The following is a 71,455-nucleotide window of genomic DNA, read 5'->3' on the forward strand; positions in this document are numbered from 1 at the left end:
ATTTTTTTTTAAATTTTGTGTATGTATCTTTTAAAAAATTATTCAAATGTTGCCACAAAAATTTGGATAAAATAAATAAATCGTTTGTACTTATAAAAATATATTTAGTTTTTTAATATATTTTTAAATTATTCAAAAAAAATTTATTGTTCGTATTTTTTTAGATTATTTTTGTCTGTACTATAAGTTTTTGAGTCCTGTTTTAATAGTTTATTCAAAAATAAATAAAAAAAAGAAACAACAAGTGAATCTCAAATCTCCTGCATCTAAATTTCTCATTAAAATTATTATCATATCTGTGTGCGTGGAGGTTCCGGATATGATAAACAAATGTTAATTTCTTGATATAAATGTATTGTTATGATGTATGTCTATTTCAATATTATTTGATTGGATAGTCATTTAAAAACCAGACATTTAACTATAAATAATTTTCTTTTTATTCTCTGATCACACATTCATTAATAGCAGTAAACTTTCTTCTTTTCTATTTTTTAAATTCTAATGCTTATTTTTTTTTACCATCCTTTGTTTCTTCTTTTATTGGTGGAACACCCTATTTTTATTAAGATAAACAAAGTTGCTCTTTTTTTTGGGTTTTTTCTCCGGTCAGATAAACCCTTTGTCATTGTAAATGCTTGCAAAAACCAAGGCAGAAGAAGTCAAAAAGCTGACCCAATTTCTGATTTGGTCTAAGCCCAATAAAATAAGCCTCACGACTGGCCAACAGAAAGATGGTGCCGACAAAATTGACCATATTCATAGCTGCGAACCTCCTCCTATTTTTGCATGGCCCAAGACAACAAGGCCCTGTCATAATCTACAGATTTTCTGAAACTTGAGTCTCTGACAGTGTGCAGTTTGGACCACAGTGCCACACAATCCCAAAATGAAGAAAATATCAATGTGAAAATTCAGGTGCTCCACTTTATGTAGAATTAATAGTTGAGAATCGTTAGATAAAAATTTAGTCAAATTAGTCAAATCATCTAACCACGCTCAATTATCAATTTCAGATGAAGTCAACTGCCATCTGAGTTTTCACCAAATATCAAATACTCAATGAAAACTCGAGACATGGTTAACTTCATCTAAATGAACAACTAGCAAGGCTAAACAAGAAGGCATAGCATAACATAGAAACAAAGAAGAATGGCTCCAGCAGTCTATCAGCACCATGAAATTGCAATGATATTCGTTATTGAAAAGAATAAAGGTACAAAAAAGTCTAGGGACTAGTAACTTTTATATTTTGTGATCAGTAGCTAATCATTAAAAGAAGAGTGAGTGATCTCCCACTATTGAATGTAATCTCACACCAATAAAAATACTATTGATGACCAATTGATGGGTATAAAACACAAAAATTACTGTCCCTAACACTCCTCTCAAAGTACATAGGTAGCTCAACTTGTTCAGTTTTCACCATTGGGAGGGTTGTTTCCTTTGCCATAGTAGTATTGAACAACAAAAGGCAACGCCAGCATGAGCAATGCCACCAGGATCTTCACAGCAAAGCTATGATTGGCGTTGGTGGCGGCGGGTGCGGGTGCGTGTGGCGGCAGAGCATGGTTTTCTCCGCCGGAAACAGTGGTAGAAGTAATGGTGTCAGTATCAAGCTCTCCAACATAGTATGTTTCCAACATTTCTATGGCAGATTCACTGTGCCCAACTTCGTCAAATCCAACGGATGCATCCTTCTCTGTAATGTAAAACAGACATAATTTCTAGTTTTCTACTCTGAGTTGAAGCATCAAACAGTTTAAGGATATTAATTAATTACCATCGGCGGCCACCAGGAAAACATCACCACCTCCTGGATGATCATACAAAAATGAGGTCACATCATAGACCTGCAAAGCCATGCATGTCCATTGAATTATTTATGGTATAACTAATTAAGTATAGGTGCATGCATCCAATGAATTTGCCTCTGTAGAAATCAATATAATTAAGAAATTTTCCATCTAATGAAGTGTTGTTACTGCTGCAATGGATTGGATTTATGCCGATTATTTGATAAGAGTAAAAAACAAACCTTGCCATGGATAATAATCCAGCAATCTTCTTTGTGATTGTGCTTACCGACCTCCTCAAAGGTATAAGTTTTGGCCATTGCTGCCTCTGCTAAGCTTCAGGGTGAGTGTTGAGATGAATAAGAAAACCACAAAACTTGAGATTGGCTTTTCAGAGACCTCAAGTCTATTGGAAATCACAAAACCCCGCAAATTCTTCTAATTTATATCTGGTTGGATCCTAACTACGTCGTTTCGCTATGGCTTTTTATTGCGGTGCCTCTGAAATGAGCACAAAAGCTTTATAAGCATTGGATATGCTATTTTTCATAAACTATTAAATTTTAATAAATAAAAATCAAAAGTTATCATGAAAAAGAGGAGATAGATTTTCATAAATACAAAATATATTAGTACATAAATAAATAATTTTTTAAATGACAAATATAATATTTTATTTTTAGATAAATAATTATAAAATATATATAAATACACAAAATATGATTTATTTTTTGTTCATTAAGATTAGTTATTATGTAATAATATTTTTTTGATATTAAAAATTCATGTTAGAATAATATTTTATACTGTAATATAAAAATATAAATAATTAAATTTTATTTTGTATTATTCTACAAATAATTAAATTATTTTATTAAAATATTTGTAAAAATATAATTTATTTAAAATATTATATATAATATATGAAAATGTTGAGTTTTTAAAAATTTTTTTTTAGAAAAACTGTTTTGAATTATTTTATTTAACGATTATTACGAGGGTTATTTTTCAGGTTTAGCTCAGCTACCGAAATTGGGTTTGGGTAATAAGGAACGTTGGCATCAAGAGAACATTTTATTTTTCGTATTATAGATAGTGATAAGGAAAAGTATAGGTTACCAACATATTATCTGCCAACTTTTATTAATTCTTATTTATATTTGTGTTTTATGGAAGTGTGTTCGTAAATGTGTCTAATAATTAATATATTTTAAATACATATATAAAGAGATACATCCAGAAAATATAGTTATAAAGACACTTCTATTAAACACAGTTATAAAAAAGACATTTTTATTAGACACATCTATAAACACACTTTCATAAAACACAATTATAAATAAGAGTTGACAGAAGTTGACAGATATGCTGTTGGTAACCTAGCGGAACCGTATTGATAAAGACTACTTATGCAGTTATGCTTGATATAAAGGAATTTAAAACAGTTTTTCTAAAAAATTGAAAAAATGAAAAGCTTAACATTTCTATGTATTGTATATATAATATTTTAAATAAATTACAATTTTACAAGTATTTTGATAAAAAGTTATATTATGTAATATTATTTTTAACAAAATTAATTAGTTAATAAATTTTTAATAAAACAATATAATTATTTGTTAAATAATACAAAATAAAATTTAATTATTTTATATTGTTATGTTATAATTTAGAATATCATTTTAATATGAATTTTTTATATTATAAAAATTTTACTACATCATAATTGATCTTAATGAACAAAAAATTATTTATATTTTTTGTGAATTTATATGTTTTTTATTTATTCAAAAATAAAATGTTATATTTATTATTTAAATATTATATATTAAAATATATTTATTTATGAATTAATATATTCTATATTTATTAAAATTTACTAATATTTTTTTTTCTATAACAGATTTTAATTTTTATTTACTAAAATCTAATAATTTATAAAAGGTGACTGTGGACTAGATTGCTTACAATTTTAGACGCATTCTCTTTCTTTCCGCACCCACCATTAACCATTAATTGCTCCATTAATGTGTATCGGAAACGAAATCACAACCAAATTAATTCATTTGCCAATGTATATTGTACCGAGCGGGGTAACTTTTTTTTCTTTAGTTAATTATTATTGGAACTGGGAAAAAAATAAAAATGAATAGAAATGAAATTATAGAATATATTAGCCAATAGCCGCACCAACGACTTGCTTGTTGAAATTTTATTAATACGGATCAAGCTTTCCTAAAACAAAAAAGATGATAAAATAATAAAGTAATATTTTAATTATTAATAATTTACAAATAATAAATCTTATAAATTTAAAAAGTTTAAAATATTATTCTACCGCTTTATTAATAAATTAATAATCTCTGAAGAATTTTTCCTATCAGTATTATACTACTATTTCAAACATCAAACCTGTGGCATACACGAGTCAGGCATGTCACAATAAATATTTTAATTTATAAATAATATATTATATGACCGCAAATATTATTATTTTAAATTAACATTTAATTAATAAAAATTTATATCTATATTATAGATATTTATTATATACATAAAATATATAATTTATATATATAATTATCTTAATTTATACACATAAATTAATATATATTTTATATTTGTATTTATTAAAATGTATACATATAAATTAATAAATTTATTTATTAAATATAATTTAATACGTGTGTCGACTAAATACGGACTACAATTAATAAAAAAATATTGACCCCCAAAAGTTTGTAATTTGGAAATACCGCAAAAATTTTGGAATTCGGATACATCAATTTGCTCAGGTTCGTTCATCGAAAAACTGTTGTATTAGTATATATGAACTGCGAGTGCCTCAAAATGATATAGTTGAAGAATGTTGCTTAAATTAATTAGAACTTAGAAGTAGATTGTGTGATGATTATCGTGAGAATTTATTATTTTTGATAATTAGTTAGATATTAATATTTAAAAGTATAAGATACATATATTATTAAATTATTAGACTAAAAAAATTACACTAAATAAATTAAATTGATAGTAAAATAATAATAAAAAATAATAAATTTTAATAGTCTTCTAATACTTTTCTTAATTAAAATACATTATTGTGACCAAGAATTTCAAAGATTTAGATAGCTAGTGTTTTTGAGAAATATACAACATTTTAATTTTATTAAAAATGTTAGATGATCAATATGTTTTTTTTTTAATTTGTCCTTTATTTAAACTAACTATTTTTTTTCTATTTAAAATCTTGATTCGTTATCATTTCCCATTTTTCAATTCACATGCAAGAGAAATTAAATTTATATTTATTTCACAAATATCAGACTTAATTATGATAATTGAAGAATACAATTAAAATATTCACTCTTATATTTCAAGAAGCGAGATAAAAATATAAAATCGTTTGATTTTTTGTATTCATCTTAGTAATCTAAAATATTTATTTTTTTTTAAAGTTTTTTCTTATTATTATGATTTTCTAATCATCTATTGGTACGAATTTGAATTTGAGCAAAGCTTGAACACGTTAGATCAAATATAGAGTCTGAATAGAAAAGAAGCTCTTGAGTAAGAGTTGAAATTAAAAAATTTGAATTTTCTAAATTTTAGATTTTTATTTTAGAAGATAAAATAAAATCTCTCATTACTAAATGTTTTCTCTCTCATATTTTTTTGTTTCACTTATGAAATAAATAGTAATAGATTATACTTTACTTTCTAAAGTAAAATTCAAAATGTAGAGAATCCAAATTCAAAATTAAGATCGTTCTCGACATAAGCGTGTTATGTTGAGCGTTGAAGAATAAAAGTCAAAATAAAAGTATTAATGTTCATACCATGGCCAAGAAGATTTTATTTCGACAAAGTAAATTGGTAAGAGTCGAAAGATTAATTGAAGTGTTTTATGAAAAGAATTCACAGAATAAGTTGATGCCTAGTACAAAGTGATCTATCAATTGTGATATTAGACTTAAAAGAGGAGTTTCCATAAGAGTACAAGTTAGTTTAGTATCATGTGAAGACTATTTAATAAAAGCACTTAACAAAATTCTAAACAAAAAGGTTGGGGTAATCGAAATGCAAACAAATCACAATTAAAATGTGTTTAAGAGAAAAGTTTAAGTACCCGTAATTTTAATTTATATTGGTCAATAATTTTAGTTAATAGTCTGAATATCTTAAGTTCAATAACTCAGTACCATATGTTTTACCAATACTTTTAAATATTTCTGGTTAATTGTCAGTCAAAACAATAAAATGTTGACCCTCTAACATTGTTTCGTGTTTAATTATATATTGATCCAAATCAGTAACTACCATGAACATGAGTAGAAATGATAGAGCTTCAAAAAAAAAAAATAATAATAATAATAACTGCTCCCAAAATATGGATGACTTAGTTGAGCTTCAAGCGTATATGGTATGTGAGATAATATCTTGGAGATCAAGTCCAAGCGTTAGAATTGGTATTGGACTTATAGTTAATTTATAGAATTATGCTATAAATAAGAATAAAATGTAATAGTGTGGGTATGCATAATGTAATTAAAAATTCTAATTTTTTTCTAATTTTTTTTGTAGTCTTAATCCTAAGGATCTCTATTCTATTATCTCTTATTTCTATCTAATTTTCTTTATCTCTTGATACAATATCATATCAAATGATGCTTTTATTGAGCTCCATACCAACGGCATAACCTATTTCCTTGATGGTTCGGATTCAAGTCACATTTCTTGGTATGATGCTCTTCCAATATTCGATGGTACAAACAGTTATTGTTGGATTTATTGTGCTTGAAAGCTGTGGAATACCAGAGGAATTTCGGAGGCTCCACATTTTTAGGAGGTCGCCGAGAGACTGATCGGCCTCGATCTGACATGATTTTGGCTCTGCGACAACGCAATCCGCACTACAAAAAAATGCTGAGTACCGTCAGATTTATTGGCGAAAATACAAAAAGAATCTGCCAGTAACTTTCTTCCCGTCGAATTTTACGTCAGATTAAATCCGACGGTATAAACTTCGCTGGTAAAATGTTTACTAGCATATTTTACTGTCCACTGGTAACTTGCAACGGATTTAGCGGCGGATCGGATTTCAATGGTTTAGGGACGAAATCTGATGAACGCTACTGTCTAAAAAAATTCGATAATAACGTTGAGTCCTCGCACCATTGTACCGTTGAATTTTTTTGATGGTAAATCCGACAAAAAATTGTGTTTTTTTATTTTTTAAAATAACCCGGATGATCGTTATTATCGGAATTATCATTGGTAAATCTGCCGGCAGCGTCATTTTTTTATTTTTCTTCCAATGTATAATCTATAATGGTCTCCGATAGTTAATAATTGATAGTCAACTCTCAATTAATAAAGAATAAATTAGTATTTTATCTGAAAACAGTAATTTATGTCTGATGTAAAATATCAAATATACAAAATCTAAACACGAAATGAAAGTTTGATAATGAAATACATATGATAGAACTATATTCAAATTAATCTTATTCAGATTCATAATCTTCTTTCTCTGGTTCATCATCCTCCTCTTTCGAGATAATTTTCTAATCATCAAACTCGATTTTTTTTATTTTTCTTTGTCTCCATCAACCCCGTCTTCTTCTTGAAGATTGTCGTTGTCCAGTGGTAGTGTGTCATCATACATAACAGCCGGTCTAAGGGTAATTAGATCACCAGTATCAACCACTGTTTTCGAAGAAGTTAAGTCATCAATTTGGAAAGGTTCTTAATCCTCTGTCCCATCAAACTCGATGCGACATCTTGACTTAGTCTTAACCACAACCACCCAAATAGACTTGCATGGCCTTGGATAAGGCAAATAGTATACTTGTCGTGCATTTTGAGATAGAATAAAAGGATCATAGTGCCTATATTCTCTGGTCACATTTACTTCAGTGATATTGTCGTCCTTGTGCTTTCGTGTTCCTTGTCGCAAACTTGGATCATACCATTGACATTCAAACACGCACACCTTGTACGTAATGCGACAAAAATACTCTAGTTGAATTATATTGTACAACACACTCACTACAAGAAAAAACAATATTTATAACAAAAAAAATTGTTACAAAAAAATGATATTTTGAAACAAAAGAATTTTGTAACAAAAAAAGGGGCCGTTGCAGTATGTCCCGTTACAAAAAAATTTTGTAACAAAAAATGAAACTGTTACAGTTCAAAGTGATATTTTGTAACAAATTTTTCTGATACAAAAAACCAGAAGTCGTTACAAAAGTGGTAACAAATTTTAATTTTCAAAATATTTTTTGTGACAATATAACTTTTCCTATCATAAAATTTTGTTATAAAATGTAACTTAATTTTGTAACATTTTTTCTTTAGTTACAAAAGCAAAATAATTTTTTGTAACAATTTTTTTAATACAAATTGCATGCATAATTTACTAAATTATTTTTTAAATTAACTAATATATTAACTATTTTACTAAACAAATCTACATTTATATAATATGTAAAAGCATATATAATTCAAATATGTCTCATTTTGCTAAAATTTGTTTTAAAATAAAATAACATTAGTGAGTACATTGATTAGTTCTACAAGTTATATTTCTTGCACAAGTTCAACCAAAAGTTAAAAGTTCTAACATAAATTAGTGTCTCTATGAATCAAAATATTATTGAGCCCTCAAAGTAGTATGTGGTCACCATTTTAGCACTCCTGTAAATAAGAAAAATCGAAACAAAAAATTAGAAACAAGATAGCTCTAAGCTTGTGGATTTCATCAAGTCTCTGATCGTGGCTAATCCACCGCCACTCATAGTGGCTATTTTCTAGTTGGATCACAAGGGAGGACGAAACGGTGACGGCTTGCAGTAGCAAGTGACGACTTCAGCAAGAGGTCGAGATAACACCACAGCGAACAGCAGAGAAGAAAGACAGAGGAGGGACGGTAGTGCCGGGTGCACTAGAGGGAGACCGAAAGCGCCGCAGATCGCCAATTCCTTCATGGGAGCTCGCGACGCCCGGCAATGTGCAGGTTGTAGCTGCGGTTGCTGGTCCCTTTCTGATCTTTACCTTCAGGAATAAAAAAGAGAGGAAGGAATTGACACTTCTTCATGGGTTGGGCCTCTAGTTGGTATGCTCAGTGCAACTTTGATTTTTGCAAGGTGGGTCAGCTATTCAATCAATTTTTAAAGAAAAATTTTGATATTTTAATAGATGTAAATGTTTTTAAACAATGGGATCCTGGTGGTAAATTTTTATTTTTTGAGCAGTAAGATAGAAAATATTTTAGGATTCATGATTTTTTTTTAATTGTAATTCACATTTATATTTTTAATTAGAATTTTTCTGCAACCTTGAGAGTAAGGTTGTTTTGAAGGAGAAGGTAATGCTAGAATTAGTATTGAACTTATAGCTCACTTAAAGAATTATGCTATTAATAAAAATAAAATGTAATAATGTGGGTATACTTGATGTAATTGAAAACTCTAATTCCTCTCTTGATCTTAATTCTAGAAATTTTTATTCTATTCTTTCATATTTCTATCTATTTTTTTTTATGTCTTGATATAATATATATCGTATCAAATCAAATAATCACATCAAAATTCCGAAAAAAATTTCAGTCACATTGACACTAGGAAAGAACATAGAAAGTGCATGTGAATTTGGGGGCCATTTTTTTTATTTTTTTTAATTCTTTAAATTGTGTTCTTTATTTATGGTCTAGTATTCAAGTATTTCTTTGTAGTTTTAATTTTAATTTTGTTTCTCTTCATATTTGATTTTATTTCTTTTTACATTTAAAAAAAAAACTTGTTATTCAATCAATAATACAAAGTTTAAATTCACTGTTTGCAAAGTTTATTTTGCTACTTATAGTTGATAAATCTCAAGATCGAATTCTAAGAGGAGTCGTATCTGGTCCGCAAATAAAAATCTTTATACAAACTTGGTCGACACCTCTTATCGGGGTCAAGAAACCAGAATCCAAGCAAAATGCTATCAATGGCCAAAAGATAAGGGGTGTTTATAGATCAGATTGGATATTGTCAAAATCTTTATTTGATCCATACTAAACTCATCAAATCGGATTCGATCCAATATCCGTACTTTTTATACTTAGAGCGGATATCAGACATATCCGCAAAATAAAAATATATTAAAAAATGTTTATTTCTATAAAAAAAATCAATAAAATTCATTTTTTCACTCTAATAAAACTTCTTCTTTCATTTTTTTAACGGTTTACTCCTAAAATATTATTAAACTAACTTTTCTTAAATAACAAAAGTAAAATAATACACTATATAAATAATAATTATTAATTGCAATAAAACATAAATACAACATATATATTATTTATTATTTAGTGCGGATCTGCGAATATAAATGCGATATCCACGATCCGATCCAATTAAAATGTGAATCGAATTATATCTGCAAATTGCAAATCAAACGCGTATAAATACTATAGATTTGAGGATATAATCCGATCCATGATAACTTCTAAAAAAAGATATATGATCTAATTTCTAGCAACTTGTCTAACACTTATAAGTGTTTATACTTTATACTTGTTAAACATTTTAAAATGTCAAAGTTTTAATTTTCAATGAATTATATGTACAATTTCAAATTTTGATTTGAGTTTATAAAATGTTGCCATTTTTAAAACACTGATAAGAATGTTTAGAGTGACTTCAAATCTTCAATATTATTATTTATTCATTTTAAAAAGTTGTTAATGTTCAAAAGTTACCATAATCATATATATTTTTTATAAAAACAAAGTAAAAGATGGCTTCCAATAAAAAAAAAGTTACAAAAATAATGATCGGAAATAAAATCCCACAACGACTGAAAACAATGATGACTGGATTCGAACGAATACAAGTGGAGGAAGAGCACAAAAGAAGATCACATGATTCAATTCCATTGTTCATAAAGTACACAAAAGCAAAACCTGAAGCATATATATTTAACTTGTCATAAACTAAATTACTTGGTATTTTCAGATAAACAGAGACAAGTTCCAGAGCTTAACAACTCGCCAGCCTCTGCATTAAGATCAAGATGAAGTGGTATCAAATCAAAGCTGCTAAGACATTATAATTATCTATGTGAACGAATTGAAGGCTTTCATGTTAAAAAGGAAAATAGATATATTAAACTACTATTCCACCTTAGTCCATTACAACAATAAAGAAGTCTCGTGGCCATGTGACATTGTAATTGAATTTATGCATTCTGTTGGACTGAATTTGTGGGTCATTATACTTCTTTATTGTTGTCATGTGTTAAGGTAGAAGAGTAGTTTAATAAGATAAAATGAGGAAGCTAGCTAGGGAGAATTTGAGGCTAACCAGCTATGTTATTGGCTTAAATTAGAAGCAAAGAAGCTGTGTCGTTGGTGTCACTGGTTTTGGGATTCTTAACATCCAGCAGTTCCGGATGGATTTTTCTCTTTAACATTTTCTTCATCAACTGCCCAAATAAAATCACTTAATTCAATTCTTGAAGAATTCAAAAACAAGAGGAAGAAGATGACACTTACTTTCTTGATATCTTGAATTGGGTGTGGGTTATCCTTGTTAAGACCACGGGGAATGAGCTTCTTGGTGAAAGACAGGGCATGCATATGAGCATGATTATGATGCTTTCCTTTCATGATACTACTTTGTTTTTCATCTTTGGATTTTGCACCCTCCATCTTCACATCTGAATCCGCTAAGAATAAGTCTGCTAATGTGATTCTTTCCCCTTTCTTCTTCTTTTCCATTTCCTCAATACTATTCTCATCAGTCACATCAACTTTCTTCACTTCTTCGAATGTGCTCTGCATCAATGGGTTCACTTCATTATCATCTTCACCGTTATAGTTCTCCTCATCTTCTTGTTCTTCCTCTTCTTCCTGGTCTTCTTCGCTTTCAAGTGCGTAGTACTGTTTGTTTTGGCTGTAGGAGTTGATCAATGGATCACAGCCAAGAGTGCCAATGGTCAGAATCCCATCTTTCCAACCACCAAACAATTCAGCCAACGCTACTTGTTTCATCATTCCTTCACTATCCTCATTATTGCTTCTCGTAGGTTCAATGTTTTTCATGTTGGAAGCAAACCCATCTGATGAGTAAAAGCTAATTATTAAGCAACACACACAAAAAAGAAAAAAAGTTTACAGAGAGAATTAGGCTTGATGAACCTTACCCTTGAGAGTGGTGCTATGATGAAATCTTTTATGCACCCAGTTGAATATCTGCGATGATAGATAAAATGATCAAGCATAGGATAAAAATTGAACACAAAGTGATTAGTAGAAATGCATGCAATGACCTTCATGATGGTGTTCCCTTCTCTGAGAGTTGGGTTGTGGAGTCAGGGAGGTACGTAGAAGGAGGTCAAACTTGATGATGATGATGATTATGATGTGGAACAGCAACAGGAATAATCAATGGGGAAAAAGAAAAACATTCATATTCATATTCATAAATCATAGCCATAAGGGATCACAATGGTTCCTTGAATTACGGTTTGCCACGTGGCATCCCCATAATGTGCTCCTATATGGTTTGGTCTCAGTGGCATCATCGATGTGCTCAAATTCTTTTTTGGCCTGTGTTTATTTGCTGTAAGCCAATCCCTGATGTGAAATAATTGTAAACTGTTCATGAATACTTTTGATCTCCAAAACAAGCTAAGATTTGGTCATGGTCACTGTTTAATGTACTTTTTGAGTGAATAATTGGATCAGTATTCAGTACAGTACAACTAATAAGAAATGTATGCAACTGAGTACAAGAAGATGAAAATATTGAAAGGACACTCAAGAAAGACGAAAAGTAAAGTAATTTAAGTCTATATTTGGCATGATTTACCCACCAAATTGCATTATTATTCATCATTTCATTATTCACCAAGTTGCTAGGATACAGATTTCGACCGAGATGAAGATGTTCAGATGGATAAGTGGTCATACGTGATTGGATAAAATAAGGAACGAAAATATAAGTGAGAGAATTGGAGTAGCACCTATTATGAAAAAGATGGTTGAATCGCGTCTCAGATGGTTTTAGGGGTGTCAAAAATCCCCAGGAGGCGGGGATCCCCGTGGGGACCGCCCCGAATGGGACTCCAATGGTGGAGAATTTTTTCCGTGGGGATGGGGATGGGAAGCAAAATTCCCCCGAGATAGGCGTGAGGATCCGAGCGGGGATCTCCGCTCCATCCCCGATAATTCTCCGAATATTTGAAATTTCTTAAATAATCTTACTTTATTTCTAACATAGGGTTTTTTAGTAATTTCACCAATTAAAAAAACCCTAACCTTATTATTCAGTCTTCCCTACTCACTGTGTTATTTACTGCGCCATCTACTCTCTATTCCCAGTCCCAACTCTCTTCCATCTCCACTTTGTTCAAACTCCAAAACTCTCACAGCACCATACATTGTTCTCTCCCACAGCCCCAACTCTCTCCAGTTTTCACTTGATGTTAAAGACTATATCTTATTGTTTTTTTTAGAATGAAAATTGTATTTTAAGATTTTATTTTATGGACTATAATTTACTATGTTGTATTTGTGGACTTATAATTTTGGATAAGATATGTTTGTGTGTTTGTAATAGTATTTTCTAGTTTGTGTTTTTATTTTTTGATATTTTTTATTATAATTATCATATGAATGTTAAATATAAGGGGTGGAGAATGGGGCCCCGCGGGAAATACGGGGAACGCGGAGAATGGGGATGGGGACAATTATCCCCCCACGACAGGGATCGGGGCGGGGATGGGGATTAATTCTGGGGGCGGGGACGGGGAGTAGGGAGGCATTCCTCGCCCCCGTCCCGCCCCATTGACATCCCTAGGTGGTTTGGACATGTGAGAAGAAGACTGATAGAACACGCAGTCAGGAGGGTAAATGAGTTGGAAAATGGATAAAGGGCGAAAGGCAGAGGAAGACCTAAGAAGACCATCTATAAAGTAGTCAAACGAGATCTACATGTAAACAGTCTCTTTGTAGACATGATACATAACAGAGCATAATAGTATCGTTTGATTCATGTAGCCGACCCCACCTAGTGGAACAAGACTTTGTTGTTGTTGTTCTGATTTTCTTCTAAATTATATTTGTTTAACAAAATGTGAAAAAAAAAAGATTTATCAATGTTTGTGGTATATAGGCATAAGTAGGAAGCAGCTAATGGTAATAGGTGAGCATGAGCATGTGTTATTGCTGGTTGTTGACTAAGGGTTGTTCTATAATTTAGCATGCACGGTGGATATAGCTAACGTCGTTTATTTGTTTATTTCACTACAAGAATATGGTCGATTAGCTACCACAAAAAAAGTCGTAAAATTATCGCTAATCTGACGCAAAATATAATTTGTGACGGATTAGCTACCGCCTAGCAACTAATGCTTTCCTCGCTAATTACAAATCGCAGATCAGTGAGGCAAACACAACAGTCGCTAATTCATCGGAAAGTTTTTTAGCTACCGAATAGATAGTCGTAAATCAATCACTAAAATAAAAGTTTTTTGTCCTTAATTTAAGTATAATACTAAAATTATTATGTTATTATTATAAGTAACAATCAAGATAGAAAATTTACAAATATTTATAAATTTGTTTATTTTTTCAATCTTATTTAATTTGAAGTTGATATAAAAATTTAAATTTAAAGAATTCTTTTTCTCACATAATTTTGATTGCTAAAAATATTTTTTCTTTTAATTTTATATTTAATATCTTAAATCATCTTTAGTTTTATTATTTTTTCAAATTTTTTAATTTTTATTTTTATTATTTTTTCTTATCATTCTCTATACACATATCTATCATTATTTTTTTCATTAATTATAAGAAAGATAAAAAAGAGTACTACATGTGCTCAGAAGAATAAAGAAGAAGACAACGAGAACAGAAGTTATGTGTAAAATAAAAAAATAACCGTAAGAAGAAGGAAGGAAAATTAACTGATAATTATATTTTTTACTAATTTTTAAGATGGTAGTTATATTAATCAGAGACAATAATAGTTATACATGTATATAAAAAATAATAAGAGAAAAGGATAATGTATAATATGATGAGATGATATAATAAAATAAAAATTAATAATTTTTAAAAATAATAAAATTAAAAAAATTAAAGATATTTAAGATAAGATTGAAGAAATATATTTTTTTATCTATTAGAATTATGGATGGAGATAAAGAATAATTTGAATATAAATTTTTAAATTTGTTTCTATTTAAACAGGATTAAGGAAATAAATAAATTTAATAATATTTATAAATAACTCATCTTTATATAATATTAATGGGATTTTATATTGATTTTGTTACGCATAATAACAACAAAATATTTTTTAATTTAAATTTAATTATTTTATACATTTTACAGGTTAAATAACTTAAGGTATTTTATTCTTTTATAATTTATTTTTAATTATTAATATTAAATTTATAATTTTAAAAATAAAAATATAAAATTAATTTCTTAAACTCAATAGAAAAGTGGCTGAACAGGAATGTGAGCCGCTAGTTAAAGTAGCGATCGAATTAGTAGGAACATGAAATAAGTGAGGAAAGTCTATCAGTTGTTAAGCGGTCGTTAATTCCTCACTAAATAAGCTTTTGATTAGTGACTCAATTGCGACCAGTTACTTCTAACATTTTCTCGGTTAGCTTTGGATTTGTTATAACTCTGCGACGGATTTCCAACGAGATTAGCGAATAATTTGCTACAAAATAGGTAGGATATAGCTTTTGCTTTACGACAAGATTGCAGTTGCCAAGTCGCTCGCTAAATTAAACTTGCGACAACTTAGCGACAAATGTATTTCGCCCGCTAATCAGCGACTTAAATTCAGCGAACGAAGTGTGTCAGTTGTTAAACGGTCGCAAATTCCTTGCTACTTAGGTCATAGGCGCTCAATATCCATATTTCCACTTTAGCGACTAATTAGCAAGGAACACTTTCCTAGCTGAATGATATATGCGTTGCGACGAGTTAGCGACGACTGTTTTCTGTCGCTACCCTAATTTTGAATTTTACAATATTATGCGACAAATTAGCGAGAAATGAATTCCTCGCTAAAAATAAAAACTTTGGCGACAAATTAGCTAGGAATTTGTCCATCACAGAATGCATTTCAAGTCTTTGTGACGGATTAGTTAGGGACATTGTTCCTCGCTAATTGTATATCAAACACTTGCGACGGAATAGTGACAATAATATCCCTCGCTACTTTACTTTTATTCGATTGAACCCCTAAGTGACTGATTTGCTAGAACATTATCACTCGCAAATTAATTTGTGAGAAATTAGCGAGAAAATTTTCCTCGCTCTTTTTTTAGCTACAAAAGTCAATCTGCGAGAAACAAACTTACTCATAAATCTCTCGCTAATCAGTCGTTTTTCTCAAGTTCGGGTATTTTGTGATCGCTCATTAATTTTGTCGTAAGTGCGTCACTAATTTCTCGCAAGTTAGTGACAGATTAGTGACAAAAAATATTTCTCGCAAAGATTCGTCGTTAATTTGTCAAATTCTTGTAGTGTTTTTCCTGCTCCAAATTCCATGGTAGCTACTACTGTTGTTTGTTGCTGCTGGCTTCAGGCTATGTTTGAAAATGATTCTATACATCAGTGAATAGAAAGATCTTAAGCTTCATTCTTTGTCGCTGCTATGGTTAACAAGCACATGGGAAAGCTAATTAACAACTAGCACTAGTAGTATTATTAGTAACATTTTATATGTATTTTTCTCTGACTTGCTTTTTCCGAACACATTGCATGCACGTTCTGATAATAATCATGCATCTTCTCCCTCATAGTTGTCTAACAGAAACAATTAAGCTACAATTCAATTTTGACATTATATATATTATTGTATTAATTAGTTGGTTAATTAGTTAGTTAAGAATTAATTTAGTGTTAGTTATTTTTTAATACTAACGAACTTAAGATCTAAGAATCCCATACATAAGATAATCAAGAGAGATTTACGTATAAATAGTCTTACTAGAGACACGTGATATATGACAATGATATCGCCTAATTCATGTAGTCAACCTCATGTAATGTTGTTGTTCTATATATATATATAAAACTCAACTATAGTATAAAAAATAACATCAAAAATTGAATAAAAAAATAACAATAAATTTAAGATCAAATTTTATGGCGTTTTTTATTTATTGTCTAACTTTTATTTAATTTATCTCTTATAATAAATTTTAAATATTTAAAATTTATTAATTTTTATATTTTTAAATTAAATTTTAATTATTTAATCTTTTTGAACAATTAAGCATCACTTTTAGGTAATATAGCAAACACCTAAATTTAATAAATTTTGATGTTTTGAGGAGCATGATTGAAAGACGAATGTTGGGATGATGGAAAGTGAAATGGTAGCTGGTGGAGGGTGTCCAAATCCAAGAGGGCATTGCCAAGGGGAAGCAGAGGCAAAAGAAAAGAAAAGAAAAGAAAAGATGGGGCGTGATCTTAATGATAGTACTGTGTTCTTGACTCATAGTTAATTGTCTTGTTGCATTGTTAGGGAGGGCTAGCTAGCTTGCATCGTGATCTCTCCATGGCCCTCAATGTTACCTTCAAACACAAATAAAGCGCTTTGGATTCTTGTTAAATTAAAGTAGCTAACTCATACATGAAAGTAGAGAAAGGCCTTTTTGATTTATGCATTTGTTAATAATATATTGATCATCAGGTGGGTCACAGGTGGGTCATATTGACTGCTTCAAGATTATAAGCGTACAAATGCGTGTCACAAAAAAAATATATATATATATTGAGTTGCAAAAGATGTAGGATAGGTTATAGGTGGGTGACTTTAACCACTAGCTAGTGCTAAGGGAATTAATTTTTTAGGGGTGGAACTACGTAGAAATCAAACCCATGATGACCTTCAATTTGGAGTGTATGTAACTTGAAGAAAATTTACTAACGAAAAGGAACATCTATCTAATGGAAGATTGGTAGCCTAATCTATGCAATTTCTACAGAGGAGAAGCAGTGATGTACTGAAATCAAGAAATTATATGAAATGGAAATAGCCATTGCTGGCATTGGCATAAATTCACGTTTTGATGGATTAGCACTGCCTTTGTAACGATACCAGGATAGGAAGATGGAATGTTATAATAAGTCATCGATAGATCATATGAAATGGTAACTACGAGTTTTTTCATACTACTCTTTCGATACATAATCGAATGGTTTTTGGGCGTATTAATAAACTAGTTATTTTTGAATTTCTTAACAAATTAGAATGAAATCGGTTTTTTTATAACAATAACAATAAACTCAATTTTTTAGGGATCTAATTGTATTTTTAAATTTTTAGGGATTCAAATGTCTACAAAACAAAAAGTCAGAGATATATTTATCTTTTTATAAAAAAATTTAAAGATATTCGATTTAGATTATGTAATTCGATCGGATCAAATCGGGTCTAATAATTATAAAACAGACAATTAGGTTTATTATTGTTGCTATGTTCTAGTTTATTAAAAAATAAATTATTAACCGATTTAATAAAAATATCCAATAATAATATGACACATATAAACATTTAAAAAAATATATTTTTAATGTTTTTATTAAAGTGATCTTCTTATTTTAATATTACAAATAGGTAATAGATAAAACAACTGGTAGTATTTATGACTATAAAAACTAAAAAGATTCTCATAGAATATATTAAGATATGTTCAAAACTAGTTCTTGGAAAAATTCTATGAGAAATCTTTTCTGCACTAATTTTAGCATTGGAGTACTTTTTACGCATAGAAACACTGCAAATAAATTGTGTCCTCTCTTTTATCCGATCCCTACTTTATTCTGTTTATTATTTTAACTTTATAAGTTGTAGATCAATTATTCGTCGGTTTAATTATTTCTGTTTTTAAGCAGCTAGAAGTTTATATTGTATAGACCCACATGAAAGAGAGTTAGTGTGAACTGTGAAGGTATCAACGAAGTCAAATATATAAATGTGGTGGAATAATGCACATGCAGGACTTTCCACAACATAAAAGACCCACACACAAATTAAAGCCTGAAAGGCTGAAAGTAATTGCTCCAGACCTAGAATACCAAACTTTATGATAGGGTACGAATGTATATACCTGAATTTAATTGCTAAATTTGGATGCTATTAAAATTTGCAATAGCACTCGTGGGGAATAAAATAAATTAAAAGATTTGGGGGAGTAGTGAAATATATCAATGGAAACCCTCGGATAGTTCTTCGGGGTTTAGGTCTCTAGTTTATTTTGCTCTTATGTTTGTTTTTGTTCAGTTCTCGAGTTTCACGTGCCTATGCCGGCTAGTCTATATATATCATAATATAGCTACTTAGATTAGTAAGATCTAATGACGAACCTCGAAATAACAGTGATTTAATTAGCCTAAAAGAACGATGAACTATTAGTTGGAGATTATGACTTCTCAATGAATTTTATATTTTAGTTTAACAGGCCTCTTTAACAGTAGCATGCTGCCTATTTTATGTTAAAATTCAAATATTAACTCTACATATGTTATTACGTTAATTAAAGATATCAGTTTTTTCAGAATAACTCTATGGGTTAATAGTCAAAATCTTGAAAGATGGGTTACTTTTTAAATTTGTCTTTTGAAAGATTTTAATTTATCAATTAAATTAGTTTTTTAAAAATTATAAATTAATTATTTTTGTCCTTTCATCATTTTATTAATAATTTTTATTAATAATTAATGATATAAAATATTAACAGATACTATACGTTATACTTAGTATATCCAATTCAATGTTGAACAAATATATTTATAAAAATTTATTAATACAATCGCTAGATTATATTATGATTAAGATTTATTAACACTAGTTCTGTAAAACAAAATGAAAATTGTCATATGATAATGGATCCAATTATAAAAATAACAATTAAAAGAATAAAAGATTTTATAAAATATGATTAAATTATTTATTTAAGATATATATTAAAAACTAACTAAGATAATAGTTAACAATTATAAAAAATTAAATATTTTACTATTTTTAAGTTACATTAAAAATATAATTGAGTTAAATAATTATTGGTATTTATTTTATAATTTATTTTATATATATATATATATGTATTCCAATGGGGCAAAAGTCCAAAGAGAAATTACAAAGCTTAATCATGAAGGGGTAACGGAACCTCTTTTACATCATTCAACAAAGGCTTGAGACCGGCTGGAGGTGTATCCAGAAACTCCGTCTCCCTTTTGTACATGATGCCTCTCTTTGCTAATCAATCTGAGCATCTGTTTGCTTCCCTATTCATATGATTAAATATGATTTCCCAGTGTCTATTTTTTAGTAATAGTATTAGTTTGAAAGTTACCTAAAATGTTGATTTAGACTTGAACGTGAGGTTGAGATCTTTTAGTGGGCAGCGTCCAACCTCTTTAGTGTCAAGGTGCCGTCTGTCCGAGTTCATCGTAAGGAGGTGGGGGATAATACATACAAGAGACTTCGATACTTAAGTTAGCAAGGATTTTAGACAGATTTTTAGTAGATTAGAATATGAATTATACCTGGGGAATGCCAATATATATTTATAGTAGAGTATATAACCACCTTTATTGGAGTAGTTCCATATTTTCTGATAGATAAGCGTTTCTTTTATCTTGAGAGTTTGTTGGGATCTACTTTCTAAATGAGGTAGAAATAATAAGAGAGATTTAGGGAGGCAGTTACTTGTTAGGTCAAGTAGGTCTGGACTTCTATGTTGGTGTCCGACCTCCTTAAAGAGGTCAGACTTATCATAAAGTCCACCTTTATTGGTGGACCTTTTTATGTTATTGGGTCTGACTTTTATCTGTTGAGTCAGAATATGAATAGTACCCATACTTGAGTCCATTCCTTTTATAGGTCGGGCTCAAACATTTCATGACCTCTGTTTTAGACGTCGGATTTCAACCTTGTCGATATTACTTGACGTATTTTGAATTTTTGAACATTAGTGGAGCTTTAATAACTGTCGAATAACGTGCAACAGTTGTACCTAGGGATTCACACCCTTTTGAAAAGGGGGTAAAGGAGCTATTTTGACTCATTTGTCTCTTATAAATAGACATTTTTAGCTCTTCTTCTCCTTTCTTTGCTTCTATAAATCTGCTTCCTTTCTTTCCTTTCACGAAGAAATTATTCTTGTGCTTTTTGGTTATTTCTGTTGTTTCCAAGACTCCTTCATCTTGGTTTTTGGAGCTTTTCTGCTTTGTTGTTTGAGGAGAGGAACGTTCGTAGCGCACTACCAAAAAAGTCTATGGTCACGGTAAAAAACTGTGACCATAGCTAATAAAAAGGGTGACCATAGATCTATGGTCATGATTTTTTACCACAGCCTATTCTTTCGTGGCCATAGGTCTATAGTCACGGGTTCAATTTTTAAATTCTGACACTTTAGGCCACGTTTTTTCAGCGTGACTATAGCCTTATATGTGGTCACAGTTTTTACCGTGACCACAGCCTCTATGGTCTCCCTCCTTAAAACCGTGACCATAACCTTATCTATGGTCACAGTTTTGACTATGACTATAGCCTCTACGATCATCCCTCCCTAAAACCGTGACCATAGCCTTATCTATGGTCACCCCTCCCTAAAACCGTGACCATAGTCTTATCTATGGTCACCCTACCTAAAACCATGACTATAGCCTTAACTATGGTCACGGTTTTTCACCGTAACCATAGCCTCTATAGTCACCCCACCTTAAAACCGTGACTATAGCCTTATTTATGGTCACGTTTTTCACCGTGACCATAGCTTATTTATGGTAACCCCTCCTTAAAACTGTGATCATAGCCTTATCTATGGTCACAATTTTTTGCTGTGATCATAGCTTATCTATGGTCACCTCATCTTAAAACCGTGACCATAGATAATTACAAATTTTTTATATTTTTTTAATAACATAATCATATCCCAAAATTTTGATAATTACAAAATCTTTACAAAGGAAAAATAATTCAAAACATCTAAATCATAAAATTTACATTATAAACTAGATATGTTTTTAATTCAAACAACACAAATCAAAATAGGATGTAATTTATCCATTACATATAATATCGGGTAGAGTCCCTTAAAAAAAAGTACAAAAGACATCAAGAAATACTTAAAATTTAATTTTATAAACTTATTATAACATTTTAATGATTAATTGACTAATCCACCTCATCAGCAGCAACTTCATCATTCTTAATAATCTCACTGACTACTTCCCCATCATGGGATTTCATATCCAACAAAATTAGGACCATTTTTCATATAATTAAAGGATTCTCTTTCCTTGCATTTGATCCATTCACATTCTCTTCATTATTTGAACCTTGTTTTCTGAGATAAATCATAGCAATAAATAAATATATATATATAAAATATGGTAGTAGATTATTTAATCAACACAAAATAATGAACAATTATATAAACCATATGATATCAATGATGTTCAATTCATTCATTTATGAAACGAGAATCACATTGAAATGGAGATTAATTAATTATTTATGAGAGTTATTAACAATTAGAGTACCTATATAAGCACCATAATAGTTAGGTATAAGTAGGCTTTTGTATTTTACAGTTCAGTGATAATTCCAATCACTTTCTTCTTCAATTAAATCCATATAATTACAACAAAAGAATACTAAAATAAGTACAACAACTAAAATGACATGATTATGCACGCAATAACCAAAGAAGTTTATAACTACACATTAACAACATTCTTTCTCAACAAACCATAATACTCCTAAATCCTCATCCTCAATTAAAAAAACATCCAATTAATTAATTAGTTAATTAATAATCAGCATTAAGCGACAAGTGATGAATTCCTAATCTCTTAACTTCTTACCGAGACCAAGCATCAATAACACATGCTAAAACAATAAAGCAAGCAAAAGATCTTTATCCCACATCTATATACTGAAAAAATAAGCACCGGCTAAAATAGGAGCCAACAAATTTTACTTCTACCAACAAATTCTAGGACCTGTTAGGGCTCAATTGCATCGCATTTTGACACACATTATCATACCTCAAAGCAGATCTTATCAAAGAGTGATAGTTTGTGACCATTTAGTGCTTTATGCCATTCTGAATGCTATTCCTATTTCATTTGCTTACCTCATAATTCGTCATATGTGGGACTGTGTCAAAAGTGAGAAAAATAACTATGAAATATTTTTAACTTGCTTGTTTGAATATTTTTCAATTGATTTAAGTAATGAGCCCATAGAAAACAAAGTATCTTCTCTCAAAGGTGGTGGTGCAACAAAACAGGCTAAAGGCAAAGTTCTCAAGAGTGCTAAGGCTTCGGCCATAAATGAAAGTGAGGATGAAAGCCTTTCCTCTCCCTCAGCAGATGGTACCTGTGATTCACACAAAAATATAATTTTTAGGATAGTTAAGGATGTCCTTCAAGAGTTCACTTTCATGACCAAACAAATGGTCAGATCAAGCAAAAAACAGCGCAAAAATGGATTGCAAAATGAGAAATCCTTGATGAAATCCTATGATCGGAATGAAGTATTTTTGAAGCATCTTGACTTGCTTGATGAGGACCAGGTATTGTCAGACAAAGATGAAGATGTTTTGGAAATTGAGGAAAAAGAATCTAATGCTTAGTATTGCTCTCTACTGCCAACTGAAGATTGATGTTTTGTTGCTTCTGTTTACTGAACTCTGATAACTGCTTTCTAGTTTCTCTTAAACTCTGTTTTGGATGACTATAACAATTTTAATAACTCTGTTTGACTCTGTATGGTATGCATGCTTTACTATTTTGCTATGTTTACTGTTGTGTTTACTTGCAGGTTTTCCTCCTTGATAACAAAAGAGGGAGAAAGTGGTGTGTGAAAAATGAATTGAGATAGAAACATCATGGGTGAATACGGCCGTATCCACCCAATCTGTTTCGACTGTGAAGGAAATTAATTTTTGTTCTGATTTTGATCATCACCATGGGCTATACATATTGGTTAATATTTGGTATTTTGTGATCTTAATGGTTATAATCATGCTCTGTTTTAGGATCTGAATTTATTGAACATTAGCTTTGTTTTATGATCCTGTCAAGGTTATTGGTTTGATAAGAGGTGTTGAAATTTTGGATCAAACAAGTTTCCTAAGACAATAAAAACTATTTGAATATATCTTGAATATTGGCATTATTTCTATGAATGAATTGTTCAAATCAGGTTGATCAAAGCAAATATTTAAAGGGAGCTTAGTGAACAAAGGACAGGGAGAGTTTTACTTTGAATCATTCTTTAAAGGGAAGTTTCTTTTCCTAATTTTTTTCAATTCATTTTAATAATGTTTCTCATCAAGGGAGAGATTGTTGAATTTGAAAAATCAATAATTAAATGAAAATGATGAACAAACATTATTATGTAATCATCAATTGTTTGTGTAATGTATTTGGTTTAGTGTAGAGGAAAATAGATTAAACAATTTGGCCCAAGAAACAAATCATCAAGCCCACACTAACACAAATCTTAGTTCACTACAAGCTAACCAAATCTTATTATAGGCCTCTAAACTAAATAAAAATCAAATATGGCCCGGCCCAAAACACTTCCAAGCCCTATTCGGTCACCAACACCCACACTCTAAGAAACTTGAACTCCAAGTTCAATTTATTTTAATCTCACTTAGCTTCTACCGAAAGCCAAAACTCTCATCTCTCTCTCTCTTTCTCTCTTCTCTCTTTTTCAATCACGTCACTCAAAGAATAAGAAAGAAAAAAATGGAAACTACAGAAGCTAGGGTATGAAAAAAGGCAAAAAGGGTGTTTCCAAATCTAACAAAGAAGAAGGGCTACAACCAAGAAGTTATTCTCTATTGGTCTGAGAATGTCAAAAGGGTTCTTTCCCTTTCTATGCTTCACCAAGGAATCGTGAATAAATCTACCAAGCCTCAAGCTTAAATCAAGCTACCATGGAGACAGTGGAGTCAAACATGGTCAGAAGCTCATCTACGCTCATAAACAAAACTTGGAGCCAAAGTCAAGCTCAACGGTCAAGATCAATGGAGCTTGAAAAAAAAAGGATGAGAGAGAAGGTAAGTTGCATGTCTCATATTCGAACTTCTCTCTCTTTTCTCTAACCAAGCCGCTGCAAGCTTTGAAGATTGGAGAAGAAGTCAGCATTGGGTTGAACTTGATTCAAACATGGAAGCTTCACTCTTCTATAATAAGGGTGAACGATTGAGGGTTGAAGGTAACAGAGTAGAACAGAGCACATGGTTTGGTTCTCATAGCAACCTAAGCTGGTTGAGTTCTTCTCCTTCATGGTTTACATGTTGTATTTCTTTTTCTCAGTTTAATCTATCTGAATCTCATTGAAAAAGGCAAATATGGTAAGATTTGCAAGAAAAAGCTAATAAGAGGTTTGTGGGGATTTCCTTGTAAGTTGAGTTAGCACTTTACTGTTGAAAACTAGGTTGAGTCATAGTCAAATTCAGATTGGATTAAAATGTGGATTTGTCTCAGATAGGATTGGGTAGATCCTAGGAAAGTATTGGTGTTTGTAATCTTGTGAAAAAGATAGTGAAATTCCATCATAATTGTGATGGAGACTGGATGTAGGCTACATTGCACTTAGTAGCTAAACCAGGATATATCAGTGCGTCACTCCTTCCTCTCTACTCTAATTCTGTTTTAGGAGACAAAAATGGGAGTCTCATTTCTCAATAGGAGACAAAAGTAAAAATATCTCTTAAAATTTTGGTAATAATACAAAAGTGATTTTCAGCAACAAAGGAGGTCAAAATTCAATCCCTCTTCTTTTAGCCACTGATAACCATCAATCCCTAATCGTTAGATCACGAAAACTGTTTGCATTACCAAATATCTTGCTACCCATGATTGCCTCGATAATAGACCCCACTAGCATTTATTACAAACGTCCCTTCATGACCCCAAGACCAATAAATGAGCCTTGTTTGTTAAACGTGAAAAACTTTAAGATAAAGAAGGTCGGCACCACGTTGAGTTTGGGGGCTTGGATGCAAGTGAAACAAGCATAACGTCGGTCACATAAGACAAAAGCTCAACTTGCTTCCGACATTAGCAAGTCAAATACTAGGGGGTTGTGATTCATATCATTTATAATCGAACCGATGTTACGTTTCGGCTGGCCCGTATCCATACAAGCATATCAACTACTAGGTCAAAATCAGATAATGCCGCACTAAGAGAAAACTCTGCGACGCACCTCGGATTAGGTAGTGGGAATCTCGAATAAGTAACAGACGTATCTTTTAAACATAAATAGCCCTGTTTAGATGACCTAAACACAGACACACAAAAACACACAAAAGCTCAGATTAGCATTATTAATATGAATATTATTATTGATCGTAAATTGACTTGAACGCCGGAATCCTTTTTGGAGGTTCTCCATGCTGCCCCGACGAGAAAGAAATCAAGGCGCAGTACATAAGAGAAGAACGCCTCCAGTGCTCTCCGAGCTGTGACCGGTCTATACCTGGGAACCTCGTTCGAGACAGAAACATAATACATTATTGATCAATAAAAAGACTTGAAGTCAATCCTTTGATAAATTAGGATTTTTTTATTTTATATAGATTAGGATTTAAAATCAATTATTTGATCCTTCAATGAATAATAAACGTATTAAATTTGCCCCCATAAATTTTCAGCATAGCATACACTGAGCTCACACATCACGTGAACAGTTACAAAACGGGAAGGGCGAGTGTGAAAGGAGGGAGCGGTCGCGCCATAACAAATTCGCAACGAACTCATCATCAAACAAATTCCCGCTTCTTCTGATTCTCCTTCTCTGATTCAATTCTTCAATGGCACAAGAGGCAGCATTGATGGCCATGGAGTCTCAGGTGAACAACGCCAGCTCCACGAAAAAGCGATCAGTGAGGAATGACAAGCTTCTCCTCGACGATTACATCCATTTCCTTCGCTCTCGCCATTCCCTCGACCTCACAATGTGTCAACTCAATCAGGTTTCGCTTTCACTTTTCAGTTTTGATCTGATTTCCATTTCTCCATAATCGATCTTCATTCCGACCTGTTTTCTTCTCTGTTTCTTACTTCAGATCATTCGCATTCACGGCTTCAAGAAGATACACCACGCTCCCAAGGTTCTCTCCCTCTCCCTCTCTCTCTCTCTCTCACACACACACACACTCACTCACACACCGGCTAATTTTTAAGTTCAAATAAAAAAGAAGATAGAACACGATTACATTATTGTGTACGTTGCTTCTTGCAACTCTGGAACTGTTCTTGAAAACTTCGAGAAACTTCTGTGTGATTTTTCCACAGAAGGTGTTGGTGGACGCGGTGAACTCGCTCGATCTCGTGAACCTATCGCGCTCCACGCTCCACAGTAGCGTCGTCTCAGCGTTCGCGGTTCTTACGGTGGAGGACGCCATTGCCGATCTCAACGAGCTCAACTGGCAAGAGTGCTGCGTCACTTCGTTGGAGAAACTCTGCAGCAGCAACAACAACCACAAATTCCTCTTTCCTCCTTCATCCTCCGATCCTCACCATAGCCGCCTCCAGTTCGCGAACCACTTGCAGGTTGCGCCAAAAAGGAAGATCAGTGGCAGCGGTGACGGCGACGAAACGTGCTGCGGCGGCAGAGAACTCATCTCCGAGGCTTTTCGCAGCGGCATGCGACCGGCGAAGATGGTACCTAGGCGTAAGAGGAGCGGCGCTCATGCTCCTTCTGGTGCTGTATGCGCATTATCCGCGACTGTGGACTCTGCTTCGCTTGCTTCTTGCTGAATCTATCACCTTCTCCGGAAATTCTTCATATTAAAAGAGAGCAAGTGCTTAGTTACTGTAACCATTTAACAAAGAATGATTTGGATGTGACTATGTTATAGTTGTGGATAGGCTTAGGGAAGGTATTACACTTTCATATCGGTACTAGTTAGTACTACTAATCTTAATCATATGCTTCCTTTTCATTTTCCGCATAAAATTAAGTCATGGAAACAACTCTTTAATTTTGATGGAATTTAAACACGTAGTTTCACTTCAAATAAAATTGACTGAGATTCAATTTTTAATTTTAGGTGTTTATATAGGTATGATAAGTATTGATATATAATAAAAAACGTGAACAAATTTAAATATGATATGTGAATTTTATTATTCACATCAGTATTTAAATTTTTTACTAAAATATCCTTATAACTATTTAAAAAGACAAAACAACTTTTTACTTATTTTTATAAAAAGACTTATACATCTTTGTTTTATTTTAGATGAACACTATTGTTATAAACTTAACAAATATCAAAATTCAATAATTTTTTTTAGGTTTCAAAATTTAAATAATTTAAAATAAAATGGTCGAAAAACAAGATCTGAAAAAAAGAAACAGAATTTCTCTTCTATCTTCACCTTCTTCCCCTTTTCAACCTTGAGACGCAACCACGACAGCTACAACGTGGGAGGATAACAAACAAACGAAGATAACCACTTTTCAAGTTTGTAGTTTATTTTTTTTCTTTGGTTCAACTTCTGCATTTTGTTCTTGTTAATTTATGCCCAAATAATATCTTTTGTTATCCTACAGCAAAGTTTTGATCATGTCAATTTTTTTAATTGTTCTAATATTACTGAGTTGCTATGAAAAATAATCTTAATATCTAGGTGTTTAACTTATTATTCCACTGAAAAACAAAAAATCAATTTTATTCTTTTGTTCTTATTAGATTTGCGATTCATCACTATTTTTACTCTTTAGTTCAACCTCTGCATTTTGTTTTTTATTCTTGTTAATTTGATGCCTAATGCTTCTGTTATTGAGATTTTTCTGTTTTGCAAAAAATTCATAGTATGATGAATTATTTGGGTTCATGGATGCTTACTGAAATCACAGTCCCAATTTGCGCCCTGCCACCAATAACTCAAATTTGCAATCTCAGAGTCAAAGGAGATAGTGAGGTCAAGGAGAAAGCGAGATCTTCTTGGTGTAGAGATGGACTTGCTGCGCTTGAGAAGGGGCAGAAGATGAACTCTTTCCTTCTTTGATACGAGCTAAGAACGGTCATATAATTAACTTAGTTATCCGCATCTAATATGTATTTGTAGTTTTAATGTTCTAACAAACTACTATTTTTAAATCAATACTCTAACTACTATTTGAGGTTTAAAAATTTTAATAATTCTAATAATGGAGTTCTAAGCAATTTAATATTATTAATAATTTTTTATTTCTTTAAGAAAATAAATTAAATTAAATTTTATTCACTAATCTCTTCATAGACATTATCAGTAATATAATTCCATCCAATCAATAGATTTAATTTGGGTCGTCTTCCATTTTCGTAATTTGAATCTTTTAGTATAAATTTTTAAAATTACTCTAAATTTTTTGTTTTGGGTTGAATTTAATATGGTAAAATATAATTTGAAATAAGTGAATTCAAATTTATACTTAAAAAAATCTATGTTAAATCGAATTTATCTATGTTGATTTACTATGAGCACAACACCATTAATAAATCAAATTGAGTTTATTCGAATTACTATAAAATATCATTGGAATTTATATCATTCTATTTATTATAGAACACAATACTATGGGTAGCAGTATCAAATTTTTATATGCCATAATAGTATAATACTATGGGGTGAATTTGCATGTAAATCAAAACTAATTATATTGATTTACGATGTTTTCTATTAATTCGAACATATTTATTTCGATTTAGTATTATAATGTGTAATTTAAATTTAATGAATTTGATTATATAGAAGTATGATTGAAGATATTCACTTAACGTTATTTATTTAAGGAAATTCATGTAATATTGACATTGGTTTAGTTTATATATGTATTTTATTTATATAATATTTATTTATTTTTATATTATACGTAAAATAAATTACTAATGTTAAGAAAAAATAAATAAATAATTTTATTTTAGTAAATTATAATAAGTGAATAAAATATTATTTTACATATATTTTTTATTTTTATCATAAAAATAAAAATTAAATAGAATAATTATTTGTTAAGTTCATTTTTAATAATTTAAAAAATATAATAAAGGAAGAATTGAGATTTGTTAAAGATGAAAACTCAGGTGAAGTCGATTTCACGTGAAGTTGATACCTGAGAGCTGTTAGATAAAAATTTAGTCAAATCAATCAAATCATCTGACGGTTCTCATGTATCAACTTCACGTGAAGTCGACTTCACCTGAATTTCTACATAGAGAAAAAAAAAATAAATAAATAGTTCACAAAGAGCACACACATAAAAGACGACGTAACTGCAAAGAGAGAAGACAAGACACTTTCTCGCCCCATTGGGACCCGGCATTTCGTAGCAATTCAGACACGGTTTCGACGCACATTTTCTCCTACGTAAACAAATCAATCGCCCGCCCACTCTTGGGCTTTTATTTGATTCATGATTTGTTGTTTTATTTATTCTCTTGGATATTCATCTTTTGCGATTATTCTTATATATATTCTGCTTGTGCGTATATTGGAATCTTCCTTTTGCGGAAAGAATGGTTTTTAAACTTGCCCTCTTATGATTGCTGTTCTGCTTGTTTTTCACCTTGTGACAAATCAATTCATGATTTTTTTTGTTCAAGTTAGTTAGTGTTAATTCCTAGTTTGGAAATCAAAATTGAGACTTTGCTGCATTGCATTTGTGCCAAATTTTAGTTGTATAAGATGATGCAATTTGTATTTGGTGTTTAATGCAATTTAAAATAGAATACTTGTCTGTTACTTCAAATTAGAACAGAATATATATAAATTCTTAAAAGTTGATTAATGGACAAAAAAAATTGTGGCACAATTTCATTATGTTGTTTAGAAGTAATTGCTTAAAGAAACTCTAAATTATGTTATGTCTTCTTCTATACCTAGGTTGCATTTGTTTATAAAAACAAGACACTACAGGGACATAGATACATTGTGTTTAGAGACACTGAATTAGTATATTTTATGTAAGAAGGACACAGACACATTAACAAAGGACACGAGTTTTTTTTATTTTTTCTTTTATTATTCTTGTTAATTTTTTATAATTACATTTTATTATTATTATATTTTTCTTCTCAATTTTTTTTTAGTTTATCACCAAACAAAATACAAAAACACAATTTTATGTCTCTGTTCTTCGTGTCTCAGTATTTTGTCTTGTCTTGTTTTCAAAAATAAATGCACCCCTAGTAAACATCATTGTGATTCGTCTATATTGTAACGGTAACTGAAAAAAAAAATTACAAAGACTATATGTTACTATGAAAAGAACTAGATCATAGAACTTTCAATCACAGAATGTAAATGAAAGAAAAAAGTAAATCAAGTTCCAAACCATATAGATCAATAATGGAAAAGAAATATTACCTTTATACATTTGTGTTTTTTTTTTTATCAATAATAATGCTTAAATGATTTATGTGCTTAATTCTTGGCACGTTAGATGATTAGAAAGAATGATTCTAACAATTGTCACTTAATTCTTTCTCTACTTCATCTGACCTTCTCTAATTGTGCTTGGCACATTAGCAGTTAATGTAATACATTTGCAACCTCAATTCTTTTCCATACGCCTTTGTGTTCAAGGTTCACCATTAGGGAAGCAAAGCACAATTAGATTGAGGGAGCATAGTGATTCTGGTTCTTCCATTTATGCAAGTTAAAGACTGAGAATGGTTAGAGAAGTTTCAGAGAGTTGTTTGGATAGCCTGTTGACGGAAGTGGTTTCGTGCTATTGCAACCGATTCTACCCTAATAAGCATGATCTTGCTGCTCGCAGGATTGAGGCTATTGGATACCAGGTTGGTCACCAGCTCTCTGAAAGGTAAAAGAGTTTGATGGTTTCAAATTCCTTACCTTAAAACTATTGTTTGTCTGTACTAGAATTTGTGCCTGCAGATCTGTTATCAAGTGGGTTTGGTATTGTTGTGATTCTTAGAAAGTTGTTGAACCCTTTCATCTTTTTAAAACTGCTCTTCAAAAGTTATGGTTGTTTTGTTTGGTAAAAAGACGAGTTTAATTTTGATGCATAGATAGTGTAAAACATTTTATACAGAGTCGTGTGATCACAACCGTTCTCTTGGATGACCATTTACACAGTCAATATAAAAGGTAGTTATTTTTGGTAATGTGGCATTATGTAATTGGATGTACATGTAAAATGATTTTACATTGACAGTGCATCAAAATTAAATTCAAAACACAAAAAGCAAAAGTTTATCACATTTTGCAAAAGGCACAAATATAAGAAACATAGATATTTTAGAGAGTAATGTTTCACTTTTAATTTTGGAGAGCATAAGTTGGTTTATCAATCTGTTTATGCTTTTCTTAAGTAGGACCACTTCCCCAAAGAGTTAGCCTCCAAATGAAGATGCATAAACAAATGGCGCCATGATAACTATGAAATGCAAAATTAAGCCTTTAAAATCATTTCAATGTGCTTCTTCTATATCTATTCTACACAATGTCTCTTTGCAGTTGTTAATCCTGAAATATTAATGAAATGTGCATGTGTTCTTAACAAACTCGGGTCAGGTACACCATGGAGCGGCCACGATTCAATGATAATCTGGAAGCCATCAAGTTCATTTGCAAGGATTTTTGGCTTGAGCTCTTTAAGAAGCATGTAGACAACTTGAGGACAAACCATAGGGTGTGTTATGATCACAGATAAATTCATAATTCGCAGACAACTCTTCATATCAATTTAGATTGGAATGGTTTGTCATTTGATTTGCTACTTAATTGATGCAGGGTACCTTTGTATTGCAAGATAATAAATTTTGCTGGCTTGCACGCATGTCAATTGATCCATTAGCTGATAGTGGTAAGTCACCCGAAGATATTACCTCTCCTACAGCTGGAAACAAGGCAACACATGCAATGAAGATGCATCTTTATTTCCCGTGTGGCATCCTTAGGGGATTTCTTTCAAACTTGGGAATTCTTTGTGCAGTTTCTGCAGATATATTAACCCTTCCAACATGTGCGTACTTCTCTCTCTCTCACACACATATACAGAGATAAACTTGTAAGTCAAGTAATGATTATCTGACATAGGGGGCGAGATTGTTATGTGAAATCACTCCATCTGTTTGAATATGGTTAAAAAAGTGTAGCCTATGTAAGGGTATAGAAGAATTAGGGATAGGAAGGAAGAAAATTTATTAGAAAAAGAAGAAATTCAGAGAGAAGAAGAGATGTCAAAAGACATTTTACAATTTTCCTCATTCCCCTATTACAATTTCTAATACTACTTTATATTTTTTGGTTTTCAACAGTATCCCCACCTCAACAATTTAAAGACTAACTCGTCGCGGATCTGAACTCTATTTAAGGATTTGTTGTTGGTCAATGAGTCTAATACTCCTTTGTATACTACTAATTATATCTAATATTCAAACCTATTTCTATTAATTAGGCCAAGTCCAATGATACTCATTACAGCCTACTGGATCTTTCTAATCGCACGTATTTGGATATTTAAGAATATGAGGGTATTGTTACTTAATAAGTACTCTCCTTGTTTCAAAATATCTGTCACGTGTATTGCCTTCCTTGTTTATATCGAAAAAGCATGTAAGATTAGCAGGTTCTTTGTTGTTACCAAATCCATTAGACCCCAAAAATGAGAAACTATTGTAGGTGTACTTAATTAGAGATATTAACATCATTGGATAAATTTATTTATATTTTTTTGTGTGGAATATTTGATGCTGTCATTGGCATTGCTAGCAATGCATGTTTTGTTCTGTTTAGTTATGGAAAACTATTGGCATTGCAGTTTGTTTATTTCTTTGGTTCATCTTAAAGATGTAGTTCCAAAGCATTTATCTCTGCTCAATGTGAAAATAGGGAAGTAATATTTAATGTTTGTTTCTGAAAATTTTCCTTGTTTATAATCGGTATGCTTTTTCAAATAATTCTGCAGGTGCATTTACCATCCGTATTAAAGCTTGATGAGTTCACAGTTATGTTAATGATGGAAGTGAGAGCTTACAGTATCTGCAAGTTCCTTTGCGGGAGTAAGGATATTTATTTGCCATCTTTGTATTATCAAATATTGGATTTGTTGAACAGGATGGGGTGTTGAGGAAGTGTGTTCTTAACGAGGACTTTTTGTTCAGATGAAGATGATTTTATGGAGATTGCATGTAATTCTAGAGAGTTATTTTAGGCAAGATTTTGGGAGACATTTTCTTCAAACTAAGTTCAATAAAGTGATTTTGTTGGAATGATATTTACTAAAACTACTCGTGGAATTGCTAACAAATACATACATTTTAATTTTGAGTATATATATATATATATATATATATATATATATATATATATATATATATATATATATATATATATATAAAACAACTTATTTTTTGAACGTTGGTATTCATTATTAATAAGTAATGAATCAATTTTTTTAGTGTTTATTTTTTTTAATTTTATAGATTTAATTTCAATACATTAATAATGTAAATATATTTATCAAAATATTTTATATGTTGATAATAGATAAAAAATAAGTTATTATTAATCCTGTTCCCATCCATCTATATTATTATTAATTTTGTAATATAAATGAACAAATTAGTTATGGTTGGTGACTTGGTGTGATGACAAGAGTGTTGCATTTGCTTGAACAAGTACGAAGACAAGTACAAAAACAAAGAAGAAGTTAGGCAATTGCCCTGTTTCCATCTCTTCCATAAAAATGTGTGGATCAATGGCTAACAATTATATCATGCTGCCCTCTTTGTAAACAAGGATCACCAAGAGAATTTTTAATAATTTTATTCCATATATCAGTTCTTTATTTATTTTTGTTGGTCGTATATATGTACACACTTTACACACACGGGTTACTTGAGTGAGATTTTAAATGTACAGAACACGCCACCAGTAATCCATATTAAATTGAGATTGCAAGCATAAAGCTTTTTTTTTTTTTTTTACTCTTTAATTAAATTAATTTCACCAAACATATTGTACAAGCATGAAGCATATCTTTGTATTGAATAATGAATCCTTCTTGTTCATGCATCCAGTTAAAGGAATTTCTCCGAAATCATTTGGATTTTATTCATGATAAGGTTTAACTTAGATTCTTAAAGTTTTACTTTATATTATTAAAAAATAAAATATTATTTAATTCTTAATATTTGAGTTAAATCTTAATTATAAATTTAATATTTAAACTATTTTATTTTTATCTCAAATATTTTATTTTTTATTTCTGTTCTTTGATGAAAATAAAATTTTTTATCTATTATTATATATTTCTTTCTCTTGTTCTTTTGATGTCACTCTTAAATTACTACAACTACAATTGTTATCATCGTCTAGAAAAAGATGACAATGAAAAAAAAAAGGAGTATATTTTTTGGTGACTAAAAAAAAGATATTTGAAAGAAATAAAGTTTGATAAAAAGATTAAAATAAAATAAGATGTTTATAACAAAAATAGGATATTTCCAAACAAAATTTAATTGTTAAGTTACAACCTCAAACCTACAAAAAGAATAAAGTTCGATGAATGACTTTTGATCAATTAAAGATTCTTTTGACATTGTCGTTAAGAATAAGTAATTTACAGCAAAAACCATAACAAATACACAAAAAGAAAACATAAACACAATCACACAAGCATAACACCCAAAATGCAAAGAAAGCACCACAACCAAAAATAAAGAAATAATAATCCCAGACTAGAGAGGCACCAGCTGCATGATAACATGGCCAAGCACACCATCACAATAATTCCATTTTTCAGAACCACCTAAGATTCCATAAATAGACCCACCAAAACTTCATGCTATACCAAACCTCCATGCAAAGTACTCCTATATTGTATGATAATAATCTCTAACAAGTAGCTAGGCACCAATAAATCAATAATTGTCCATTAGCCCCATTCGAGCACTACTCATCGAATATAAATGCAATGAATCCAACAATTTAGCAGATTAACAATTTAGCAAATTAAAACATAGCAGACTAACAATTTAGTAAATTAACAACTTAACAAGTTCAAAAACAAGAAATCACAATTTTAGAAAAAATTAAAGACAACAGAACAACAACAGCATAACAGAATCAAGAATATGATCAACAATCTTAAACCACAGTAATAACAACAATAATTGAAGAAGAAAAAACACAAATTAACAATACTAAACCAATTAAAACAACAATTACGGTAAAAATACCTTCTAGAACACAGAGGTGAGGGAGCACGACCGAAGGCTAGACTCGGCAGAACTGAAGAAGAGGTGGCCTGGACCGCCACAGAACTAGAGCCGAGGAGGGTGGAGCGCAGCAAAATTGGAGTAGCAGAGGATGGAGCGTGGCGAAACTACAACAAAGGAGGGTGAAGCGTGACGGAACTAGAACAGAGAAGGGCTGGAGCGCGGTGGAACAAAGCCAGCATGGCGAAACAGAGGCTAGGCGAGTGAGGAACGACACGAAACGAGTTGCAGTACGAACGGCGGTTTCGAGCAATACAGAAGACAAACACAGTAGGGACTAGGGACGACGGCTTTAAGAAGTTGCAACAACGACGCAGTTACACGGGTAGCTACTAGCTAGACAGAGCAAGTGATGGATTTTTCTTTTGATGAGGGAGTGAGAGAGGAAGAGAACTCGAGAAGAAGGAGAACATTGATGCTGAGTGCTGAGCTTAGGGGAAATCGAATTAGATTTTACATTTTGTTTTCTTTTTTCTTTTCTAATGAATCAAACTAATGAATCAAACAGTGCCGTTTTGTCTCAAATTGTGAAAACCAGCAAAAAAATTCTTAAAATACACCTAAAGAGGAGGAAGTGGTGGTGTTGGTGACAATGATAACGAAAGAGAAGGAGAAGAAAAGGAGGAAGAAGAAGAACGTGCAGCAAGAAGAAGAAGAATGAAGAACATGCAATAACGGCTCGAAGCGCGTGAATATAAATGACTTATAAAGACTCGTATGGAAAAACGCTTATTCAAATGTATTTTGATTAAGATTGAGGTAATAATTACATTCTCCTAAGACCATCTCCAACAGGAAACTCATCTCATTCCCTATTTATATCCCACATGTCATAAAAAGTAATTTCACATCCGTTTTTGCATTATAAACTGTAAATAGGAACTCAAACCATCCATCTCTTCTCCATTAGTAAGAACTAACTTTAGTCCATATTGTGGTCCCACTTAATTAGTTAATTAAAGTTATTAAAATTAATGTAGTTACTATTTTTTTTCAACAATATTAATTAAATTTATAAATTCAAAAATAATTCACTATTAAAAGATATTAATATTTAAGAAAAATTTTTATAACAGTTACTTTCATAAACAATAACGGCATATAATGAAGTATTAAGACCAGCAAAGCAATTCTAGCAAGGCAACCGAACATGCTCAAAAATTCAAGCTGCAAAATGGTGTCAAGTTCATTGAACACTGAAAGTTAAGTAATTTGAATAACAGAGAATCAATTTAGCAGAAATAAAAAAAGAAAAAAAATGTCTAAGTTGCTTCCATGTGAACAACAGAAACAAGGATGAAAGTCAAGTCATTAATCAATAAGAGATGGAATAATGAAAAATATGATTGATTTGCTACAAATATACAGGGATTCCTCCTCTTCATAAAGGCATTACAGTAGGTGATTAGCTAAAACTATGGAAAACACTAATCCCAAAATTAAGGAGGATATAATGAGAATAAGAAGATACCTTATATCATCTCTGCTGTTTCAATTGGCACATCTATCTTGGTTATAAAACAATAGCAGAAGTATATGTAAAGAATCCGTGAATCTTGTCACAATGGAAGAATGTGTCGTTTTAGTGATATTACCAATAATCACCACAAGAACATGATCCATCTTTAAAATGGTGGAATCTATTAATATCTCTGACAATAATTTCCCGCGACACAATTTTGCATACAAATTTGAAAAACGTGTGGCAATCAACACAAACTCGTAGATTCTTCTTCACCCTTATCGGGGCTCCAGGTGGTGTAGCAATTAAACCAAAGGCTACAGCAAGTTTCTCACTATGGTGATATAATAGCTTCTCCTTTTCACTCTGGTTCACGTTATGTAAATCGATGTCTATGATGGGCCTATATCCAACTTTACTTAGAAGATCACTCAATTCATCTAGTTTTGCATATATTTCATCACTTCTAGAATGACTTCTGTCTCCAACAATGAACGTATATACCTTGTCTTTGACCTCAAGCCAACTCATTCCAGGCTCCTTCTTTACATTGCTCTCCTTCATAAGTTTTCTAACCTTTGCAACATTTTCCCACATTCCTGCTGATGCATATATATTTGCAAGGAGAACATGGGTACCGGATTTCTCTGGCTCAAGAACAAAAAGCATCTCTGCAGCTTTCTGACCAACTTCTACGTTTTTATGGATTCTTGCTGCTCCAAGAAGCGCCCCCCAAACTGAGGCATCAGCTTCAAATGAAATGGAATTTACGAGTTCCATTGCTTCATTCAATTTCCCTGATCGTCCAAGTAGATCAATCATACAAGCATAATGCTCTTGTGTAGGATTAATACCAAATTTTTCTTCCATTGTTTCAAAATACTGCTTTCCCTCACTTACCAAACCACAATGATTACATGCACAAAGAACACTTACTAAAGTAATATGATTGGGCGGCACACCATCTTCAAGCATTTGACTGAACAACTGAAGAGCCTGTTTACCTTGGCCATGTTGAGCCAACCCCCCAATCATTGCAGACCATGAGACTATTCCTCTCTTTGGTATCTCAGAAAAGGCGCGACCAGCATCCTCTATGCTTCCACATTTTGCATACATATTAACCAGGGAATTGCTTGCAAAAATATCAGACATAAATCCAAACTTGATGGTATGGACATGTAATTGTTTCCCTTGTTCATACGCAGACAGATTTGAACAAGCATTTAAAAGAGAACTGCAGACAAATGCATCTGGCTTGATATCTGCATGTTGCATTTGCAGATATAGCTTCAAAGCCTCCTCTCCATCCCCATATTGAGAATATGCTGTTATCATTGATGTGTAAGCCACCAAATCTTCCCAAGTTCGTTCTTCAAATATTTTTGAAGCTTCACCTATGTAGTTACACTTTCCGTATCCATCTAGTAGGCTGTTTATTACATAGAAATCAGAATAAATTCCATATTTGATGGAAAGTGCATGAAGTTGCTTGCACATCTTAATTGCCATCAAGCTGGCAACGGATTTGAGAACAGTTGATAAAGTAGTTTGGTTGAAATCTGTATCCTCATGATGCAATTTAGCAAAAAGGGAGACTGCTTCTAAGTCATCACCACAAAGTGAGTAACCAGAAATCAAAGCATTCCATGCAATGATATCCTTCTTTGGCATCAGTTCAAAAGCTCTTCTAGCATCATCCATCATTTCACACTTTGAATACATGTCTATTAGCCCAACTGCAGAAAATAAATCTGAATTAGTATCCATCTTTAACAAACTAGAATGTAACTGCCTGCCCAAATCCTTCAACCCCATTGCAGCACAGCACTTTAGAGCACTCGAGAAGGTAAACAAATTAGGACAAGTTCCAGAGCTTTTCATCTCATCCAAAAGCATCAAAGCTAAATCATTACACTCATGAAGAACACAACCAGCAATAACTGCATTCCAAGACACAATATCAGGGTGCTTAATTTCTCGAAAAACAGCAACAGCATCTTTACTCTCCCCAGCTTTTGCATACATGTCAACTAATGCATTTTTGGAAAATTGATCTGAATCATGTCCCAACTTCAGCAAAATCCCATGAAGCATCCTTCCTAGACCACCATCCCGCAGTCCAGCACAGGCATTCAATATGATCGAAAGGCTAAATTCATTAGGCCTCACTCCTCTCTGAACCATGTCCTTGAACAAACCCACTGTTTCGACATAGAAATCACTCTGCATATAACAAGAGAACAAGGCATTCCACAAAACAACATTTCTTTCCTCTATTGTGCCAAATAATCTCCTAGACTCACCTAGCTGCCCACACTTAGCATACATAACAACCAAAGCATTAGCAACAAAGCCATCAGAATCAAAACCTGTCACCACAGTCATCCCATGAACCTTCTTGCCCATGTTCAAGTCCTTCTTGATGGAGCATGCCTTAAGGACGCTAGGGAATGTGAACTCATTGCACTTAACACCCAACATGCACATGTCACTCAAGGCTGAAAGGGCTTCATTAACAAGCCCATTCTGCACAAACCCAGATATTAAAGCAGACCAAGAAACCAAATCTGGTTCAGCACTTTGATCAACCAACTTACGGGCAACCCCAAAATGGTGACACTTGGAATACATTGTCACAAGGTGGTTCTTTAGGCTTTGGTTGTTGGAAAACCCAAATTTGATCATATGGGCATGGACCACCATGCCTAAATGGAGGGACTTGGTGGCAACACATTGAGACAACAGGTTGGAGTAGGATATTGAGGGTTGTGTGGAGTATTGAGATGTTAAATCTACAGCGGCTTGTGAAACAAAGGTTTGAATGGTTGGGTTCTTGAACGGGAGGTACAAGCGTTGGAAAATTGAGTGAGGCAAAAATTTAATATACCAAAGCCTTAGACGGGTTCTGTTCATTGACACCATAGTAACACTGTTCCATGAATGTTGTAAACCTACAAGGTGGTTGTTGGTGTCTAACTAACCAAAATGGTGATGGTGTAATTAGTATAATTGGGCAAGGCCTAATTACAACAATAAGATTGCCTCTAAGTAAACATAGTATAAATAAGAGTAAACACTAGCGTTACAATTTCACGAAAAGTGATGAAATGAACTATTTTCTTCTCAAATTCCTCTTCTGAATTATAATTCTTCTTCTTCCTTATCCTACACCAACACAATCACATTCATCAAGATGCACACGAAAACCACAATTCCAATCCTCAACCCTGTGTATCAATAGAATTGCTATGGTTTCAACAAAAAGAATGTTGGGTTGGGTCAGAAAACGAATCACTTTCAGATAAAACAGTATGAACGAATGCCAAACACGAATTTCAATATCAAATATTGGGTAAATTGGCTTACAGGAAAGCAAAGATGAAAACTTGAGGTGCAGCCTGGCCACTTTACTTTTATTTTTTATTTTGTTTTCCAGATTGAAGAGCACCACCAAGTTCAAGGGCATCGGCAAAGTAGCAGAACACCAGCAACAATGGGCATGCTAATTATGTTGATGCAGTTCAGGGCAGCAGAACACTGGCAGACGGGGGTCACTGTTCAAGAGAAGAAAAAGTCAGGAAAAAAGGGAAGCTAAAGGTTGAGAGATGGGCGGCTGCAAGGAGGGAAGGGAGACTCAGCCTCAGACTGAGTGTGTGACTGCTCAGGCCGGGAGTGAGGGGAGGCTTCGTTTCTTACTATGGACTATGGAGAGGAGAAAAAAAAAAGAGTATTTACCCAAATAGATCCTAAAAAATTTTAGGTCGTTACGTTGAAGTGAGGTTATTGAAGTTTATAAAAGTAAGATATATAAGTTCTTTCAATATACTTTTAAGAATTTATTTGTCCAAATAAAAAATAAGATGGGGACTTATATATTTTCCTTTTATAAAGTTCAGATATCTCAATGCAATAAAAAAATTTTGGAGACAAAAGCGTCCAACACAAAATTTCTTAGGGAATATACCAAGGTTCTCAAAATCGAACCGTTCATCAAACCGTTTTTATTACTGGTTTATTAGTTCAGCCATGGTTCAACTGAAATAACGGTTTTACAATGAAATAATAAATAAAATATAAATAAATACACTAATACATAATTATAGTCTAACATAAATCTTAAAATGTCATTCAAATTTAAAGTATTATAACAACCAAAGTGTTACGATGTTATCAAAGTACAAACTCAACAAAAGGAAATATGGATATGAAATGTCAACATGAAAATTTCTCATCAATCATCAAAAATCAGCAAAAACTTATACAGAAGAATCAAAAGATGCACAAATGAGTGTTTTTTGGTTGACCCTATCATCCATAATTGAAAGAAAATTTCATTGAATTAACTAACTAATTCAATTTATGCTTTTCTTTATTGAATTAACTTCAAAACTGACCAATTTATGTTAGCACAACAATTAACAACTTTAACAAAAATTGACAAGATTTAACATAGATTAACAAAGTTTTTAACATAATTTTAAGTTTTTAACAAGGCAAGTACAACAATTAACAAAGTTTCCCAATTTTAACAAACTCAAGAACAGAAAAAAGCACTGAATGTCTGAACGAGGACAAAATTGATCATCAAGAAAATTTAACAACAAAAGAAAAAAAAATCAAGATTGAGCAGTGAATCAGTAACAAAGTTATCAAATTATCATCAAGCATTAAGACAGTAACAGAGTTATCGAATAAAATATCATCAGGGAGCAAACTCAGCAAAGCCAATCAACCAAGAACAAACACTGAGAACTGAGCCACTGACTGAGCATTCGAGGCATTACCTCCAGAGAGGGTAGTGAGCAGAGGTTTGAGGGAGAGCGCCGGACGACGGGAAGCTGGCGACAAACACTGGCGAGCTGGCGACGGACGATGGGGAGCTGGTGACGACGACGGCGAGCTGCCAACGCACACGACGGAGGACGACGGGCAAGAGCTGCGGAGCAGGACCTGGAGATGCTCGCGTTGGCGAACTAAGGGAGGATAGCGAACGACCAGGTGAGACAGGAGGGCGGCGCGACGGGTGGCTAGGGTGAGACGAACGGCGGCGCGATGGAAGACCTTTGGAACTTGGAAAAGCTGCGAGGGAGAGGAGAGTGAAAGACTGAAACTCAACGGCAGAACCCTTTTCCTTTTTTGTTTAATTAAATATCAAAACGGTGTCATTTAAGATGGGAACCGGTAGTATAAATGATTCTGTTCATTATTAAAAACCGCTCATGACAGACCGGAGGAAACCGTAAACCGGCCGGTTTGTCTAATGCGACGTCGTTTCGCGAGAGAGATAGAGAGAGAAAAGAGGGGAGGGGGGAGAAGAAGAACGCTTTGCTGGTCTTCCTTACTTTCATTCGTTCCTTCACTCAATGAAAACAAAAAGGAAAAACCCTAGCTAGCATTCACCGCCGCCGAATGGGGTGATCCACTGCCGCCGTTCGTGGCTGTCCGAGGAGCCTTTCTTCGTATTGTCGGCGTTATCCAAGTCAAACCCCTTGTTCGCTGTCTTCTTCCTCGCTCGGCCCATCCTCCATCGGATTCGTCCTGCTCGCGGTCGTCCTGTCACAGTCGTCGTCGTCTCGTCGCCTTCTCGAAGGTCAGTGGCTTTGGTGTGCACTTGTTCTTCATTTTTCGTTTTATTCTCTGACTCTCTGTTCTGAAATCAACCAATCATTGAATGATTATAGGGTTTTGTGTTTTTGTTGAAATCATTGATTTGCTCTGGCTTTGGCTTGCTGCTGTGGGTTCTGGTTTGCTGTTGTGTGTTTTGTGGCTCCGCTGTACTGCTGCTGCTGTGTTTTTGTTGAAATCATAAACGATTAATAGCGAAATTTTCAATAAACAATAGAAACTATAAACGATTCTCTATCCTGTTTTACTATAATTACAATATTCTGCATATCATCATCAACTATGATTTTGATATGTGTTTTTATCACGTATAAATTGCAATGAAATTTAAACATAAATGTGTTGATATGTTGGTGTATATTCCTTGCCAGGGAAAACGGATGGAGCTTTTGTGCATCAAACAATGGATAAGTGGCCTTCTTCCAACCGTGAGTGAGTTTAAATTGTTTAAAGTTGTTATTCTATTTTATTATATTGAAATAAATCAAATAATTGATTCATAATACAGATTATTCACTAAGTAATTTATATGGCTCTTGCATCTTCTAGGCTATTCTTTAAAAGCTGCTTTGATGATTAACTATAACCCAGTTATACCATCTCTCTGTCTACCATGTAAGAGGAATTATAATTTACAACTTATATTGAAAATTATTACTGTATTTTTTTTTCCAGAAATAATGGATTGATTTATAATGAATTGGATGCTGACCACCTTGTTGATTTCATATACAGACTGTAAATATATAAACGTCAAACAGAAAATTTCATAGTTGGATATATACAATAATTAATGTAAGCTTGAATTATCTCTTCATAAAAATTGTTTTTCCACTTGAAATTGCTTAATTTTGAAGTACATCTTGCATTGGTGTGTTTAAGAACTTTGGTAACTGTATACCACCAACTAACTCTGGTTTAAGATGATAGAGGAGCTATATTGAATTATTCTGTTAAGTGTACATCATATGTGACATTAGCCCTATTTTTCTGCATTCTAGTTCTTGATTTACTAATTGAAATCATGTCAATTAAAGAGAAGTGGCTTAGTGCATGGTGCATAAAACCTGTTGGTGGAGCACTTGTTAGGCAGGAACCAGAATATATCTTACTAGCCTGTAAGTATATGAGTCTAAATTTCAATTTCAGAATATTAATTTTTTATTTTATTTTTTTCAAAAGAAATAGAATTTTAAACAGATTCTTATTGTTATTTTATTTTATTCTGTCCGATTTTCAGAAAACACTATTTTTCTTTAAAAAAGAAGTGGTACTTTTAAATTTAAAAATATAACAAATTAACAGAATCGGTTACTTCGGCCGCAAAGATTTCATAATAGTAAAAGATTTGAAAAGATCTTCAAAAATTATATCTCTCGAATAAGATAAGATAATACCTGAAATTATTATATTTATAATTTGTAAATAAAAGATTTAAACCAAAAAATAAGAGAGTCGGTGCTGTTATCTACATCATATAAATACACTATACACACATAGTCCTTGAACTCCAAACATTTTGGTTTTCTGATTAATCAAATAGTTGAAGCAATACATTATTATTATTGTTAGTGATGGGTTCGCCGTTGAAGAAGATCATGCTATGCAGTTCGGAAAAGGAGATTTTCAATGTGGAAGAACAAGTGATGGTGCAACATTCGGTGATCATAAACAACATGATCGAAGATGGGTCGTACAACCATGAAGAGAGCAAGATTCCATTGGATTGCGTTGACTCCAAGACTCTCAAGAAGGTCATCGATTATTGTACACACCACACTCACCACCAGAATGACAACCAAGAAGATCTTGAGGCTTGGGATGCTCAATTTCTCAATGTTGATTCTAACGGCCTTTATGATTTGTTGATGGTGATTAATCCTCTCATTCTCTTTTTTCTCATACACTACTGCACATGCATGTTATGAATATAGATATACTATTATATATTGACGAAGATGACTGAAAAAATAAAAATTGCTTTTGATCTCTTCAATTTTTATAATCGCCATTTTTTTTTGTCTTTCCACTGAAAATTAATTAAAAAAAAAAGAAAAAAATATTGATTGGTTTTCATCATATACTAACTTTTAAAAAGGTTTCTTATATATAATTGTATATACTTCTAGAGTTCTAGTCTTCTACTATATTTTGCTCTCTTTTCTTTATTGTTAATGTTAATGTTGATCACATTACCCTCTTAGATTGTTGGCAGCATTTGTAGAACAAACATAAAATAACATTAATTAGTGCCCATTGTAAATTAATTTTGGTATATTTGGATTGATTTTTTTAGGCAGCAAATTATCTTGAGATTAGAAATCTCTTGGATCTGATATATGGAACTATAAAGAATATGATAAAGGGAAAGAAAATAGATGAGATACGCAGAATCTTCAACATCAAAGATCATGGCTTCACTTCTGAAGAGGAAGAACAAAATCGCAAGGAGTACCCACATTTTTATTAGAGCAAATCTTGTCTACTCTAATTTTATTTGTTTTAAATTTTTTTCTATATGATGATCAACACCTAGTATTCAATATGGGGATGTTAGAAAGTGTTTTGGTTCTTTTGATATTGTACCATTTTCTTTTCAATTGTATATTTAGTTAAACCTTTTTTATTGTCATCATTTTATTAGTACTTAATTTAGTTTTATTTTCTTTAATTTAAAATATAAATCCGTTGACCTATATGGGTAACATGCATAGTTTTAGTTCAAGTACTACTTTTTACATGTGAATGATGTAATATTATTCTTAGCCCAAAAAGTATTAAATAGTTAACAAAATTTTACTATTTTTGATTAATAATTAGTCAACAATATTTAAAAATAATGTAGACTAAAAATATATTATTATATTATTAAAATAAATTAGACTAATAATTAAAAATATTAATTAAAAATAATAAATTCTGCTGTACTTAGACATGCAATTTTTTCTTACCCATTGATCCACACATTTTTTATGGAAGAGATGGGAACAGGGCAATTGCCTAACTTCCTCTTTGCTTTTGTATTTGTTCAAGCAAATGCAGCATTCCTATCATCGTACCAACCATAACTAATTTGTTACTTTAATTTAATATTACAAAATTACTAATAATATAGATGGGATCAGGATTAATAATAATAATTTATTTTTTATATATTATCATCAAGTAATATATTTGCCTAAATATATTTATATTATTAATGTATTAAAATTAAATCAATAAGTTAAAAATAAAATAAACATTAAAAGAAATTAAATTTATTACTTATTATTAAATCCAATTTTAAAAAATATAATATATAATTATAGAAAAAATAAACACATCTAGAATATTTTTTATTCTCGTCTTTCCAATAAAATCTTTTAGTTAAAATCTGAATTGTAAAATTTATAAATTCATTATTAGTAAACTTAAAAGTTTTTAATTGAATGAAAGACAATAAAAAAATATCAATCATACTAATTGTACATACAAAAATAAGCTATTTGTATAGAATATATATTAAAATATACAAGCACGCTATACATCCATATAACTATGTAACCAAATTGGCGTAAGTCTAAATAGAGGCACGCATGTTAACGATGAGTGAAAATACGCGCTCGCTCAAAAACCCTTCGTTATTTCGCGCTCATTATGAAAAAATATTTTTTTTTCTTAACACAAAATCGCTCATTCTCTTTGAATTTCTCAAAATCACTCAAACTTCAATCACATTCTCTGCGAAAACCACTACTAGAGAAGAATGGCGAGAAGATTTGGAACAACCAGAAACGAACGAAAACAACAATAGAGATTTACCTTCCTCCTCCTCCTCATTCTCCTCCTTCTTTTTCGCCTTCTTCTTTACGTGTTTTCTCCTTATCTTCATTCTTTTGTTGTTATTGCTGCTGTATTTTTTTTATCTTTTCTTCTTTCTCTCCCTGGTGAAGAAGTAGTAAAAGGTGAGGAGGAAGAGTTTTAAATTGTGCAGAACAGAAATAAATCGAAATGGCCTAATCCACTGAACCAAACATCATTCATGTGCTGAATAAAACGTCATAAACATTTAATCATCAAAGAAAAATATTTCTACATGCACAAGGACTCAATTGAACACACTAACAATCAAGTAAATCAAAATGAGTAACTCCATTGAACCAAGTAACATTCATGTGATGAATAAATCGTCATAAACATTCAATCATCAATAATAACATTTTTCCATGTAAAAGAAGTCAACTGAACACATAACAATCAGGTGAACCGAAATGATCAACACCACTGAACCGAACACCAATCATGAACTGAATAAAACGTGATAAACATTCAATCAGTAAGAAAAATATTTTGCATGCACAATGACTCAACTGAATACATTAACAATTAAGTGAATCAAAATGAGCAACTCCATTTAACCGAGCAAAATGTTGGTGTTGTTGGTGATGATTATAACGAAAGAAGAAGAAAAAGAATCTGCGTGGGCGAAGAAGAAGAAGCAGAAGAAGAACCTACGTGCGCAAATTTAAAAAAAGGAGGAGAAATACTATTCTTGCTCATTGAAAGTTGATCACCATTTATTTACCACATGAACATTGTTCGATTCGGTGACTTTTGTGATTTTGATTCACCAAATGAATGTTGTTCGGTTCGGTGGCCTCCTTTTACTTTATTCAGTGTTTAAGATTATTGTGATAGCATGCAACAATCTTTTCCTAGCTGTCTCACCGTAATAACCTCATTCAATTGATTTGAAGTTGAATCATTCATTGTTTTTATTTAGAAGTGTAAATCGAAGAAGAAAACGAAGAAGAAGAAGAAACGATGGAGCTTATTACGTTGAATTCAATGCAGATCAATAATGAAGAATGCAAGCAGAGAAGAAAAACGCAAACAGAGAAGAACGACGAATTTTATTAGGTTGAAGAAGAAGAAGAAAGTTTACGTTATATGAGGCGTGTATATAACAAACGCGTAAGGGAGTTGGGGATGCGCGTCTGATTGAAGTTACTTAGATAACTTGGATGAAAAAATTACATTGATGTAAAACTTTTCTGTATCAATAAAATATATTTGATTCAAATTTTTTTAATTAGAATATAAATTACCTGTATCTTAAATAATCTCTATTTATTGTTATATAGTATATACATTTAAATTAAAAAAAATAAATTAACAAAACTTAAAAAATATACTAATTTGATATAATTATTATTTAATTATAGCATGGTCAATTGGATTTTTAACTGGTTGAGTTGAAGCATTATTTCAGCTGTTGGATATGTTGGTTTTCCAGAGAGGATATTTTGCGGTGTATACAACCCACCATGTATGTGGAATCTTAATAGACACACAAAAGCCACTGAGCACTCCCATCACCACCACACAGCGCATTCAACAAAGAAGAAGAAATGGCAATTCTGAGTTACTTAACGGTGACCGCAGCGGCCACACCAATGTCACCGGAGTCTCCGGGGTCAGCACCATCGCCGGAGCAGCCAAAGCAGACTAAGGTGATACTCCCAAAGAAGAAGCCGATGAAGTGGTCAACGGGTGTGGCACCAGGGGACTACGGTGGACCGCCAACCACCACAAAACTTCGCAAGTACTGGGGCGGCGAGGAGAAAGACCCTTTAGCCTCCGATGAGTTCATGTGGAACAAGGACTTTGTTGGTCGTTTCAAGAGGCTGATTCAGGATCCCCAACCTGCCCCTCTTACACCTCCTAAGGTCTCATTTTTTTTTAACTCACTTTCATTCTTGGTTATTGTTTGAATTTTTTTAACTCTAGTAACTATAGTTGTGAATTTGACTAGATCAGTTAATCAATAACTCAACACTACACCAGTAGTCAGCTCACTCATTGCCTTAATTAAGTGTCGGGTTCGAATTCCGCCATGTGCATGTAATAATCTATTGGTTAACGGCAGACCCTTAAATAGAGTTCAAATCCACGATGGATTAACTTAAAAAAAACCTCAACACTAAAAACACTTATTCGAATTTAAAATATTGAATTTTTTTTAGCCTGCAACTCTTGTTTCAGTCAACTCTCTTGGAGACCCTCATACTTGGCCTAACTGGACCTAGCTTTTCCACAGTAGATCAATTTTGTTTGTCTCTGGGTTTTTTCAATGTTTTACTACTACTTGTAAATTGTAATCAATAACAATTTTGTCAGAATTTATTTAATTAATGTAGAGGAAGACCCAAAAGACCATACATGATGTGGTCAAATAGATCTACTAATAAATAGTTTCATTGTAGACGTGATACATGATAAGGCTCGATTGGGTCGCTTGATCGTATAGTCCAACCTATCTAGTGGGATAAGACTTTGTTTTTGTTATTAATTAATGTGTAATAGTTAGATAATTATCCATTGTACAAATGTGTATATGTAGTGTAGTGAAACTAATGCTTGGTCTTGGTCTTGTACCTAACTTGGGTATCACAGATGTATTCCATCTATGTAACATATTCAGAATCATGTGATCAGAGAAACGAAACTAACAAGTGCATAATCGTTTCCTTTTGTGATCTGTTTTCGTGTGTATTTGTTTTTGAGCTTGTGTTCATTTAGCTAATGAGTGTTGTGTTGTGCAAGCATAGAAAATGCATAAATAGGCATTTTGTTTGGGTAGAAATGGAAGATGAGGTTAATTAATTTAATGAAACCACGAATTAATCACGTAATCATTATTCTGCGGCACTTCTTAATTGTGTTGAATGTGTTGATTAACAGATACACTCATCAAAGACCGTATCTTAACATTTATGGATGTCATAGAATTGTGTGAAGAGCAGTTACTTTGCTTTTTATTACTTCACTTAAATTTGAGCTTAGGAATTAGAACAACACAACACAACACAATGCAAGATTAGATATCTAAGATGCACTTTTTATGGTCCTTGCTGACTAAAGCAATTTTTGGGGTGAAATGATTTCATATTTATTATGTTTGTTTGATTCTGACACAAATAAATTCCCTGTGAGCAGGAAGAGCCTTCTGGATTTCTAAGCTTAAATAGAGTTATGAGCCTTGACAGGTCTTGTTCTACCATATGCTAAATTCAAGTCTCTAGATGTGGTTGCATTATTCTCTTTTGGTTCTTCTCTTTATCTAAAGATATTCATTCGGATTGTGAATTGTAGTTTGGAAGTTGATTTAAGCAAAGAACTCTCAACTCCTGTAAACCGCAATCTAAACCAGCAAATAGAGGAAGAAACTGACGTAAGTGATTTCTCTCTTCCCTTGACTTTTCCCTGATTAGTATACCTCTGGAATTTAATGATTTATGATAAATCTTCAGTTTGTACTTATAACTTTCCTTTCCTATTGAGGTTTATATGGTATTCAACATTGATTTATAGTGTGATTGATTCATCTTTTTTCCTTAATTGAAATGTTGGTCAGGTTACCAAAAGCAAGAGAGTTATATGGAAGCTGGCTCCAACGCGGCGTGAGCAAGAAAAATGGGATAGAGCTACCAAGGCTGCAACCGGAGGCAGTGTATTGCTTACACTCTTTCTCCCTATCTTTTTCTCAATAGATTAAAATAATTTTTAGCCAATGTAAGTAAGGAGAATAAAATATTTTAAGGTGTAATATATAGAGCTCAATAAATTTGACATGAAACAGGAACCTTTCGTCATATTTATCTATTTTAATATCTAAACGTTGCTTTCTAGTTTCTACTATACAAAGATCTGATATAGAGTAGCTATAGGATGTGATGTTTCGGGAAATAAGGCGTCCTCGTGAAGATCCGGAAGTATTGGCTGCTAAATCACAGGAGCAATATAATAAGGTACTTTACACCACTGTCTAGTCATTTTTTGTCGTTATAAGTCATGTAAACTTCACTCTTGGTTCCTCTGCTTATTTGATTTCAGTTGAAAACAAAGTTGCAATTCCTTACATTGGGTATAGGTGGCGTTGGTCTGGTTTCAGCTTATGTTTCTTATTCTCCTGAGATTGCAGCTAGGTACTTCAACTTGTTCATAAATCTGTCCTCTCTTCACCGTTGCTATCAAATATGGAACAATTTAGAGCTAACATTCTTCTGATATCCATTAGCCTTGCAGTAAACATAGTAAAAGAAACGTAGCTATGAATCGGAAACTGTTTAACAGGTGGCATAAGACATTGAACAGATTCTAGATTAGTTATAGTTTGTTATTCCTGATAAGGGTTAGTCATATTTCTTTATCTTTATTATTTCTCATTGACTTAGACTTTTCTGTCATGTGTTCAGCTTCGGTGCTGGATTACTTGGTTCTCTGGCATACATTCGCATGCTGGGAAGTAGTGTGGACTCCCTAAAGACAGATGGTTCTAAAGCCCTTATCAAGTAATTAATAGATGATAGATATGCTATGGCGAATTTAGTTCAGTTCATAGATAAAGATGATTCTTTTGCCACCATGACTATTTGATTAATCAAGTTTAATTTTGTTAATATGTTTTGCTTTATAGTTTATCTTCCACTGTTTTGCATATAATATTAAATAAGTAAAAATTTGGTATTTATAAGTATATTCCTTTCTTATCAAGAAAATGTTAGCAATAGATGTCTGTAAAAATTTGGATTCTATTCTTAAATCTTATCTGTTGATGTTCGCGGCATATTCTTAGTTGATGTTACTTGCAGGGGAGCAATTGGGCAGCCGAGATTATTGGTTCCTGTCATATTAGTCATGGTTTATAACCGCTGGAATTCGTAAGTCCTCTTCCGGTTTTCAATTCAACAATTATTTACTTTCTTAATGAAATCTAATTAATCCGCATACAAATTTTCTGTACCTCTTAGGGATCCAAGTATGGCACTTTTCTCTTTTATTTTTTTTTAATTGTCTTTTATTCATGAAGCTATTTTAATTTAGTGTTGAGACAAAATATCCAAATGTCTAGATTTTGAAAAACATGGTTAAACGGTAGTTTTCTTCACTGTATGATATTGATAAGTCTTTATTTCTTTTCTTTTCTATTGGCAGGATTCTTGTTCCTGAATTCGGATCTATGCATTTAGAATTGATACCAATGCTAGTAGGCTTTTTCACATACAAGATTGCAACCTTTGTTCAAGCTATAGAGGATGCTCTCACCGTAGCTGTAAAGAAAACTTAAATATCATGAAAGTAATCTCTTCCTTCTGTCGTTGAACATATTTGTTATATTTCTGCTTTCACATTATAGGCTTTTATATTTAATTACATCAAGATACATGATTAAATTACATTCATATACATCAAGATACATAGTGTTTCATTATTTTCCACAAATCCACCGTTGTCTCTTTTTTTGTTTTTGTTTTTGGCATGTCTATAATCTGCTCTATTCTTTGGTTGGGATATGCGCCTCCATTACTCCTGACCTTCAGTTTGCTCAATTGCCAATCACGGCTTCTGCGTGATGTTGCCAGCGTTTTCAAAACCCCAAAAAGTAAGATAAAATAAAAAACTGCCCAGCATTCTAAAAGTTTTTTCTCAGTTGTCGCAGCTTTATCAACCATGGAGCTACTATTGTTGATCCTCATGTTCAATATTGAGCCAGAAAAAAGGTTTAATAATTGTTTTGAAAAAGGAAAACAAATTGTTTTGAAAACGACGTGGTTTCAGCTAGGGATGGCAATATGTACCCTAGCCACGGGTACCCAATCCAATCCCACCCGATCGGATAGGGTTGTCAACCCGATCCGCAGTAGGTAGGGTAGGGAACGGATAGGATAGGGTGTGGGTTGAGTTTCAACCTTACCTGACCAACCCGCACTCTATATATGTATATGTTATATATTTATATAAAAATATGTTTTAAGTGGATGTTGAACCAAAATCCTTTCACTAAATGCAAAAAATCTTTAGCTACTAAAAGAAAATCATTAATTGATAATTTAATTTTTTTTTTTTTTACATAAAAATTAATTTTATTTTTAATTATCATCAAGTTATATAATAATAGTGTATCTTTTCTGTAACTCGCAAATAGAGTTAGGGTTGGATTCAAACCCTACCCTATCTTACCCATTGTCACCTCTAGTTTTAGCCTTCGTTGGATGCCAAATTAAAACGTCATCGTTTTACACTAGTCTTACGTGGCAAGAGAATGTTAGCTCATCATTGTGTTTGCTGAATCGGCGTTGGAATAGTACAATTGAAATTTTAGTGACCTATAGTATAGTTGGAATCTTATTGACCAATAGTGTAATAGTGTTTAGCTATAGGATAAAAATTTTATTCTAACCTTATGGGTTTTAATATCTTCAATCCAAATCTTATCTATATCTTACACTTTTCCATTCGATCCTATACGTAAGAAATAAATTTATAGTATTTGTTTCGATACCATAATAAATTTATGCGTACTGCTATAATAAAAACGTGAATAAATTAAAATATAACACGTAAATTTTATTATCCACGTCAGGAAACTCCGCAATTGTATTTCAACTCACTTATATAGATTACCAAAATGACAAAAGAAAGATATAAAGCATTTTAGTATAAGAGACACGGTATATGTTTCAAAATCAGAGAATAACGAAGCAAGAGGGAGAAAGAAGGGTCATCCTAACCTCACTTTTTATTCCCGAAAGTCCGAAACTAATGGCAAGCTATCTTGAGTGCATGTTTTTTTCAATCCTAAAGCCTTCTGTTTCAGAATGCACAACTATGGCGTTGCCTTTCTGATGATTCTGATTAACAAAATCTCTAGAAAGATTCATAATAGTTGTCTCACGTTAACATCACTGGTCCTACTAATCACAAAATTTGATTTCAAGCCTTCTGTCAATATTACCAATTTTGGAGATATTTTTTTTTTTCTAAATGAGTATTGAATCAGGGCATATAAGAAAGTCCAACAAGTAATAGTATCTTTGAATTTGTGAAGCTGCCATCATTCTCTCAAAATTATCTGAGGTGGGTTCTTAAGCAACCATGCTATATCTACAAGCACGACTAATGATGTATGCTTATGTGCAAAATCTTCACACAAGTTGCAGATGGAACCACCAGATGTAGACTGGAATAGTTTAGAATGACTACAATACAAAATTTAAATTAAAAAAAAAAAAAAAACTAGCAAGACAAGCTATTGAATTAAGACAAGCTAAAGTCAAAATAAGACTACAAATTTTTTTTTTTTTTCTTGAAGGTGCGCCAACTAAATTAACTTGGTCATATAAACTATCTTCTTACTTTACTATTGTTGTTTTATCAAGATCACTCTCTTCATGATAATCATTAAATAGGAGATATGTTATTTTTTATCGTAAACCTTTTCTGCCATTTGCTCTCATCTTCGTGTAGTTTTCAAATTAGAAACAAACTTTTTACTTTTACTTCTCTTGAGTTTGTCTTTTTTTAGAAAAGAAACAAGTAAGCATTATGAGATTAAAGCAAAAATATTAGTCAATTAATTTTTGTGTATATTAGTAAGAAATTTTTTTCCTATGAACGAGACTGTTATGTTTAACAGAAAAAAATATTAAAAATTAATTTGGATATTAATTTTTTTGGGAACTAAAATATTCACTTTAAAAATTTTTGGGATTGATTTGAGTAATTACTTTACAGGAAAATAGATTAAGGACTAATTTGTTTGTTGGAAAACCTTAGAAATTGGTCTGTGTATTAATTTTTTTAAAAACTAAAATATTCACTTTTAAAATCTTTGAAAATTAATTTGGATAATTACTCTTAAAAAAAGATATTTTAGTCTTTTATAAAATTAAATAAAAAGATAGTTTTTATTTATATTAAATTATAAAAATATTTTAATAAATATATTGATATAATATATATTTTTTAAAACAAAATTAAATACTAACATAAAAAATATTCTCCACTTATAATTTTATTATTTTTGCCTATATTTTTAATATATTTGTACGTATAAATTTATCTCCGTACTAAAATAAACACCTTGCATATATGCCTATATACAAGTTTGATTTTCACATAGTCAACTCCAAATCCTTCTACAATACCTACGTAATGTTTTGGCTAAAAGGGGAGATAGTAAAATTTCTGAGATTATGGAATGATAGTTTTGCTCAAATGAAAGGTAAAGACTCAAGAATAAAGTTCCATTAGATGAAGAAAAACACAATTCTTTTTTTCCTTTGACATGAGAACATTATGAAGATTACATTACATGACCGTCTCAGTGAATAAATAACAATGGACTCACAAACATTACATAATCCGATATAGCCCTCTTTCATAATCATACAAAAACTAACCAATTTAATTACCCCTTGAATGCAACATTTTATTATAGAATCTTGAATGCATACTATCCCTTTATTATGATTATGATTATTAATATTATTAAGAAGCATTAAACGGAGGGGCCTTCAAGATGTTCCTTGATATGGTAACCGTCGCCAAAGGGTTTCTTGGAGAGTGAAAGGCGCACACCCGGGTCATGGTGGGAGCAAGAAGTGTTATAAAGAAGAGAGTTGTTGACACACTGCACATTGCTGTTCATGTAAGCAGCCATTGGGAACGAAGAAGTTCCTCTTCCTTTTCCATTCTTTTGTTTCTGCTTCGAGCTACCTTCTCCGCCGCTCGAGCTCTCCCATTCGCTGCCGTGATCTGTAACAATTCCCTTCTTGTGAAGATAGCTAGGTTCATGCTTCTTCTGGGATTGGACAAGTTCCATGTATGCTCCTCTGTTTTCCCCTGCAATTGTTATGACCTTCATCCCAGAGTCCTCTGAATCTGAAACCTTCCTATGAATGCTTTTCTCTTTGGATTCATGGCCGTGTTTTCCATGGTGGGTTGTTTCCCTGTGGAAATCGTTGTTGCCGTTGTGCCACTGGCGAGGCTTCTCAACGGTGCTCTGAACGAGAACGGTTTTGGGCTCTGCCTCCATGGGGATCTTAGGCTCTGTCTTCAGCTGAGAAGGTGGCAGGGTAAGAGGAGAGGGTGGTGGAGCAGATGGTTTGAGCTTTGGGGATTGCATTGGGCTCTGAACAGGTTGCTTGATTGTTTTTGGAGATTCACGAGGAGGAGAATAAGAAGTGTTTGGTTTGCGAGACGGTGAAGTTGGAACTGATGAGGTGGTTATGACTGTAGCCTTTGGGATTGGAGAACTTGGCAGTGAGGAAGAAGGAGCAGGGGGTTTCTGAGCCGGTGATGAAGGGGCAGATGTTCTGGCATCCCCGGCGGCGAAGCGTGATGGGGCTTCTTGCACCGGGGTTGGTTCTTGAGGCTGAGTTTGAGGCGAGGATGGTGCCGAAGAAGTCCTGAATGTAGGAAGAGCCGCGAACGGACGTGGCTCTGGAGCTGGAGCAGGGGCAGGGGCAGGGGCGGGGGCTGGTGCGGCACGAATGGAGCTTAGGCGAAACCATGGACGAACCGGGGGTGGGTTAGCCATGGCTTGGTGGGTTGAGGTGGGAAGTTGTGAAGCCTTAAAAAGAAGAAATGAGAAAAATGTATTGAGATGGAAGATGGTAAGTATGGGTGCAAAATGATTGTTATTTATAGAATCCAAAGTAAAATAAACGTATAACTTGTGTGAGGTTGAAACAAAAAGGTCGCGAATTATGTATCTGAGTGAGACCACTCCAATGCAAAATTAAAATAGGGAAAGCATCGGATTCAATATGGCCAGCTGACACAAGCTCATATACCTCACAAAGCAAGGTTCGAATCACAGTTTGAGTCACTCGAAATTTACTGTGTTGCGGTGTTCCTGTCTCACCCCAAATATGTTTACCTGATAATCAAGAATCATACTACTTATTACATAGCTCCTTGCAGTTTATAGGATCATTCATACGTCTCAATTCTCGTACTGACAGTGTTTGGCATGCTTCTGACTTTGCTTGTTTAGTTAGCCAAGTAGCGATACCCTCTTGCCTTGCATTGCCTTTACATACTTTTCCTTCTTTGGAAGATGCTTCAGTTCATGGAGCTTCCTTGCCAATGCCAATAGAGTGGTGTAATGTAAACGACTCACATGCAGGCTATCATATCCTATCCTATCTCAGCGTTTCACAAGAAAAGAACCGCCAAGTGGGTCCTTTCTTATACTGTGGTATTGCCTTCTGCTTGTTCCTTCTTTGGTTAAAGATGGTTCCTATTTAATTAATTAACTAAAGAATGCTGGCTAAGGTTCCAAACTATCGCGTACAATGATTCTTTGTTTCCGACTCAATATATATAGTTTAAACGATGGTCATAATGTCTTCCAATTTCAATTTTATATTACTTTTTATGTGGAGCCGCCTCTTCATGTCAAATCATATAAAAACACGGTTCCTATTTATTTTAGTTAAGGCTAATTTATACGGCTCCTATTAATACTGTATAAGAACAATTAAATATTAAATTCAATCACCAAAATTAATTATTAATATAAAATATATATTAAAAATAAATTAAATAATACATATTTATATACAAATATATAATAATTAATTTTAATATATAAATAATATAATAATAAAATATAATAAAAATTAGATAATTAATTTTTTATCTTGTATTTAAATTAATACTAATTAAATCTATTTTTTTTTAAAGTATTAGTCTCTTAATATTTTCTAAGGTAATATTGCCATTCAGTGGCAAAAAATTGCTTATTGGAGGAGATTAGGACAAGAGAATATTTACCATGCCTAAGAATTTGTTCATAAATTGTGCTTGCATATATACTTATATGCATTTACTATTTTGATACCACCCTTCATAAGGCTATAATGAATTAGATAAAGAGATTGAAGATATTGTGCTTCATCTTTGGGTAAGAACCAATAATAAAAGGGAAGAGCAAGCAAACAAACATAAATTTCTACAAATATTTGACATCATTACACTCCTATGCTTATTAATATTTTTATTTTAAAAATCATATATTCTTTTGTTCCGTTTCCTGGCATATGATTAACAATTTGCATACGGTTCAATGCATGGAATAATATTGGAAACTGCTATCATATTTATAACTTTAAATAGCAATAGTAACTTATGTAAAATGACCATAGTAGTGGGAATTTCACTTAAAATACTTCTTTTTTTAAAAATACATCTAAATTATTGATGAGACAACCAATCATTTTTCCTACCAAAAAAAGGCAACTGTTTCACATTAAATGATATAACTAGTTCTGTTTGTACTTATATCTTGTGTTTAAGAAGGTAAATTTTCTTATAAATGATTTAGATATTATACTTTATTCTTTATTTATTTATTATTTTGACATGGTTTAAAAAATATTTTGAGAAGCAAACATCTTGACACCTAAGATCTACCATAGTAGTTGGTTATTTACCAAGTATCATCAAGATATGATTCCACATTGGAGCAATCATTTCAAATGATCTAAATGCAATATTAGTTACATGCAAAATATATTAGCAAAGACTGCTAAGTGGTGTAACACTGTAACAAAATGAGGACAACAGTGTAATACAATTATGAAATTGTTGTTCGGCACACAAATTATTATGGTAAGAAATAGTAACGAGAATGGGAATTGCAAAATAATTTACATTTTTTGGCATTATGATTTATGAGAGGAAATAATCAAGGCCATTTGGTGAACTCAAACACTTTGAATACAATTTCAATTCCAGTGGGAATCTGCCACACAAAGAGGAGAACGTTTAATGTATTCAATACTATGTGAAGATTTCTAGCAGTTTCACTTCCTCTCTGCATTGGTGGTACTAAAGCTGCTGCCAGTGCCCATAGCACCGTAATACCTGATGCATATAAATCAATAGTCACACATTTAATAGCCAGTGTTGATTATCTTTGCAAGTTTTGTATCACGATTTTTTCATTAACATTGTTATGTAGATTAAAAAATATTTTGTGTTAATTTTATTATAATTAATTATTATTAATATTAAACTAATAAAAAAATAATTTAAGTAACAAATGTGACAAGAATAAAGTACCACAATATTGTTTTTTTTTGGTAACACACTGGTAATACTACCAATTCTAATGCTTGATTAAATAATTAAGGAGATCCAGCGAGGAAAAAAAACACTAAGGTAATTAAGAGAGGGAATCTTACCCATTAGAAGAGTACTAAGAGTCTAGAGAAATGATATAAATTACTTTTAGTTTAGAGTACAATGGAATGAACAATGGAAATGGATACTAAGAGGTTTAACTAGGAGTAATTTTTTTTCCAACATTAATCAATTCTTTTAAATTTAAATTTTAAGTCCTAAATCTAAATTTTTTAAATTCTAAATCCTTAAAAAATAAGAGGTGAAAAATAATAATTTTAAATAAAAAATTAGTTATATAATTAAAATTCATTTTCTATAAATCATACTATAATCAAATGGAAAACAAAATAGGTATAACAATTGGAATAATGATCAAATTAATTCTTGAAAAGTAAATTATTTTTTAAATTTGCATAGAAACATGTTATTAATTAAATTAGTTACGTTTATCATTTTATCACTCCATTAATATTTCTAATAATGATTGATGATGTAAAATATTAATTGTCAGTATACAGAATATCTTCTATATCCAATTAAACACTATATTTATAAAAATTTTAAAATAAATAAAAATAAAAGATAAAAAATATTTTGTGATTAATTTTATATCCTCTTTATATACTCTATTATAATTAATTATTATTAATTTTAAATTAATAAAAAAAATGATCTAGATAACATGCGTTATCTGTTACCTGCTCCTGCAAACAAATGTGGACCGGGGAAGAGTTTTCCTGTCCTAAGCCACGTGTTCACTCCTCCTCCAACCGCTTCAAGCACCCCAAAACCCAGCAATATGGATCCTGCGTTGAAGTGCCTTTCCCTGTAAGACCCTTTCAGCAGCTCCTTCCTCTGATCAGTGAGTTGCTGAATTTTCACTTGAACCGGGGACGGAGTTACCTCCACCTCCACAGGATTGCCGTCAGGGGTGACAGGAGCAGGTTTGACTTCTTTCTTAAGCTCGTTAATCTCATTCTGGATTGTCCTTACACGCCGCCATTGCCATCCTAAGTAGCCTGCCCACAATGTATAAAAGAACAATCCACCCAACACAATAGGGTGTATGAGAGCAAAGGTTCTTCCCTCCAATATTCCGAATTCTCCTCCGACAGCGAGCGCATCCTGTGGTTGCAGCAAGAATGGTAATGTGATTGTGCCGAGGGAAACAGAGGCACGCTTGACAACAGTAGAATAAGAGTCTTTTAATTTTGGGACATCCAATGTTGCGGAGATGGGAGCAAGTGCACTCTGGCGTACCCTACTGCTGCAATGACAATGATAACCAACCGTTGGAAGCCTCACAAGGGTCAACGTGGCGGCCATACTCTCTGTCTCTCAGCAATGCACGCGACTTCTTGACTTCTTCGGACTCAGAATGACAAAGGAAAACATGTAGAGAAGTACATGGTTGAGATTTGCACACGAGATACATAAGAAGATAAGTAATTTGTGCCACACATTATAACTTTTTGGGATCTCTCAACTTCAATAACATCTATAATTAAGGAGTTGTCTACCACTCTTTCTTAGTATAAAATCATACAACTGACCCATACATCCACCAAAGGCCAAACCACTCTAAAATATGATAGAGTACTATGAATTGGGCCTCCAGGCCCTGGTTACTAAAACAATCATTCTATCAGAAAGAAAAAAAATTTTTGACGTGTTTAGGAACAATTTTTTTATATGAATTAAGTTAGATTGGTTTAGTGAACTCAGTAACACAGCTGGTTATTAAATAGTGGTAGAAGTAGTCATGTAAATCCAATTTTTATACATAATTTGTAGTACACGCATTTTACAGGCGTAAAAAAAACATTAGTATAAGCAAAATTTCATTCTTACAAAAATGAAAGTTGGAAAACACACATTTTTTTTCTAGTTCTTCTCAACCCAAATGTAAAATAAATCAAGTCAAAATATACTGACTGAAAAAAATATTTGTACCGTAAATAATAAATACAATAATACCTTCATTACAAAAATAACAACCTCATGGCATGTTTTCTTCTCCTTTAAATTTCTTTGTTGAACTCATTCATGGAAGAATGATTTGTTTTTCTTTATTTAAATTATTTCATTTTATGTACTATATATAATTTGCTTCCAATGAATAGTGCAAAAAATATTTCGTCTAAAATAGACTTTTCACCCCTAACAAATGTGCTTTTTGCCCTCAATGAAATGGTATATGTCTTCTATTAAAATGTTTTGTTATTATATCCCTACAGTTTCACACAACTCAAAATATTCATTCTTTAAATTTCTTCTTCTCTAAACTTTTCTCGTTGAACTCATTCATGGAAGAATGATTTGTTTTTCTTTTATTTAAATGATTTCATTTTATGTACTATATATATAATTTGCTTTCAACGAATAGTGTAAAAAATATTTAGTCTAAAATAGACCTTTTCACCACTATATGTGTGTATTTTTAAACCATTTTAAAAGTTAAAAACCAAACTAATTTATAAAACCAATTTAACCAAAATAGGCCATACTTTATTTAGGAAATATTAAAATTTGGACAACTCGAATTACTTTTTATTTTGTAAATTATTATATGCTAAATGAGCTTACCAAGAAAAGAATATTAAAAATTCTTGGATATTTATAACAGTTTGATATAATGGTTATGTATTTATTTTTTTATGAGTAGTTAGTTAATAATATTTAAAAATATAAATTATAAATATAAAAGGGTAAATTATTAAATATATATTTAAATTATTTTTTATTAACAAAAATATATTTAAATTTTATAGTTAATAAAAATATTTTTAAATTATTTTAAAATGTGACAAAAGTGTTTTGGACATTTTATTTTACCGAAAAATAGTAATTGGACAAATGAAGTTTTTTACGTCACAAGTAAAACTTCAATATTGGCAAGTAAGCTACGTTACGTTTTTTTACGAGAGGAATATATTTCTAATTACTGAGTACTTTTGGCACATTTTTAAATTATTTGAGAATATTTTTATTTGTTAACAACCAAATTTAAAAATATTTTTGTTAATGTTAAAATAATTTAAGTGTATTTTATTTTTGGTTTAATTATTCTCAACATATATTTTTGAAATAAATTTAGATATAGTATATATTATTATTTATTAAAATAAAAAATATTTTAAATATTTAATATAATTAAAATAAGACATTAAAAATAATTAAAAAATTAATTTATAATTTAATATCAATAAAATATCAAAATATCAATATGATTTATCTAAAAAATATTTTATATTTTATATATATGCGTGTCCCGTATGTTATAAGATTTTAAAATTCACGTGTCGACGTATTCTGTGTCGTATCGTGTCCCGGACCATATTTGTATCATTATCCGTGCATCATAGAAAAAGTAAATACCTAACCACCTAAAAAAGCGTTTTTAAAAACTTAAAAGATAACGAAAAATAATAAATTATAATTTATAAATAAAATTTTAAAATTTTTTTAATGAGGACACCTAAGTAAATTCTTTCCAAAATATATGAATAAACGTGACGTCGTGACGGCATCATATAAGCTTTTTATTTGTATTACTGTAAAGATAAAGATAAATATATTAACATACCAATAATAACATTTTACATAAAAAGATAGAAAAATATCTCTTTACCAACGACAAAATTTTTTCAACAAATTAAAATCCATCAAGCGAAAAAAAGGTTTAATATTAAAAAATTATTCATAATAAAATAAGTTGAAATAACAATTTAAATAGAAAATACTAAAACAAATAAATTTAAAATAAATTTTAAATACATAAATTTGCAATGAAGTCAATATCAAAATTCTTAGATTTCGTTTTATTCATATATTATGTGTAGGTGTTTATATTTAAAATATATATATATATATATATATATATATATATATATATATATATAGTGGATTTGTCATCCTTTTTAAGAGTTTTTTCATTCTCAATTCCAACGAGATATCCAATAACATTTAAAATGGATTAAAATAAAAAAAGTTTATTGTTAGTAAGTTTGTTAAGAAAAAAATACAACCGAAATTATTAATAAAATAAATAAATTTATCAATGAATTATAATTTTTCTAAAATGATAAATTTACCAATCAAATAGGTATAATCGAACCTAGGAGTATTGAGAGTGTCAAAACTTACAAAATTAAATTCATCTCATGGAATACTTACAATTCTGCTCGAAGTATGCACACATCTGTACGTTGGTTTAAATTAATCACATACTCATGATGTATAGTCTTGAAGTTACCCACATGAAGTGCAACACTAAAATATTTTATTTGATAAGATATTCCGTCTCTTAACAAATTCACGAATTAAGACACTAAGAGCCTTCTTAATTGAGACGTGTATTTTTATTCCCAAAAATTGATAAACAAAAATCAAAGAATAATTAAATTGGGATAAACAAACAAATTTAAAATATGAATAATAAAAGTTTAATATTATTTAAGAAATTGGTAGGAAATTCACGTTTTTATCGAGCCAAACTATCTCAAGTGAGTATGGTAATGGAGAATTTTTATAATTTGATAATGTTCATAACTTTATCACTCGTATATGTACATACAAATTATTAACTATACAATAGGATTGATTTTTTTTAAGTTTGTAAATACCGACCATTGAAAAAAGTACAAAAATTTTAGATTTTGGATATATATAAAGAAAAGAATTGATATACTTTAAATTGTTGTGCTATATATGTCTCATAACTTATATTTTTATAATTGACCATAGCTAGAATTCTCTAAACTTGATTAACTTTAATTTAAATTTAAATTAAATTTACAAATAAAATAAATATATAAATATATTTAAAATACAAATCTTAAGAAACACAAATATTCAAAGTCTTAAACATAGCGTTCAAATAAAAAAGAATCAACATTTTTTTAAAAAATGTGTCTTCTTAACTATAACTAAGGCGTATTAACATAGCAGAGATGATATGCGATAAAAGTTATTACTTAATTTATAAATAAAATTTTTCTTAACAAAATTTAAATAATTAAATAATATCTTTATTTAGTTTAATAAATTTAAATTAATTTTTTAAAAAAATTTAATTTATGAATAAATAACTTAAAATTAAAAAATAATAATTTAAGTAAATAATAATTTATAATTTAAAAGAATAATATGTAAACAACTTAAAATTTAAAAAATAATAATTTAAACAAATAACTTAAAATTTAAAAAATAACTATTTAAGCAAAACAATCTAAAATTTAAAAATATCTCTTAGCAAAATTTAAATAATTAAATAATTTTTTTATTTAATTTAATAAATTTAAATTAATTTTTTGAAAAATTTTAATTTATGAACAAATAACCTAAAATTAAAAGGTAATAATTTAAGTAAATAATAATTTATAATTTAAAAAAGTAATTTATAAATAACTTAAAATTTTAAAAATAATAACCTAAATAAATAACTTAAAATTCAAAAAATAACTAATTAAACAAAACAACTTAAAATTTAAAAAATAACGACCTAAATAAAATAAACTAAACAAATAATTTAAAATTAAAAAATAACAACCTAAGAAAATAATAATTTATAATTTATAAATATAATTTTCAAAGTTTTTAGTGACGACACCTAAGCAAATAAATTTTTAAATTTAACGTATGAGCGACACACTTCTCATTTGTATTACTATAAATATAAAAGATAAAGATAAAAATTTACCAATATAAATTAAAATAGTTGCGCTTCAATTTTTCTGTTTATATAATTCATTGTGCTATTACAATTTACAAATGTCCTCAGTTCAGAGTCCTCATTAGTATATTGTCCAGCAAACAAAGTGATAATCCTAGTATTAGTATCACAGAGAATAAAACTCATAAAATATGATGACGTCGTTCTTTCCTATAACAAAGGCGGGTTGAATAACCTTGTTGAATAATTGAACTTCCACATCTTGTAACAAAAGAGAAAGCAACGCATCCATACATGAACGTGGGTCAGATTATATCTGAACAAAACTGAGATACGACGAACCTTATTAGGTGGGCAGGCTATTGGCTGTAATTGTAACATACACAGTAAGCTCTGCTGTCAGTTGGGTTGCAATTTCTTAGCTGCCTGCCCTCCTAACAAGTTCAAATTTATCTGACCCCTAATTATTACTAGGAAAAGTATAGGGAGCCAATGGTCTGAAAGTTTAGGAAGTATTAGAGATATGACCATTAGTGTTACATTGTCTTGTCAGGTTACGCTTTTAAGATGAGTGGGTTCATGATATGGTATTAGAGTTTTAGATCCAAAAGGTCAAGGGTTCGATCCTTTGTGAATTCCAAAATTAACTTAAGTTTTTAGGATGAGTGATTTTATGAGATGTTTATTATCCCTGATATTCGGATGGTTATTTTGGATAGTGTGGGTGTTTTTAGGATGAGTGATTTTATGAGATGTTTATTATCCCTGATATTCGGATGGTTATTCTGGATAGTGTGAGTGATGTTCATTTTATTCATGGACCAAAGGTTTAGCCCATTGTATACATTATACACTTAGGCCATTGGCTCTCTGACACTACCCTTATTAATGTGCTCAATGTTGCATTTTCATGATAAATTTGTGTTTCCCGCTAATAATTAGAAAACTTTAGTTACCAGAACTAGCACTACACTACACACTATATATATTTATAGGTAAATATTTCTACCATATCTTTACATGAAGATAATATTGTAAATGATTAAATAATTTAGTTAAATATATTCGGTCAAACATATCAAATTATCAAACGATTTATAATACTATATTTATGTATTTATGTAAAGATGACATCATCTGAGTAATTTTCATGTATATATTTGTGTCACACTCCTTCAAGTCCATCAATAATGTATGCAAGAATACGAAGGCAACAGTCAAAGAATAATAAATATTAAAGTAAGTAGCAGATCCGATTTCTCGTCCGGAATATTATGTAAGATAAATATACACACACTATTATAAAAAGTAGATGCATGAAACATGTGACATGGTATATGACAAACAAGCACTTCCAAAAAACAGATGTTAAAGAGAGAGAGATGAAGGACAAATAAAAGGATCTCTGTTGAGCAGATAATAGCCAATTATTTGGTTCAATTCCAGCAAGCAATTGCAAGTCGTGGAGGTAGAGAAGCAACAAAATTAAGATGGTGTTCCCTTCCTCACATTAGCTTCTTATTTTATTTTAGAGAAAGTATGAATAGCTAATGGAATATTTTATACAATTGAAGTTTATGAAGTATTAGAGATATAACTATTAATGTTACCTTTTTCTATCCGCTGAAGATTTTGGGACGAGTGGTATTATGATATGGTATTAAAGTGCTAAATCCAAAAGGTCAAGAGTTTGATTTTTGGTGAATCCCAATATGAGCTACGACAACTCATTACTTTCTTGTAAGTTAGTTTGTAAAAATATCTAAATTTTCAAGATTCCAATCATTATTTGACATGATAAAATTCACTTAAAAAAATATAACAAGAACTAACTCTTCCCTAAAATTCAAGTATAACCACAATCAATACTAATATTGTCTAATAATACTAAATATTTAAATCAATACAAATAACACAATATTATTCCTTAGTCTAAAGTCTTATGCATTTTAAATATAAAACATTAACTTATAGTATTATAATAACTAATAGCACAAAATATTAAAGTTTACAATATTTAAATTTCACATAAGAATAGCTATCATCCATCACTAATAACACAAAATATTAATTGTGTATGATAATCGGTCCACCGGGCCGAGTTCGAGTGACCCGAGATATGATCCGGACCCGACCCGAAATAATGACCGAATCTATTTTTGAGACCATTATCCGACCATAAACCCAGTAAAATCACACCAAATTAACTCCTAAAAATTTGGGACCAGACCGAATCTTCGGACCGAGCCGGCCATAAACACCGCTGATAACTAATAACTAGAGTATATAACTGACTAGTTTTAGCAGTTCTTGATGTATTTTTATCTGCTTTTCTCAACACTTGCTTCCTTCTCATCACAAAAGCAGAGCATGATCAATTCTTCATGGCCACCAATTCATTAAGTGATGTCATTTATATTTTAATAGGCATATTACTTTTCTATTCTATCTAGTAAATATAGTATTCTTAGAACATGTGCCACGAGTCCACGAGTCAATTAGACCATATATCATATTCAATTGTTTGTCGTCATTATATTCTTAGCGCTTAAGCTTCATCTTGACACTTTTTAAACAAAATTAGAAAATAAAATGGATATTATTTTACAAAATGTCTCCTAAATTCAAATGTTATTGTTTGGATGAATTTTTTTAGGAAAAGTCTAGGGGACCAGCAGTTTTGTTGAATTTTGGCCAGCATGTAACCAGCAGAGGAAGGTGAGCCATTGGATGAAATCTCACACCAATCTCACACCATCAAATCATCATTGATGGCTAGTTGATGGCTAACAATCACAAAAATTGCTGGCCCCCTAGCATTGCTCTTTTTTTTATTGTATAACACGTCCTAATCGAGGTCGAACTTGCTTTTTTTAGTGGATGAGGATACTTGAATAACCAAGAACACCTGTGAGTACTTGTAAAAGATTAACCGACAAGTCGATATAAATGTATTTTTCAGGTATAATATTATGGAATTAAAAACATGCTTTCTTTCAGCATTTCGAATTATTTTTATGGTGATTTGCCAAGTAAACTAGCCATTGTTGTTTTAAATAGTCATTTCTCCGAACTGTTCCTCATTTACAAATTACCACTAAATTATAATATAATGATAGGATCATCTAACAATGTAAAAGAATATGCAACAGCTATCGTTTCCTTCTTATCATGTCTTTTAGGGGAAAAAAAGAAACGTAAAAGTGGATTTTGAAAGTCAAGCACCAAGCTTTAATGGGATTTGGAATCATCACTGGGAAAGGCAAAAGAAAGCGATATTCAAATTAAGAAACGTCATCATGGTTAGCAAGAAAATGAAAAGTTGATGATGCGAGCTCAAATCAATTAGGGGTGTCTTTGAGGAGAAAAAAAAGTTGAAAAGAGAAGTGTTGGTTGCTGGTGTCAACTTTGATCTTTGGGAGTTTCAGTAGTTTTGAGCCAAATATTTTTTTATGGAATTTAAGAATTTAATTTTGATGCATTACATCAGTAAAAATAATTATTATATGATCATTTAAAAAAATAGATATTATTATATTATGTAAAATATTTTATAATATCAATGTATTCAAATTAAACTCCCAAACTTAATTGGATATTAAGAAAAGTCCATGCATGACAAGAACTCAATAGAAAAGGGCATCGTGCCTTTCCATTGTGCATGTCAACTTGGTCATAACGTACATTGCAAGTAGAATTATTGATTAGTTAATTGATGGCTCGGTGTCATGCATGAGAAGAGTTTGAAGATAACTAGAGTGGTTCAATTTACCCTCTAATTTATATAAATATCGGACGAAATAAATTAACTTATATTTATCTTTATATTAGAATCATCATGAATAATTATGAGATAAACAAATTATTAAATTGGTTTAATTATTCTATTAGTTCTTATAGATTCGCAAAATTTTTAATTAAGTTCTTATAATTTTTTTCCTTTTAATTGGGTCCATGTACCAATTTTTTTTTAATTAAGTCTCTTTTGGCAGTAATTGACTTAATTTTATAGGAATCGAACTAAAAATAAAAAAAATTGGTACAAGGACCCAAAAAAAAAAATATAGAAATCCAATTAAAAAAAAATTGGTGCAATGACTTAATTAAAAGGAAAAAAAGTACAAGGACCTAATTAAAAATTTTGTAAAACTATAGGAACTAACAGAATAATTAAACCGATTAAATTGGATAAAAGTACAAGAAACTAGAAGATTTCACATATTGCCAAGTTGTTAAAAGATTTGAAATTTTATTACTCATATAATATTTTCTATAAAATTTGAAAAAATTAAAAAATGCTACAAATTACTTACAACATGGTCGAAGTATTTAGAATATAAAGACAAATATGAGTTGCAAAATTTAATTACATGCTAAAAGTAGTCAACAATAATGGCTTAAATTTTTTACAAATTTTATCACTTCTATTACAACTCATGTTTAGTTGTTAATAGTCAATAATAACCTTTCTTAGTAATTAAATATGTTATCATATTTTGTCTGTATAAAGGCTTAAAATCCATGTACTTTAATAATCTTTTCGTGAATCAAAATGCTTACTGTTTGTTTAAAAAATTTTCTTTTATATTTTTATGATTGTTAATGAGTTTAAGTGATGAAAGATATGGCAGTGTCATTTATATGTGAATTAGTGATTTTGGTGATAATTAATTGTGGATATTATACTTAAATTTGGTATCAGTGCTAGTTTAATCCAGTGCCAAGTGTTTGAGAGTTTGTGAAGTATGAAAGAATTCTCACATAGTTATTTGTTCACAGAGTCAATATGACAAACACTTTCAATGTTGTATGATCCGGTCCCAAATTAGATGAAAAATTCAATTATAGTTATTGGGAGACTTGAATGTCTATCCATTTGAAAGCTCAAAACCTGTGAAATTTTATTGAACTGGGTTATCAAGAAGGAGCAGATGTTACCCAACAGAGGAGAGATCGCAGTGTTTAGCAAAATAGCAAATGCCAAAAGTGCAAAAGAGGCATGAAATATGTTAAAACTATCGTACAAAGGCGTATATAAAACTCAGAAAGTAAAGTTACAGTCATTGAGAAGAGAATATGAAAGGTACGAGATGTCTAGTTCAAAAACTGTTGAGTAATATTTTTCTCGTGTTACAGATCTTGTCAATAAGATGAGAGTCTATGGAGAAGATATGCCCGATAGAAAAATGTAAAAAAAAATTTTGTACCATGCCAATGAAGTATGATCATGTGGTGACTACAATACTAGACTCTCACAATATCGATACCATGACGATTGCAAAGTTGCAAAGAACCATGGAAAGCCACATTAGTAGAATATTGGAGAAGTCATAAAAATTCACTAAAAAAACCTTGAAAATTTGGGTGAATTTAAAGAATGTTGCAGAATCAAGCCACGCACAAGAAGGACGAGGTCATGGTTTTAATTTTCAAAGTAGAGACAGGAGAACAAAATATCTTGCATGTTCAAAATATTTTAAGTAACACGAAATTCAACATACACCAACTAACAATTAAATATACTCCTCAACAAAATGGAGTTATTGAAAGAACAGAACAGAACCATCATGGATATGGTCAGATGCATGCTCAGTCAAAACAAATGCGAGTTTTGGACAGAAGCAGTTGCAACAGCAATTCATATTTTAAACAAGTGTCCAACAAAAAGTGTTTGTGATAAAACTCTTGAAGAATCTTGGAGTCGAAAGAGGCCTTCCATTCATTATTTAAGAGTCTTTAGGTGTATTGCTTATACCCTTCTTCTAGATCAATTAAGAAAAAAAGCTAGATTACAAAGGCGAGAAGTGTATCATTATCGGTTATAGCACGACTCAAAAGCATACAAGCTGCATAATCTAGAATCAAAGAAGGTGATTATCAGTAAAAATGTGATATTTGACGAGAAAGGCATATGGGACTAGAACATAAAGACAAAAAAAGTAGAGGATTATAATTCTAAATATGAGTGACGAAGTAGAAGAAAAAAACCCGACACAACTGAACAACTAGAATCATCTAGAAAATTTCAAAGAGAGTAAAGACTACCTACTCGATTAGCAGATTATGAAGTTGACAATGACAACGATCTGTCTGATGAAGAAATCATAAATTTTGTACTATTTTCAGATTGTGAACCGTTGAACTTTGAAGAAACCTCTAGAGACAACAATTGAAAGAAAACAATGGATGAGGAAATTCATGCCATTGAAAAGAATGACATATGGGAGCTAACAGATTTACCAATAGATAAAAATTCAATTGGAGTTAAGTTGGTTTACAAAACTAAGTACAACCCAAAGGTGAAGTTCATCGTTTCAAAGTAAGATTAATTGTTAAGGGATACAAACAAAAACCAGGTAATGACTACTTTAAATTATTTGCTCCTGTTACTAGATTAGAATCATTCGTATGATTATTTACTCTCAGCTTAAAATAAATAGAAGATACATCAGATAGATGTTAAGTCAGCATTTCTAAATAGCACTTTAGAAGAAGAAGTGTATACTGAGCAACCTGTAGAATATGAAATTTTTGGAAAAGAAGATAAAATTTACTTATTGAAGAAAGCCTTGTACGAATTGAAACAAACACCAATAGCATGGTACAAGAAGATTGATTCTTATTTCACTCAAAATG

At 31.3% G+C, this 71,455-nt stretch overlaps 8 protein-coding genes across 13 annotated transcripts; 3 read left to right on the forward strand and 5 right to left on the reverse strand.

The window, feature by feature from the left end:
• Positions 1 to 1,279: 1,279 nt before the first annotated feature.
• Positions 1,280 to 6,676, reverse strand: LOC130932623 (cytochrome b5-like). The gene is made up of 4 exons (XM_057861979.1): positions 6,483 to 6,676; positions 2,039 to 2,132; positions 1,784 to 1,853; positions 1,280 to 1,702 (listed from the first exon to the last, which is right to left on the reverse strand). The coding sequence occupies exons 1-4, from the start codon at positions 6,674 to 6,676 to the stop codon at positions 1,416 to 1,418; spliced, it is 645 nt and encodes a 214-aa protein (XP_057717962.1). The 3' UTR covers positions 1,280 to 1,415.
• A 3,990-nt stretch (positions 6,677 to 10,666) lies between these two features.
• Positions 10,667 to 12,296, reverse strand: LOC130936477 (protein TILLER ANGLE CONTROL 1). Its single transcript, XM_057866548.1, has 5 exons — positions 12,117 to 12,296; positions 11,991 to 12,039; positions 11,341 to 11,906; positions 11,150 to 11,270; positions 10,667 to 10,843 (listed from the first exon to the last, which is right to left on the reverse strand). The coding sequence occupies exons 1-4, from the start codon at positions 12,120 to 12,122 to the stop codon at positions 11,166 to 11,168; spliced, it is 726 nt and encodes a 241-aa protein (XP_057722531.1). The 5' UTR covers positions 12,123 to 12,296; the 3' UTR covers positions 10,667 to 10,843; positions 11,150 to 11,165.
• Positions 12,297 to 26,047: 13,751 nt separating this feature from the next.
• Positions 26,048 to 34,092, forward strand: LOC130932946 (uncharacterized). 4 transcript variants are annotated; one of them, XM_057862417.1, is made up of 6 exons: positions 26,657 to 26,834; positions 26,928 to 26,972; positions 31,438 to 31,675; positions 32,389 to 32,506; positions 32,608 to 32,839; positions 33,785 to 34,092. In XM_057862417.1, the coding sequence occupies exons 3-6, from the start codon at positions 31,524 to 31,526 to the stop codon at positions 33,811 to 33,813; spliced, it is 531 nt and encodes a 176-aa protein (XP_057718400.1). In that variant the 5' UTR covers positions 26,657 to 26,834; positions 26,928 to 26,972; positions 31,438 to 31,523; the 3' UTR covers positions 33,814 to 34,092. The 4 variants fall into 4 exon arrangements, with proteins under 4 accessions (XP_057718397.1, XP_057718398.1, XP_057718400.1 ...); XM_057862416.1 differs by lacking the exons at positions 26,657 to 26,834; positions 26,928 to 26,972 and adding an exon at positions 30,027 to 30,219; XM_057862414.1 differs by lacking the exons at positions 31,438 to 31,675; positions 32,389 to 32,506; positions 32,608 to 32,839; positions 33,785 to 34,092 and adding exons at positions 26,048 to 26,397; positions 27,157 to 27,908 and having other exon boundaries at positions 26,514 to 26,834.
• A 3,108-nt stretch (positions 34,093 to 37,200) lies between these two features.
• On the reverse strand, positions 37,201 to 42,688 carry LOC130932552 (pentatricopeptide repeat-containing protein At5g04780, mitochondrial-like). 3 transcript variants are annotated; one of them, XM_057861895.1, is made up of 3 exons: positions 42,348 to 42,688; positions 40,930 to 41,117; positions 37,201 to 40,728 (listed from the first exon to the last, which is right to left on the reverse strand). In XM_057861895.1, the coding sequence occupies exon 3, from the start codon at positions 40,483 to 40,485 to the stop codon at positions 37,690 to 37,692; it is 2,796 nt and encodes a 931-aa protein (XP_057717878.1). In that variant the 5' UTR covers positions 40,486 to 40,728; positions 40,930 to 41,117; positions 42,348 to 42,688; the 3' UTR covers positions 37,201 to 37,689. The 3 variants fall into 3 exon arrangements, with proteins under 3 accessions (XP_057717878.1, XP_057717877.1, XP_057717879.1); XM_057861894.1 differs by having other exon boundaries at positions 37,201 to 40,790; XM_057861896.1 differs by lacking the exon at positions 42,348 to 42,688 and having other exon boundaries at positions 37,201 to 40,809; positions 40,930 to 40,954.
• A 293-nt stretch (positions 42,689 to 42,981) lies between these two features.
• LOC130932776 (SKP1-like protein 11) lies at positions 42,982 to 45,886 on the forward strand. Its single transcript, XM_057862191.1, has 6 exons — positions 42,982 to 43,153; positions 43,560 to 43,616; positions 43,738 to 43,803; positions 44,190 to 44,306; positions 44,761 to 45,059; positions 45,485 to 45,886. The coding sequence occupies exons 2-6, from the start codon at positions 43,592 to 43,594 to the stop codon at positions 45,656 to 45,658; spliced, it is 681 nt and encodes a 226-aa protein (XP_057718174.1). The 5' UTR covers positions 42,982 to 43,153; positions 43,560 to 43,591; the 3' UTR covers positions 45,659 to 45,886.
• Positions 45,887 to 48,453: 2,567 nt separating this feature from the next.
• LOC130935181 (protein CONSERVED ONLY IN THE GREEN LINEAGE 160, chloroplastic) lies at positions 48,454 to 52,452 on the forward strand. Its single transcript, XM_057864780.1, has 9 exons — positions 48,454 to 48,896; positions 50,167 to 50,216; positions 50,323 to 50,401; positions 50,585 to 50,680; positions 50,898 to 50,978; positions 51,064 to 51,155; positions 51,426 to 51,521; positions 51,822 to 51,890; positions 52,165 to 52,452. The coding sequence occupies exons 1-9, from the start codon at positions 48,579 to 48,581 to the stop codon at positions 52,295 to 52,297; spliced, it is 1,014 nt and encodes a 337-aa protein (XP_057720763.1). The 5' UTR covers positions 48,454 to 48,578; the 3' UTR covers positions 52,298 to 52,452.
• A 2,776-nt stretch (positions 52,453 to 55,228) lies between these two features.
• Positions 55,229 to 56,613, reverse strand: LOC130935180 (leucine-rich repeat extensin-like protein 1). The gene has a single exon (XM_057864779.1). The coding sequence runs from the start codon at positions 56,549 to 56,551 to the stop codon at positions 55,511 to 55,513; it is 1,041 nt and encodes a 346-aa protein (XP_057720762.1). The 5' UTR covers positions 56,552 to 56,613; the 3' UTR covers positions 55,229 to 55,510.
• A 1,853-nt stretch (positions 56,614 to 58,466) lies between these two features.
• On the reverse strand, positions 58,467 to 60,650 carry LOC130933253 (uncharacterized). The gene is made up of 2 exons (XM_057862813.1): positions 59,844 to 60,650; positions 58,467 to 58,884 (listed from the first exon to the last, which is right to left on the reverse strand). Exons 1-2 carry the CDS (start codon positions 60,469 to 60,471, stop codon positions 58,706 to 58,708), a joined length of 807 nt encoding a protein of 268 aa, XP_057718796.1. The 5' UTR covers positions 60,472 to 60,650; the 3' UTR covers positions 58,467 to 58,705.
• Between the last annotated feature and the right edge of the window lie 10,805 nt (positions 60,651 to 71,455).

The sequence above is a fragment of the Arachis stenosperma genome, chromosome 6, assembly GCF_014773155.1.
Source record: "Arachis stenosperma cultivar V10309 chromosome 6, arast.V10309.gnm1.PFL2, whole genome shotgun sequence".
Classification (NCBI taxonomy): domain Eukaryota; kingdom Viridiplantae; phylum Streptophyta; class Magnoliopsida; order Fabales; family Fabaceae; genus Arachis; species Arachis stenosperma.

Coding starts and splice junctions, on each gene's coding strand:
- LOC130933253 (XM_057862813.1), bottom strand. CDS start 60,471: ATGGCCGCCACGTTGACCCTTGTGAGGCTTCCAACGGTTGGTTATCAT. Junction 58,885..59,843: donor ACATTTGTTTGCAGGAGCAG/GTAACAGATAAC, acceptor TATATGCATCAG/GTATTACGGTGCTATGGGCA.
- LOC130935181 (XM_057864780.1), top strand. CDS start 48,579: ATGGCAATTCTGAGTTACTTAACGGTGACCGCAGCGGCCACACCAATG. Junction 50,217..50,322: donor AGAGTTATGAGCCTTGACAG/GTCTTGTTCTAC, acceptor TGTGAATTGTAG/TTTGGAAGTTGATTTAAGCA. Junction 51,156..51,425: donor TCTCCTGAGATTGCAGCTAG/GTACTTCAACTT, acceptor TCATGTGTTCAG/CTTCGGTGCTGGATTACTTG.
- LOC130935180 (XM_057864779.1), bottom strand. CDS start 56,551: ATGGCTAACCCACCCCCGGTTCGTCCATGGTTTCGCCTAAGCTCCATT.
- LOC130932552 (XM_057861895.1), bottom strand. CDS start 40,485: ATGGTGTCAATGAACAGAACCCGTCTAAGGCTTTGGTATATTAAATTT.
- LOC130932776 (XM_057862191.1), top strand. CDS start 43,592: ATGGATAAGTGGCCTTCTTCCAACC. Junction 44,307..44,760: donor AGAATATATCTTACTAGCCT/GTAAGTATATGA, acceptor TATTATTGTTAG/TGATGGGTTCGCCGTTGAAG. Junction 45,060..45,484: donor GCCTTTATGATTTGTTGATG/GTGATTAATCCT, acceptor TGATTTTTTTAG/GCAGCAAATTATCTTGAGAT.
- LOC130936477 (XM_057866548.1), bottom strand. Junction 11,907..11,990: donor TCATAGCACCACTCTCAAGG/GTAAGGTTCATC, acceptor TTTACTCATCAG/ATGGGTTTGCTTCCAACATG. Junction 11,271..11,340: donor CAATTCAAGATATCAAGAAA/GTAAGTGTCATC, acceptor TTATTTGGGCAG/TTGATGAAGAAAATGTTAAA.
- LOC130932623 (XM_057861979.1), bottom strand. CDS start 6,676: ATGTCAGATCGAGGCCGATCAGTCTCTCGGCGACCTCCTAAAAATGTG. Junction 2,133..6,482: donor GGAAATAGGTTATGCCGTTG/GTATGGAGCTCA, acceptor CTCACCCTGAAG/CTTAGCAGAGGCAGCAATGG. Junction 1,703..1,783: donor TTTCCTGGTGGCCGCCGATG/GTAATTAATTAA, acceptor TTTACATTACAG/AGAAGGATGCATCCGTTGGA.
- LOC130932946 (XM_057862414.1), top strand. CDS start 26,673: ATGGCACAAGAGGCAGCATTGATGGCCATGGAGTCTCAGGTGAACAAC. Junction 26,835..26,927: donor CAATGTGTCAACTCAATCAG/GTTTCGCTTTCA, acceptor TTCTTACTTCAG/ATCATTCGCATTCACGGCTT. Junction 26,973..27,156: donor AGATACACCACGCTCCCAAG/GTTCTCTCCCTC, acceptor ATTTTTCCACAG/AAGGTGTTGGTGGACGCGGT.